Source organism: Delphinapterus leucas, chromosome 19 (genome assembly GCF_059928025.1).
Source record: "Delphinapterus leucas isolate spDelLeu-1000000601 "Yukka" chromosome 19, BTC_Dleu_Yukka2, whole genome shotgun sequence".
NCBI classification, from domain to species: domain Eukaryota; kingdom Metazoa; phylum Chordata; class Mammalia; order Artiodactyla; family Monodontidae; genus Delphinapterus; species Delphinapterus leucas.
The window spans coordinates 37,631,499-37,703,587 of NC_143147.1; the positions used below are offsets into that span (position 1 = coordinate 37,631,499).

The 72,089-nt window shown below is 40.5% G+C and overlaps 1 protein-coding gene and 1 non-coding gene across 4 annotated transcripts; one reads left to right on the forward strand and one right to left on the reverse strand.

Annotated features, from left to right (window-relative positions):
- Nucleotides 1-3,982: 3,982 nt before the first annotated feature.
- Nucleotides 3,983-4,067, reverse strand: LOC115803554 (small nucleolar RNA Z195/SNORD33/SNORD32 family). Its single transcript, XR_004024291.1, has one exon. It is a non-coding gene; the product is annotated as a small nucleolar RNA Z195/SNORD33/SNORD32 family (small nucleolar RNA).
- A 21,918-nt stretch (nt 4,068-25,985) lies between these two features.
- On the forward strand, nt 25,986-57,247 carry LOC111163640 (phosphatidylcholine transfer protein). Of its 3 annotated transcripts, XM_022552516.2 has the most exons (6): nt 25,992-26,168; nt 39,109-39,226; nt 47,150-47,229; nt 50,204-50,375; nt 51,259-51,326; nt 52,441-53,695. In XM_022552516.2, the coding sequence occupies exons 1-6, from the start codon at nt 26,028-26,030 to the stop codon at nt 52,504-52,506; spliced, it is 645 nt and encodes a 214-aa protein (XP_022408224.1). In that variant the 5' UTR covers nt 25,992-26,027; the 3' UTR covers nt 52,507-53,695. The 3 variants fall into 3 exon arrangements, with proteins under 3 accessions (XP_089756989.1, XP_022408226.1, XP_022408224.1); XM_089900863.1 differs by lacking the exons at nt 51,259-51,326; nt 52,441-53,695 and adding an exon at nt 57,129-57,247 and having other exon boundaries at nt 25,986-26,168; XM_022552518.2 differs by lacking the exon at nt 51,259-51,326 and having other exon boundaries at nt 25,987-26,168.
- The last annotated feature ends 14,842 nt before the right edge of the window (nt 57,248-72,089 follow it).

Consider the following 72,089-nt stretch of genomic DNA (forward strand, 5'->3'; position numbering starts at 1 on the left):
GTAATTTCCCATGTCATTATTAGAGAACGTAGATGAGACAGCTTGGGAAAATAGCTAACACAACTACCCTAGCTACCAGGAAATCTCTTAAAAAAAATATTCCCTGGTGCAGCATCTGTCAGCAAAGTCATTGACCTCTTACTGTGGATATTCATCTATTTCCCTGAGAGGAGAGTTGCAGACATCTGGCTCAGAGACAGACCGCAGTGCAAAGGTTTCCTCCAGTTCAAATCAGAAATTCTAGGATTGCAGTGTTTACACACTAATTTCCACTCTTGCTGATCCAAAGCCAATGTCATAAGAAGTGTGAGGTGTCCAAGGAAATCAGTTAAGCCATAGATGGCAAGTTGAATTCGGAAGGCAAACATCAGGGGCAGAATTCCTGCTGGTGGAGCCTTACTCTGCTGTGACTGACATGATGAGATATAAGTCTGAGACCTCAGCTCACATCTTAACGTGACAGGACACAGGAGCAGCCAGGTTTAGGGAAGACTGGTGGGAAAGCCCAAGGGTGGGTCTCTCTGGGAACAGGAAGCAGGTATTGCTGTAACAAGAAGGCTCTGGGACACAGAATTTTTCAAGTTGGAGAAGCAATTGAGCTTCCCAGGGGCTGCCCAGGGTGTGTCACAAGGAGTGTGCACTTCCTTAGTGCTTCTTCTGTCTCAGGTCACAGAATCCAGAAGGGAGCAGCTGTGCTGCTTTATGACTTGCATTAACACAGATTCCTATATAAGCATCCAGTTCAGATCCTCACATTATGGATTAGAGCAGAGACAAGGATGAATCTATATATTCCTCTCTTTCTGAAATTCCTTTTTGTTTTCTTTGTGGTAGGAGTATAATTTTACCACCATCAAATATATTCTGTATATCAGTGAGGAGCTGGACTACCTGCATGAGAATTGCACAGAGTACTTACAAAAAAAAAATATACGTGTTTCAGGGTTCTACCTAGACCTACTGTATTATTGCACCAGGATGTTTGGTGTGTGTGTGTGTTGGTAGGTCAGGAACCTGCATTTTTTATTCATATCCCAAATGAAGTTTGAGATCCTCTGCTTGACACTAATATAGCAAACTATTGAGTATGTGCACTTAACCACATGGTTCTCTGGTTAAAACCATCAATGGTCCCTTTTCATCGAAGGGTCAGCTTCAGCTTAGATCAAATTGCAAATACAACACACTATTTCATGTTCCTCTTGCCTGTTGGTTCTTACCTATACTCAGGATGACGTCTACTCATTTTTCCTGATACCTCAAGCAACACCTACTTCCCTGATAAGTCCTCCTCTGTCATTGGACCAGGCAGACCTGACTTTACTTCCACTGTGTCCCTATATTGCCCTATGCTAGGGTATCTTGACCTAGGCACTTTTGGCATTTGGGGCTGGATAATTCTTTGTTGTGGGTGGCTGTCCTCTTCATTGATGGATGTTAACATCATTCTTGGCTCTACCCACTAGATGCCAGTAACAACTCCCGAGCTGTGAGAACCAAAAATGTCTTCACACACTGCCAAATGTCTCCTGGGGGGCAAAATTGTACCTGGTTGTGGACACTGCTCTACACTTACAAATATCATAGCCCTAGCCAAATAATGTGGAAAGTTTCTGCTTGCTAGTTTATCTCCTCTGAGATTCTGAGAGTTCAAGAGTAGGGGGTTTGCAAAATGTATCCTTGTGTCCCCTGTGCCAAGGCATAGCACCTGATGCACAGTAGGCATGCAATACACATTTCCTTAGCAAAACTTTATTGAGGTACTAGATGTCAGAAGACCTGGATTTTAGCTTATCTTGGTTGGCTCTACGGTTTAAAATGTGGTGACTCTGGACACATCAATGAGCATCTCTGTGCCTCAGTTTCCCTCATTGTAAACATCAGCATTATGCCTTTGGGTTGTATGTGGATGGAATGTGAATGAGTCTAAGAAAGTGTAAAGTGCAGAAAGAAGCCTAGTCAAGGCAATGTGTTCTGAGGAAGACATGCTGCTGTCATGTTTTTATCCTCTGGGCACAAAGTCTGGGTAGCACTGAAAATTCAGGTCTGTGCAAACAGTACAATGTTTTATAACAATATCTAGAGGATTTCTTTAATGTGGAGCACTATAAATACTAGAAACTTTGTCGAACTGATTGAGCCTGTGATATGGAATGAGACTACCAGAAAGACTAAGCATAATGCTGTACAACACACTATAGAAACCCTAAAGTTTCAACTCCCTGCCCCCAGATACACTTGTGTGGGTCTGATAAAGGCCCAGCCAGGCCTAAGGCAGCCTTCTCTGCTCTAGGTCTGTCTGATGCTCTGTGGCCTCCAGGAGCTGCCAAACCCATTCTTTGAGCCCTATTCTGTTCTGTGTTGGGACTGTGGCTTCCTTGTTTCCTGACCTTTAACATCAGTGGCAGGAAATTAGCAGGTTTTGCACCTGCAACTGCACAGAACATGTGGCATTAATAAGGAGTCTCATCCACTCTTTGTAAAGATTTTTTTCCTCTAATACACCCTATGGAATGCCTCTCTAGTTATTTATTACCTTCAAAAACCTCTCTCTCTCATTCTGCTTACCTACTTTTATGACTTCCTTTTACACCCTGGGCATGCCATCACTCTTGCCTCCATGCTCTCCCAGCGCTGTGGTGGGCTGGTTTATAGATCTCCCTCCCTTCTTATAGCAGAATGAATTAGTTTCCAGGTTGAGCTCAGCTGTGAAAAACCCCTGTTGTATGGAAATGTGGGCTCTGATATGCGTGCGTGAGCGTGTGTGTGTGTGTGTGCGTGTGCCACCATCAACTCTCTTCCAGCTGCAACCGGCCAGGACTTCCCCACTAACCATTTCATGCCCCAAACATGTAGGCTGCAAAAGCACTCACAAATTGTAAAACTATACAAACAAGTCAAAAAGTCCTGAACACATATACTGCTAGGGCTGCAAGAGGGCTTGATTACCATTTAGTCTAGCTCTTCCATTTTAAATTTGAGAACACTGAAGCCTGCACAGGTTAACTGACTCCCTCTTAGTATTTTCTTTGCAGTTTCTGACCATGTCAGAAAGCTACCATGAATCATTCCATTACTTTTAAATGCATCACAGCTAATCTTTATTTTCCAATTTTTTCTATACTTCATGATCATCTCTTTAAGCTTAAAATAATAATTTCCTTTCGATATAGGGCTTGGTGATATCTCATCTGAAAGAGGTGGTAGGTGTTTTTAAAATAGTGAGTTCTGTGTATTTTTACAATAACACATGGTTTAGAGCAATGAATAGGACCTTTTTTTCCTTACAAATTGACAATTATTCTGCTCCAAAATTTTTCTTACAATTTCTTTTTAAAACAGCTTAGGCAGATTTCTGAGATTTGTTTGTAAGAAGATGGCTCTGGAGGATACTTGTCTGCTCATTAGCCACTAAAATTTTTCTATTTTGAGAATTTTTAGAGAACTTATTGAATGGATGTGCCTGTCTACTAGTTTATATGAAGAACTTATGGACAGCTTTTTTTTTTTTTTTTTTTTTTTTTAAAGAATAAGCAGTCAATTTTATTGGGATCAGACTAGGAATCCACGGGTCTTGAGGGCCTCTGTGAATTTGTCAATTTTCTTCTCTCTGTTCTTTTTGCCCTGCTTCCATAGCCTCATAATCTGCTTCTTCTTCCAGTAATGGATCTTGGCCTTCTCCTTCCTCTTCTCCTCCAGGGTGGCTGTTACTGCCTGGGACTTCCAGCCAACCTCATGAGCCAGGCATCCTATGTTAGCAAACTTTTTCATAGGCTTCAGATGCACAACCTTGAGGGCAGCAGGAACCACCATCTGCTTTTTTTGTCATAGGGTGGCGTGATCCCATCAAACATCTTGAGGCGGTCCAGAGCAGCCTGGCCTCTCTTGGTCTTATGGGGCAGCATGCTTGTGGGCAGAGGACAGCAGCCCTGCTCAGTGGGGCATGCGAGGACCCTGCTGCCCGGCCCAGGCAGGCAGACAGGTGGCCTCAGATGGTAATGCGTGTGGAATCATCTCATGGTTGGGAAACTCGAACATGAGTGAGAAAAGTCCTCATCACCAACCTCATGGACAGCTTTATTGAAAAGTTTGGCAGCCTGAGAATCCAGGATTGTTCATTGCTGATCAAAAACTGTGTTTCCTTGGGGACTCAGATCAGTAAAAAAGTAAAATGAGGAGGGAGAGACTGATATAGGATTTCAAACTATTTTTGACCACCTGACTTGAAGAAAAAACTAAGAAGTAATAGTCCCTCCTTCCCTGCACACCATTCCCAACCCATTCTACCTAAAAATCTTTCGTATTGTGGGTTTTATTTTTCATTTTAATATTAATTGTATTTTAAATTAGGTCTCTAAGAAAGAAGTTGGCCTTTCTCATTCTTTTCAGAGTGGTTTGCGAAATACTACATCAATGCATCTGAGAAAAACATAGGAAAACAGGATCTCTTTTAGTTTTGTTTTTGAATCAATACCCAAAATAATGACCAGAAGCAAAAATCCACTGGTGTGTCCACAAGCAGGTTGCTGGGCCAGTCAGCTTCATCCTTCCCGCCCTGAGCTGTTCTCCTGCAGGCTCCATGCCACTGCTGCAAGCCCCTAGAGCACATAGAAAATGTAGGACAGAATGAGCAGACCTATGATGGCAAAGAACATCAGGATGAAAATATCCAGCATTGTGGACTCCTTGGCCAAAGAGGCCTCTGGATTCCAGAGAGATGTGAGCTGTGAGCACGGAGTTTGCAGTCGGTGGAGAGAAATGACTCTTTCTTCCCCGTGCTGCTCAGCCCTCCTTTCCCCTCCCCCTCCCAGGGCCAGCAACTACGGGTTGCTGTAGCTCCATCAGCAGCTTACTTCCCTCTTCCCTCACTTCCACAGCCAACCAATCACAAAGCCTGGAGGAGGTAACCAGGGAACTGCTTCATATAGACCAGGCAGAAGTGAAGAGGTTTAGTTTCTCCCTAGGAACCCAGTCCCACCCCTTTGTATCTAAATGGAGTCTGCATGACATGCACATAGGAGGAGATCTGATCTGTATCCAGATGCCCTAGGAATGAATCTTCCTGACTGCCTTTCTTCTCCCTTTTCCCACTCACACATGCTGGGCAAATTATCTCAGAAAAATGACAGTTGGGAGTTGGATGGGCTGACCACTGGCAAGTAGTAAAAGTCATGTCATGGAAGACATGGACAAAGGTCCCATGTGAGTCTCAGCTGGCATCTCTGTGGATGGAGCTAACACTGATGGGAATTCCTAAGCTGTGCCAGATTCTGCACACGTGGTGTAATTTTTTTTAAAGAACAGTTCAATTTATGTAAATTAAGCAAAAAAAAAATCGAAACAGTTCACCTATTGCCCCCACCCCAATCATTAATCTGTTATCTGTATCTATGAGCTTCCTTTCTTTTGCGAAACAAATACTTTAAAGAAAAAAAGAAAGCAGCGTACCACTATCCACAATCATGATTATTTCTTAAAAGAGAGAATACTTCAGAGCAAAACCAAAAACAGGATATAACCTCATGAAATTGATTTTATTTTTCACATTTTTCAGTGCACATCTCCAAATTAGCATTTGGAAACCACCAAAGCTAGATTAATTAATCCAGGAGCCAGACATGTGAGTTATAATGTCAAATCCTGTAAAAAATAATGGAGGACCAAAATTCCTTTATTTGCATTGGTATTAACTATTGCTCATATCGTGTGGCTCTTTCATGGGGCCAAGGTGTTATGTCTGAAGATTTCTAGATTATTTGAGAGACAGCATATGGAAATCAGCATGCCCAGACACACAAGCCTTGCTGAGAGAATCTTTAACTTTGCCACACTCCATAAACCACTCAGCCTTCATCTTTAAAAGAAGGATCTGTTTTACAGGATGTTATATGAAATGAAATAGTAAATCTGAAAGCATTTAATAAACTATAAAGTGATCTGTAGCCATCAGATTTTGTCAGTATCTCTAAGCTTTATAGACGTTTTCTTTAATCAAAACCTCATCAAGGCTGTGTTAATCTGCCTGCAATGTCTGATGAAACATCAAAATATGTTCTACATAGGAGACCACGGTATATAATGTATATGTCAGTGCCTGCCACAAAATAGGCACTCAATTATTTTCTGTTCCCCTTACCCCCTGAAAGTACGTGCTTTGACTCTCTAGATAATGCCAAACATTTTGCTGTAAAAGCAATAGTCAAACTTCAGTTATGCTTCTATGATCTTTTTGAAATTTTCTTGGATAAATGAATGGAAAGGAAATCAGAATAATCTTTGTGTTATGAAAACCTTCATCCTGCTCATACATCAGCTTTTTCACTTCACTTCCTTCTCTCTCTCCTTGCGCCCTCTACTGACTACAAGTTTTTATTGATTTAGCAAACTTAACTGTTCTGAACAAAAAGATCACAATTTTCTCCAGCCTGTGACAGTGATTAATATGTATGCTACTTTTCCCACAAATATAGGATCAAGCTGTATATCAGTTTTTGAAAATTCGCTTTTAGCCCTAATTGTGTATGGCAAACATCTCTCCATGTCAATAAATGGACCATCAAAATGGCTACATAGTGTGCCATTGCAAGGATGTCCCATCTTTATGGGAGCACATTTAGTCTGCCTCAGCTTTCCTCACTGCTGTATTTTAAAAAGTTTCCTTTTATGTCTCATATTCTCCATGAAGATATGTTAGAAACTAGAGCCAAAATTGATAACACTCCATAATTAACATTGGAATCTAAAAAAGATACACCAGTACTCAAATTTGCAACATACAGTACTGCCAAATATTTATCCTGCCACTTTCTTTTCCCTGCACTGCTTATCCTTTTCTACTAAACTGCACCAAAATATATTTATCATAATCAAAGAGCAAATATTTAAAAAGACTTAAAAGATACTTCATCTCCAAAATGAATGAGGGTTGATTGTCATGAATAAGGAAAAATCTGAGGTCTGGAAAAGCTAGGTGAAAATTAGAAATATATTTGCTATGTTCACCCCCCACCAATGAAGGAGTGAATGTCCTATATTACACTGAAAAAATCCAATTAATGAAGCTGAAGAAAAACTTGAGCATTCTCCCAAAATTCACAGGAAAATAATAAATAATTGAAAATAATGAAAGAAAAGATAAGACATAAGGAGTCCAAAACATGTAGTTACACAAAGTAGGAATTCCAAAGCAGGAAATGAAACCAGGAGAACACAAGCAAAAATTAAATGACAGGAGAAGAAATTTTTAAGCTAAAGAAATATTTAAGTTTGAAGCTTTAAAATCTTCACTAAAAATAAATGAAACACATGCCTAGGTATATCCAGGCAAAATTCTTGAATGTAAAAGATAAATCAAGCTTTCTACATGAATTGAGCCGTTTAAAACAGAAAAAAATCATGTATTCTAGAGAAGAACACAAATCAAGCTATTCTCCCTAAAGCTAAATTTCAATCCTCAATGTTTACAGAACTTTAAGGATGGGTCAAAATTAAGAATTCAAGAACAGTAGAGACTTAGCTTAAAAGAACTAACAGTGAACAATAAAAGCATGGTTTTGAAGCAATTTGCAAACATAAAAATATAATTCTTTAAAGACAGGATGGATGTTGTAAACCATAACAGTAATAATCTAGGTTTTCATTCCAAAATAATATAAGCAAACCCAAAAAATAGCAAAGGTTAGTGAAAGGTAGTATAAAATCACTATTTTCTTTCTTTTTTTGGATGAGATTAATATTTTTTTATTGAAGTATAGTTGATGTACAATATTATATAAGTTACAGGTATACACCAGAGTGATTCATAATTTTTAAAGGTTATACTCCATTTATTGTTATTATAAAATATTGGCTATATTCCCCATGTGGTACAATATATCCTTGTAGCTTATTTTATATTTAGTAGCTTGTAAATTTTTTTTCCGACATCTTTATTGGAGTATAATTTCTCTACAATGGTGTGTTAGCTTCTGCTGTAAAACAAAGTGGATCAGCCATACATATACACATATCTATATATCCTCCCTCTTGCGTCTCCCTCCCACCCTCCCTATCCCACCCCTCTAGGTGGTCACAAAGCACTGAGCTGATCTCCCTGTGCTATGCTGCTGCTTCCCACCAGGCATCCATTCTACATTTCGTAGTATATATATGTCCATGCCACTCTCTCACCTTGTCCCAGCCCCCCCTCCCCCTCAACGTGTCCTCAAGTCCACTCTCCAAGTCTGCGTCTTAATTCCTGTCGTGCCCCTAGGTTCTTCAGAACCATTATTTTTTTTTTAAGATTCCATATATATGTGTTAGCATACGGTATTTGTTTTTCTCTTTCTGACTTCATGCTGTATGACAGACTCTAGATCCATCCACCTCACTACAAATAACTCAGTTTTGTTTATATGGCTGAGTAATATTCTACTATATATATGTGTCACATCTTCTTTATCCATTCATCTGTCAATGGACACTTAGGTTGCTTCCACCTCCTGGCTATTGTATATAGAGCTGCAATGAGCATTGTGGTACATGACTCTTTTTTTTCCTTTTCATTTATTTTACTTTATTTTTTAAACATCTTTATCGGGGTATAATTGCTTTACAATGGTGTGTTAGTTTCTGCTGTATAACAAAGTGAATCAGCTATACATATACATATATCCCCATATCTCCTCCATCTTGCGTCTCCCTCCCACCCTCCCAATCCCACTCCTCTAGGTGGTCACAAAGCACGGAGCTGATCTCCCTGTGCTATGTGGCTGCTTTCCACTAGCAATCTACTTTACATTTGGTAGTATATATAAGTTCATGCCACCCTTTCCTTCGTCCCAGCTTACACTTCCCCCTCCCTGCGTCCTCAAATCCATTCTGTACGTCTGCATCTTTATTCCTGTCCTGCCCCTAGGTTCTTCAGAAACTTTTTTTTTTTTTTTAGATTCCATATATATGTGTTAGCATACGGTGTTGGTTTTTATCTTTCTGACTTGCTTCACTCTGTATGACAGACTCTATGTCCATCCACCTCACTACAAATAACTCAATTTCGTTTCTTTTTATGGCTGAGTAATATTCCATTGTATATATGTGCCACATCTTCTTTATCCATTCATCTGTTGATGGACACTTAGGTTGCTTCCATGTCCTGGCTATTGTAAATAGAGCTGCAATGAACATTGTGGTACATGACTCTTTTTGAATTATGGTTTTCTCAGGGTTTATGCCCAGTAGCCAGATGCTGTGTCGTATGGTAGTTCTATTTGTAGTTTTTTAAGGAACTTCCATACTGCTCCCCATAGTGGCTGTATCAATTTACATTTCCACCAACAGTGCAAGAGGGTTCCCTTTTCTCAACATCCTCTCCAGCATTTATTGTTTGTAGATTTTTCTTATCATGGCCATTCTGACTGCTGTGAGGTGGTACCTCAGTGTAGTTTGGATTTGCCTTTCTCTAATGATTAGTGCTGCATGCATCCTTCCATGTGTTTGTTGGCAATATGTATATCTTCTTTCCAGAAATGTCTACTTAGGTCTTCTGGCCATTTTTGATTGGGTTGTTTGTTTTTTTTGATATTGAGCTGCATGAGCTACTTGTATATTTTGGAGATTAATCCTTTGTCAGTTACTTCATTTGCAAATATTTTCTCCATTTCTGAGGGTGGTCTTTTGGTCTTGTTTATGGTTTCCTTTGCCATGTGACAGCTTTTAAGTTTCATTAGCTCCAATTTGTTTATTTTTGTTTTTATTTCCATTTCTCTAGGAGGTGGGTCAAAAAGGATCTTGCTGTGATTTATGTCATAGAGTGTTCTGCCTATGTTTTCCTCTAAGAGTTTAATAGTGTCTAGCCTTACATTTTGGTCTTTAATCCATTTTGAGTTTATTTTTGTGTATGGTGTTAGGGAGTGTTCTAATTTCATTCTTTTACATGTTGCTGTGCAATTTTCCCAGCACCACTTATGGAAGAGTCTGTCTTTTCTCCACTGTATATTCTTGCCTCCTTTATCAAAGATAAGGTGACCATATGTGCATGGGTTTATCTCTGGGCTTTCTATCCTGTTCCATTGATCTATATTTCTGTTTTTGTGCCAGTACCATACTGTGTTGATTACTGTAGCTTTGTAGTATAGTCTGAAGTCAGGGAGCCTGATTCCTCCAGCTCCGTTTTTCTTTCTCAAGATTGCTTTGGCAATGCGAGGTCTATTGTGTTGCCATACAAATCGTGAAAAATTTCAATCTAGTTCTGTGAAAAATGCCAGTGGTAGTTTGATAGGGATTGCATTGAATCTGTAGATTGCTTTGGGTAGTATAGTAATTTCCACAATGTTGATTATTCCAATCCAAGAACATGGTATGTCTCTCCATCTATTTGTATCATCTTTAATTTCTTTCATCAGTGTCTTATAATTTTCTGCATACAGGTCTTTTGTCTCCTTAGGTAGGTTTATTCCTAGGCATTTTATTCTTTTTGTTGCAATGATAAATGGGAGTGTTTCATTAATTTTGCATTTAGAATTTTTGTCATTAGTGTATAGGAATGCAAGAGATTTCCGTGCATTAACTTTGTTTCCTGCTACTTTATGAAATTAATTGATTAGCTCTAGTAGTTTTCTGGTGGCATCTTTAGTATTCTCTACATTTAGTATCACGCCATCTGCAAACAGTGACAGCTTTACTCCTTGTTTTCCAATTTGGATTCCTTTTATTTCTTTTTCTTCTGTGATTGATGTGGCTAAAACTTCCAAAACTATGTTGAATAATAGTGGTGAGAGTGGGCAACCTTGTCTTGTTCTTGAACTTAGAGGAAATGGTTTCAATGTTTCATCATTGAGAACCATGTTAGCTGTGGGTTTGTCATATATGGCCTTAATTATATTGAGGTAAGTTCCCTCTATGCCTTCTTTCTGGAGGGTTTTTATCATAAATGGGTGTTGAATTTTGTGGAAAGCTTTCTCTGTATCTATTGAGATGATCAAATGGTTTTTCTCCTTTAATTTGTTAATATGGTGTATCACATTGACTGATTTGCGTATATTGAAGAATCCTTGCATTCCTGGGATAAACCCCACTTGATCATGGTGTATGATCCTTTTAATGTTCTGTTGGATCCTGTTTGCTAGTATTTTGTTGAGTATTTTTGCATGTATGTTCATCAGTGTTATTGGCCTGTAGTTCTCTTTTGTGTCATCTTATTCTGGTTTGGGTAACAGGGTGATGGTGGCCTTGTAGAATGAGTTTGGGAGTGTTCCTCCCTCTGCTGTATTTTGGAAGAGTTTGAGAAGGATAGGTGTTAGCTCTTCTCTAAATGTTTGACAAAATTCGCCTGTGAAGCCATCTGGTCCTGGGCTTTTGTTTGTTGGAAGATTTTTAATCACAGTTTCAATTTCAGTGCTTGTGTTTGGTCTGTGTACATTTTCTATTTCTTTCTGGTTCAGTCTCAGAAGGTTGTGCATTTCTCAGAATTTGTCCATGTCTTCCCAGTTGTCCATTTTATTGGCATAGAGTTGCTTGTAGTAATCTCTCATGGTCCTTTATATTTCTGTAGTGTCAGTTGTTACTTCTCCTTTTTCATTTCTAATTCCATTGATTTGAGTCTTCTCCATTTTTTTCTTGATGAGTCTGGCTAATGGTTTATCAATTTTGGTTATCTTCTCAAGAAACCAGCTTTTAAGTTTATTGATCTTTGCTAGAGCTTCCTTCATTCCTTTTTCATTTATTTCTCTTCTGATCTTTATGACTTCTTTCCTTCTGCTAACTCTGGGGGTTTTTTGTTCTTCTTTCTCTAATTGCTTTAGGTGTAAGGTTAGGTTGTTTATTTGAGATGTTTCTTGTTTCTTAAGGTAGGATTGTATTGCTCTAAACTTCCCTCTTAGAACTGCTTTTGCTGCAGCCCATAGGTTTTGCATGGTCGTGTTTTCATAGTCATTTGTTTCTAGGTATTTTTTGATTTCCTCTTTGATTTCTTCAGTGATCTTTCAGTTGTTTAGTAATGCATTTTTTAACCTCCATGTGTTTGTATTTTTTACAGATCTTTTCCTGTAATTGATATCTAGTCTCATAGCATTGTGGTCGGAAAAGATACTTGATACGGTTTCAATTTTCTTAAATTTACCAAGGCATGATTTGTGACCCAAGATGTGATCTATACTGGAGAATGCTCCATGAGCACTTAAGAAGAAAGTGTATTCTCTTGTTTTTGGATGGAATGTCCTGTAAATATCAATTAAGTCCATCTTGTTTAATGTGTCATTTAAAGCTTGTGTTTCCTTATTTATTTTCATTTTGGATGATCTGTCCATTGATGAAAGTGGGGTGTTAAAGTCCCCACTATGATTATGTTACTGTTGATTTCCCCTTTTATGGCTGTTAGTATTTGCCTTATGTATTGAGGTGCTCCTATGTTGGGTGCATAAATATTTACAATTTTTATATTTTCTTCTTGGATTGATCCCTTGATCATTATGTAGTGTCCTTCTTTGTCTCTTGTAATTGTGTTTGTTTTAAAGTCTATTTTGTCTGATATGAGAATTGCTACTCCAGCTTTCTTTTGATTTCCATTTGCATGGAATATCTTTTTTCGTCCCCTTACTTTCAGTCTGTATGTGTCTCTAGGTCTGAAGTGGGTCTCTTGTAGACAGCATATATACAGGTCTTGTTTTTGTACCCATTCAGCCAGTCTATGTCTTTTGGTTGGAGCATTTAATCCATTTACATTTAAGGTAATTATCAACATGTATGTTCTTATTACCATTTTCTTAATTTTTGGGGGTTTGTTATTGTAGGTCTTTTCCTTCTCTTGTGCTTCCTGCCTAGAGAAGTTCCTTTAGCATTTGTTGTAAAGCTGGTTTGGTGGTGGTGAATTCTCTTAGCTTTTCCTTGTCTGTAAAAGTTTTAATTTCTCCATTAACTCTGAATGGGATCCTTGCTGTGTAAAGTAATCTTGGTTGTATGCATTCCCCTTTCATCACTTTAAATATGTCCTGCCACTCCCTTCTGGCTTGCAGAGTTTCTTATGAAAGATCACCTGTTAACCTTATGGGGATTCCCTTGTATGTTATTTGTTGGTTTTCCCTTGTTGCTTTTAATATTTTTTCTATATATTTAATTTTTGTTAGTTTTATTAATATGTGTCTTGGCGTCTTTCTCCTTGGATTTATCTTGTATGGGACTCTCTGTTCTTCCTGGACTTAACTATTTTCTTTCTCATATTAGGGAAGTTTTCAACTATAATCTCTTCAAGTATTTTCTCAGTCCCTTTCTTTTTCTCTTCTTCTTCTGGGACCCCTATAGTTCGAATGTTGGTGCATTTAATGTTGTCCTAGAGGTCTCTAAGGCTGTCCTCAATTCTTTTCATTCTTTTTTACTTTATTCTGCTCTCTAGTAGTTATTTCCACTATTTTATCTTCCAGGTCACTTATCTGTTCTTCTGCCTCAGTTATTCTGCTACTGATCCCTTCTAGAGAATTCTAATTTCATTTATTGTGCTGTTCATCACTGTTTGTTTGCTCTTTAGTTAAACGTTTCTTGTATTTTCTCCATTCTATTTCCAGGATTTTGGATCATCATTACTATCATTATTCTGAATTCTTTTTCAGGTAGACTGCCTATTTCCTCTTCATTTGTTAGGTGTGGTGGGTGTTTACCTTGCTCCTTTATCTGCTGTGTGTTTCTGTGTCTTCTCATTTTGCTTAACTTACTGTGTTTGGGGTCTCCTTTCACAGGCTACAGGTTCGTAGTTCCCATTGTTTTTGGTGTGTGCCCCCAGTGGCTAAGGTTGGTTCAGTGGGTTGTGTAGGCTTCCTGGTCCAGGGGACTAGTGCCTGTGTTCTCGTGGATGAGGCTGGATCTTGTCTTTCTGGTGTGTAGGTCCATGTCTGGTGGTGTGTTTGGGTAGGTGTGTGGCCTTATTATGATTTTAGGCAGCCTCTCTGTTAATGGGTGGGGTTGTGTTCCTCCTTGCTAGTTGTTTGGCATAGGGTGTCCAGCACTGTAGCTTGGTGGTCATTGAGTGGATCTGGTCTTGGCGTTGAGATGGAGATCTATGTGAGATATTCACCATTAGATATTAAGTGGAGCTGGGAGGTCTCTTGTGGACCAATATCCTGAACTTGGCTCTCCTACCTCATAAGCACAGCTCTGACAACTGGCTGGAGTACCAAGAGACTGTCATCCACATGGCTCAGAATAAAAGGGAGAAAAAAAGGAAAGAAAGAAAGAAGAAGATAAAATAAAATAATGCTATTAAAATAAAAAATAATTATTAAAAATATTTTAAAGTGATAGATAAAAAAGAAAGAAGAGAGCAACCAAACCGAAAAACAAACCCACCAATTATAACATGTCCTAAAAACTATACTAAAAAACAAACAAACAAAAAATGGACAGAACCCTAGGACAAATGGTAAAAGCAAAGCTATACAGACAAAATCACACACAGAAGCATACATATACACACTCACAAAAAGAGAAAAGTGGGGAAAAATATATATCGTTGCTCCCAAAGTCCACCTCCTCAATTTGGGATGATTCGTTGTCTATTCATGTATTCCACAGATGCAGGTACATCAAGTTGTTTGTGGAGCTTTAATCTGCTGCTCCTGAGGCTGCTAGGAGAGATTTCCCTTCTCTTCTTTGTTCGCACAGCTCCTGGGGTTTAGCTTTGGATTTGGCCCCACCTCTGCGTGTAGGTCGCCTGAGGGCGTCTGTTCTTCGCTTAGACAGGACGGGGTTAAAGGAGCAGCAGACTCAGGGCTCTGGCTTACTCAGGCCGGGGGGAGGGAGGGGTACGGAGTACGGGGCGAGCCTGCGGTGGCAGAGGCAAACGTGATGTTGTAGCAGCCTGAGGCTCGCCTTGCGTTATCCCAGGGAAGTTGTCCCTGGATCACGGGACCCTGGCAGTGGTGAGCTGCACAGGCTCCCGGGAGGGGAGGTGGGGACAGTGACCTGTGCTCCCACACAGGCTTCCTGGTGGCGGCAGCAGCGGCCTTAGTGTCTCATGCCCGTCTCTGGGGTCCGCGCTGTTAGCCGTGGTTCGCGCCCATCTCGGAGCTCCTTTAAGCAGTGCTCTTAATCCCCTCTCCTTGCGCACCCGTAAACAAAGAGGCAAGAAAAAGTCTCTTGCTTCTTTGGCAGCTCCAGACTTTTTCCCGGACTCCCTCCCGGCTAGCTGTGGCGCACTAGCCTCCTTCAGGCTGTGTTCACACAGCTAACCCCAGTCCTCTCCCTGGGATCCGACCTCCGAAGCCCAAGCCTCAGCTCCCCACCTGTCCTGGCGGGTGAGCAGACAAGTCTCTAGGGCTGGTGAGTGCCAGTCAGCACCAATCCTCTGTGTGGGAACCTCTCCGCTTTGCCCTTTGCACTCCTGTTGCTTCGCTCTCCTCCGTGGCTCTGAAGCTTCCCTCCTCCGCCACCCGCCGTCTCCGCCCACGAAGGGGCTTCCCTATGTGTGGAAATCTTTCCTCCTTCACAGCTCCCTCCCACTGGTGCAGGTCCCATCCCTATTCTTTTGTCTTTGTTTTTTCTTTTTTCTTTTGCCCTACACAGGTACGTGGCGAGTTTCTTGCCTTTTGGGAGGTCTGAGGTCTTCTGCCAGCGTTCAGTAGGTGTTCTGTAGGAGCTGTTCCACATGTAGATGTATTTCTGATATATTTGTGGGGAGGAAGGTAAACTCCACGTCTTACTCTTCCACCATCTTGAAGCTCCTCCCCCAGTATCTACTTTCAAGATGACTTGCTTCCATGGCTGGCAATCTAGTGCTAACTGCCAGCTATAAACTCAGCCAGGGCTGTGAGCCAGTGGCCTTGGATCCCCTCCAAGGCTGCTTGGTCTTCCTCATTTCATGGCATCTAGGAATTGAGATGGACTTCCGAGAGAAACAGGAAGCAGTATCGTCTAGAGAAACAGGAAGCAGTATTATCGTCTAGAGAAACAGGAAGCAGTGTTATCGTCTAGAGAAGCAGGAAGCAGTATTATCGTCTAGAGAAACAGGAAGCAGTATTATCGTCTATGACCTGGTCTTGGAAGTTACAGAATATCACTTCTGAGTGTAGGCAGAAGCTCATCCTTATTCAAAATGAGGGGACACAGACACTACCTTTTGGTGGTATGAGTGTCACAGTCACATCATACGAGGTTATGTGGGATAAGAGATATTGTTGTGGCTATTTTTTAGAAAGTACAAGTTGTCTACCTTCAAATTACTAAAGGGGAGAACGTATTTTAAAATCTCCACATATATGGCCTTATTTACCTCAGTAGTTGTGAGAAGTGGCTAGAATTAGAAAGATTTGGATCCTTTGCATGTATGGACATTTCACTTAGTCTTTTTTTTTCGGTACATGGGCCTCCTCACTGTTGTGGCCTCTCGCATTGCGGAGCACAGGCTCCGGACGCGCAGGCTCAGCGGCCATGGCTCACGGGCCCAGCCGCTCCGCGGCATGTGGGATCTTCCCGGACCGGGGCACGAACCCGTGTCCCCTGCATTTGCAGGCGGACTCTCAACCACTGCACCACCAGGGAAGCCCTCACTTAGTCTTTTTAAAGCTATTTGTTATATGGAAATATTGATATACAATTCATAGGGTTTGTAGTGAGAAAACGTATTTTAACTAGTTAGCATATTACCTGGCTTATATTAAATAGTCAATCAGTGATCATTTTTCAAAAGACAAGGATGACTGGGATACCACTGTTTACATTGTTTCAGAAGTTTTAGCCCAGTGATTCTCAAGTTTCTTTTGGGGAGTAGAACCATTTTCCCCTCATAAACTCTTCTGTAGAGCAACAAGAAAACCAACTAAAGCTTAGCTCTTATTTTTGAGGCAAGACTGGGGGCCTGGAGCTCTACCTGCTAGTTTACCCTATTTCCCATGATGGAGCCAGAGATATCTCCTCAGAAGTTTCAGCCCATATAATAACATGGGAAAGGAAAAGAATTGATATAGCTATTGGATAAGCTATGATGCAATTATCTTCCCCACTCCTGACAATATGATTGTCTATGTAGAAAACTGAGAACTTAAAATCTAATGGAACTGACAAAAGAACTTAGTATACAATTCATATATAATTCATATATATATATGAATATATATAAGGATCAACAGAATTCTTAATTCACTCAACAGATATTTACATGTTATGACATGTTCATAACTGGGGATAACAGTGGTGAGAGGGTTGGACAGGTCTCTGCTCTTGGGCTTATGCTCTAATGGAGAAGACAGATGCTCAGCTAATTACAGATCAAGATCATTGTTGGAAAGCAAAGAGCACTTACTTGTTTACTTTTTAGTTTTCCTACTGCACCCACTGGGGTGCAGGTTCAGTCACAAGTAGCAGTAAATTTTATACAGGAAAAAAGCAAATGGCTGAGATAGCAAATAAAAGAGGCTGAGGAGGAGAGTCTATGGAAGGAAGATTCAGGCTGATACCCAAAGGATGAGAATGAGTGAAGGGTGTGGGGAAAGCTGCTGAGGCAGAGAAAAGAGTGAGGACCATGTTTCTGAGGTAAGGACATTCTTGGCACAACCCAGAAACTAAGGAACAGCAGGCTGGAGCCTAGTGAGTGAGGGGAGGGTGGAGAAAATGGGGATGAAGATGCAGGAAGGGCCAATCAGATGGCAGAGGACTCTGTAGGCTAGGGGAAGAAGTTTGAATGTTATTTAATGCACCCCTAAGCCAATGAATGGTTGTAAGGAGTGGGGTGACAGGATGACTCAGCATTTTAATACAGCACTCTGTGTGTCTCTGTGTTGGGCGTGGACTCCATCAGGGAGACCATCAGAAGGTCACTGAGCAATCAGGGGAACCGTCATGTGGCTTTGGCTAGGTGGGTAGTACAGATGGAAAGCAGTGGGAAAATCCAAGCTATGTGGGAAGTAGAAATAGCAAAAACTGTTGACAAATCATATGTGGGGTTTGAAGGAAAGAGAGGAGTATCATTGTAAGGTTTTTAAACTTCCAAACAAAATCTGATCTACCCTCATGGACACACAACCCTAGTGAGACAGTGCGTAGAGAGGACCTGAATGAGACATTTTCTAGGTGGAAATGGTCTAAATTAAGTTGCCTGAAGTTGCGAAGAGCATAGTCTACAATCTCAGTCAGGCTTTGGATCCAAACTTGAGTGCTCCACTTTAAGAGAGGAACCCATATTTATGCTGATTCATATGGAGGTGCAGCCCTGCAGTCTGGAGATCACAACCCAGCTGAAACCCTAGACATGGCCTGAAACATCCTAGGGCTGAACTTGGATCCCCTGTGGTGATTTGTCAGGGCAACGGAAGGGACTTCGTAATACAATACTTTCAGCTAGTCTCTGGAATCCCCTTACTGGAAGGAAGGTGATTGATGATTTTATTCTCTGATCCCTTCCAGTAGTCAAACAAAGCTAGTTTTGTGAATTATCATTTTCATTTAATAAAGTTCACACAAAGCATGTTTTAACAGGAAAAATTATAAGCTCATCTTTCATAACACCTAATTTGTATGTCATTATATTTATATTAACAGGCAAAATACACTAGGGACACTTGGTCTTCATGGGTCTGTGACAACATGATTTGACTAACTGGATAACCAAGTTATTATTCAACGTATTACCTCTTTGTACCTCAATTCTATCAGCTGTAAAAGTGGTGGACTAGATAATACATGACATACATAAAATACTTTCTTTAATTAATTGTGTTCATGTGGACTGCAAGCTAAAGATAAGAATTTGCATCTCGTGTATCTTTTCTACAATAGCTGTTATAGCCATGGAAGCATAAAATTTCATACTTAAGGAGAATTCAGGTATTGTCTTTAATTTATTCTGTTACCTATTTATATAGTCACTTGTTTGATAAACATTGATCAATATTCAATAAATACCTATCAAACAAATGAGTACATAAATAAATTAACAAAAGAATAAACTACGGGTGATATCTAAATCCTTTTTCAGTATTAAATTTTATAGTTTTATGGCTATAATGTTTCTTTAAAGTCTTTTAGGAATGAAAACCTTGTTTACAGATCTAATTGGGTTAGAAGTTATGTTCACTGCTTCATGTCTATAGATCCTGTATCAGTAATGGGTGATCCAGACATGAGAGATAGGTTCTAGAATCCAACAAAACTAAATCCAAACCTCAGCTTTGCCTTTGACCTACCCATGTGACTGTGGACAAGTTACTTCACTTCTCTAAACTTCAGTTTCTTCATGTAAAATCTGGAGAGTATAATAGAACTGATTTCAAAACTGGTATTGTAAAGATTAAATGAAAACCCTTAGCATATTTTCTGTTATAAAGAGTACTCAGGAGACTTAATCTATTATGAACCAACTTACAAGTGAATATTTTATGAGTTTTGGAGCTTGGTCAGCTTCATCACCCTCTTTTGCTTCTCCATTGCCCTAGCAAGATAAAGCTCTTGAGCATTTTAATAGAGGCAGACAGTCAACAGTACAAGTTGAGTAGAATAGAACTAAATTGATTTGGATGGCCCTTGAAACAGATTAACAACTGCTCAGCTATAGAATTTAGAGTTAACCACTGAGATAATACATTTCATAAGGGTTTTACTTTCACTTTACAGAGAGCTTTCATTTGTATTATTATATTTATATCACTGTTAAGTAAACAGGTTTAAAAAATTGAAGTGATTTGCCAGGTTCTTAAAGACCAGAACCAAGATTTTTTATTGCAAAGCTAGGTTTTGTGACCAGGATTCTATCTTGGGAATCCACAAATCAAATTAGTTCTGTACTGTGAAACACATCTCTAGGGAAAGTGAGAAGTTCTGATCTTTACACAGATGTTTTATCCATGATACCATATATTTCATTCACTTTTCAGTTACTTGGGGCCTAGTAGCTTTTACTAGTGAAAAAGAACAGATATTCTTTTAATCCCCTAATTAAAAACAAAACCCAAAACACTGATCAATCACAATAGGTAATGCCTAACTTTGTTCCCTGTGCAAAGTTAGGCATTTGTGAACATTCATTATTCATTCATTTTTCATAGTATCTCAGAATGGTGTTTTTCTTCTGCTATTGTTAATGGCAATTATAGTATTACACCTTTATTAGAATTATTTCCTTTATTTGCTTAAATTACACAAACTTCAAATATACAGAAAAGTGTAGAGAATGACATTCATGAATCCACCACCCAGTGTATACATTACTATTGTGCCTTATTTGCCTCATACATTTTTAAAGAAATAAAATGTTACAGTTACTGTTGAAGTTAACGGGAATTCTTCCCATTCACATTCACAGTTTTTAGGGCATACGTATTGTCCGTAAACACTATAAAGTATCTTACTCTGTACGTCCTTCTACAACTTGCTGTCTTCATTCATCAGTGTTTTCAAGATTTATCCATAATTTACAAGTAGATTATTTTTTAATTTCAAAAGCTATACAATGAATAAACCACAATTTATTGATATTTATTTTCTGCTTGGTAGGTCATTATGTTTTATCAAAAAACTGTTTTGCCACTAAAACAATGTGCATTGTTATGCAATATTAGCAGTTGTCTCAGGTGTACTAATAGATGTGGAACTGCTGGGCCAGACAGTACGTGTATCCTCAAATTTAATAGGTCTTTTCAAGTTGTTTTTCAAACTATCATTTAAATTTTAACCAGAATACTTTGTCAGAGCTATCATTTCTCTCTATATTCACCAACACCTAATTTTTAAGTTTTTGCCAATTTAACGTAAATGAAATGATGTAATTTATTTTGCACTTCTCCAATTACTCTGGAAGTTAAGCAACTTTTCATGTGTTCTTATGCTATTTGGGTTTTCTCACTGTTCATATTTTCAATTTCGTTATCTGGGTTTTTCTCACTGATTCCTAGTTCTGTGTATATCATCAATATTGATCCTTGGTTGGCTTTGTGAGTAACAAGTGTCTTCTACAAATCTATGTGTTGGATTTTAATTTATTTATAGTATATAGCTGAACAGGAGTTCTTGTTTTTAATGTAGACAAAAATCAGTCAAGAGTAAATGCAGAAAAGAACACTCTAGGTACTTCAAGCAGAAAGGAGTTTGATGCAGGGAATTAATTGCTGGCTAAGTTCCTAGAATAAGTGTGTATTTGTTTTGTTTTGTTTTCAAATATATGGGGGGGGCAGGGATTGGCTATTTTTGTTTCCTTTTTATTCCTTTCTTTTATATTTTACATTGTCATCAGAGAATGATATAGATTCTTTCCTGTTGGTTGAAAACATCCTTTGTGGCTTATGGAATCATCAGTTTTAATAAATGTTTTATGAGAGTTTGTAATTGGGTTCTATAAATGCCCTTTATATCAGATATATGAATTATATGCTCAAATCTTTCATATCTTTACCAATTTTTTTGTCTACTTGATCAATCCATTTCCTAGTAAAGAGCCTTAAAATCGTCCACTGATTGTAAATTTGATGATTTTTCCTTGTACAGTGAGCCCTTCACATCCATGGGTTTCCTCGATTTAACCAACCACAAATTGAAAACATAAAAAAATTCCAGAAAGTTCCAAAAAGCAAAGCTTGAAAAGGCTACACACAGGCAACTCTTTATGTAGCATTTACATTGTATTAGGTATTATAAGTAATCTAGAGATGATTTAAAGTACATGTGAGGATGTGCATAGGTTATACACAAATATTATACCAATCCATATAAGGGATGTGAGTATCTGCAGATTTTGGTATCCTCAGGGGTCCTGGAATCAATCCCCCCAAATACTGAGGGAAGACTGCACAGGTAACATCTTTTGCCTTATGTATTTGAGACCATGTTGTGAAATGAATATAAATTTAGGCATTCAGAACTCCTGAAGAGTTCTGTCCTTTGTCCTTTAATTCATGAACTTCTTTCTACTAATTCTTTTCTTGCCTTAAAGTCTGTTTTGTCTGATATTTTTACAGCCACATCAGCTTTCTTTTGTTTAAGGCTTACTTGTGTATATTTTGCATACATTTACCTCTACATTTTCTGTGTAATTGTATTTTAGTTATGTCTCATATAAACACATATAGCTGGGTTTTCGCAAAATTTCTATTTTGAATAATTTCAAATATGAAGAAAATTTGAAGGAATAGAATAGAAAATATTGCTACCCTTACCTAAATTTATCAGTTGTTCATATTTTGTCACTTTTGCATTTCTATATAGATTACACAATTTTTAACTAACCAATTTGAATGTAAATTGCAGGTATCATGCTACTTCACTCCTGAATTGAACGATTTATACAAAATTGCATAAATTACATTGTATATATATATATATATATCACATACATATGCACACAAGTTCATATACACATATGTTAATCATTTAAAAGTGTATTGCTGAGTAGTACTTGGTTGGTGGATATATCACAATTTATCAATTCACCCATTGAAGGACATTTGAGTTGTTTCCAGTTTTTGGCTATTACAAATTAAGATGCTATGAACATTTCTGTCTATATGAACAATGCCATTTTTTTTTCTCTTGGATAAATAACTAGGAATGGAATGGCTAGATTGTATGGTAGGTGTATGTTTTTTTTTTTAACATCTTTATTGGAGTATAATTGCTTTACAATGTTGTGTTAGTTTCTGCTGTACAACAAGGTGAATCAGCTATATGTATATATATATCCCAATAGCCCCTCCCTCTTGCCTCTCCCTCCCACCCTCCCTATCCCACCCCTCCAGGTGATCACAAAGCACTGAGCTGATCTCCCTGTGCTATGCGGCTGCTTCCCACTAGCTATCTATTTTACATTTGGTAGTGTATATATGTCAGTGCTACTCTCTCACTTCGTCCCAGCTTACCCTTCCCCCTCCTGTGTATGTTTAACTTTTAAAGAAATTGTCAGTTTTCCACAGTGTTTGTCCCATTTCCATTCCCATCAGCAATGCAGGAGAGTTCTATTTCTTCCACATCCTTGCCAACACTTACTTTGGTCAATCTTTCTAATTTCAGCTCTCTAAAAGGTGCATATTTATATCTCATATGTGATTTTAATTTATACTACCCTGATGATGAATGATGCTGAGTATCTTTTCATGTTCTTATTGCCATCAGTATATATTCTTGGTGAAATGTCTGTTTAAATCTTTTGCCCATTTTTATTTGTTTGCTTGCTTTCTTATTGTTGCCTTTTGAGAATTTATTCCATTAAATTTTAGCATGCACAGAAGACAATCAATATCTCTTACCCACTTTCTAAAGAAAACTCTGACTTTGTCCTCCCCTGTTGATGTTTTTTGCTGTTTAGAATTTTAGTTTCTCTTTGTTTCCATATGTCCATTTATCTACCTATCTCCCCACCCATACACCTCACCTCTTAACCTCTCTGTTCTCTTCTTGTGGAACTCCAGTCATAAATGTTTTACCTTTTCAATGTGTCCTTCATGTCTCTTAGTTAATCTTTCATGTTTTCCATTTCTTTATATCTCTGAGTTGCTTTCTGGGGAATTTCCTCATAGCCACCTTCTTATTTCCCTCTTGAACTGTGGTAGGACAACTACTTTACCTCCTCTTTTACATTTCTAATTGTAGTGACTGTTAATAGTTTTTATTTGTAAAAGGTGGTTTGCTTCTTTTGGTTCTTTTTCACATTCATTTATCTTTTTCTTAGTGTTCTATTTTCTAGACCTTCTTTTACCTCTTATATTATCACAAATACATGTTGAATAATTACTCTCATATTGGTCTGTTATCTGTGGTTCTTTGGTTCTGATAATCCTGTTTGCACATCTGCTAACTCTCTGACATGGACAGCTGTTCCCTCAGGTCTTTGTAACTCACTTTTTGTACATGCATCTTCTTGTGGGTGTTGTTTACTCTTGGATAATTGCACGTGTCCTAGCAGTGAAAGTGTCACTGGTTTTGATTCTCGCAGGGTCCCAGGCGTTTCAATGGTCCTTTGTGTTAATTTATCTCCTTGTGGCTCCCATTCAGTTGCAGGTAATGTAAATTTAAATTCCATTTCTGGCATAGGCTTGGGGTGTGGTTTCTTCCAGTTGCCTTTTTGTTTCTTTCTACCTAAGGCTTCGGGAAAAGCATGAGTTTCCTTGAGCGCTCCATGGTCTACAGGCTGGGGATTTTCTGGTTTCATGGAATGGAAGGGGCAGCTCTTAGGGGATCCAGGCTCCATGAAGAAGTCCCTGGTCCAGCTTCCCACCAGCTATGGCCCAGCACCACATCTTTAGTCCACGTGTGAGTACTAGAACCACAACCCCAGCCCCTAGAACGTTTGTCTGTTGGGATTTTAGGAAGCCCCAAATATATTATTCCTCACCTGCCATGTTGCTGGAAGTTCCTCTAAAGAGTGTTTTTCACAAAGGAAAGAGGCTGGCCTATTATAATAGACATGTCCTAAAGGAGAACAGGTCTTTCTGGACACCCTTCCAACCCTTTACCAGATTTTTGCCACAAAATAAAAATTATTTCCTAATATGACTCTTTCCTTCATTAGCTCTAGTAAAATAAGCATGGTTGTAAATATCAACATACCCAAATGTATATACATTTTACCTTCTGAGTTTAGTAGGTAAGCACACGTTTAAACACATGTAATAAACACAATTTAAACTTCCTGCCTTATATCTTTCATAATGCCATTTATACTCTCATGCTTGTCTTCATTAATCAATTGCTATAAAGTGATAAAGCTGCAGCCTCATCAAAGCCCACCTTTAAAATGGAATTCCTTGACGATATATGAAAATACTTCATAGTCAATGGTTTTTGAAGAAATTCCTTTTTTTAAGCAATTAAACTTTAGTTTAAATATTTTTTTATAAAGACGACCAAACTTAAGAGTCTTAAGAGTCTCTAACCTCTTGTGCATTTAGTGTAGGGAACTACCCCATCCCTCCTCCCATCCTCATAAAACAGAACACAGCCAGCCTTGAACTGAATACAGCAGTAATTTACCTATGCTGCCAAGTCTAATCATTTTCTCTTCTTGCAAACTGGCATAAATGCAGAGTTTGCCATCAACTTCAAGGCTTTCTTTCAAGTAGAGAAGGAGAAACATTTCAATATATAAATGTAAAACAAGTGGACATTTTAATGAACATTTACTTTGATAGGCAAACTTTGATAGGCAAACATGTTCTATGCTTATTTTATGTGGTTACCTCTTCAATTCTAACTGGTTGTACAATTTTACCCCATTTCACAGATTAGGAAACATGGGTTGCCAGAGTTTATTGGCACCCATGTACTGTTACACTGATTGATGTTTAAGCTGTCTACTTTATCCAAACCAAAATGCAGCCTGGTGGTAAGAAATATAGCAACATCAAAGGGACTTGAGGGAAGAAAAAGGTCTTTGAGTTGCAAAAGATCAAAATTATGCAACCAGCAGAAATCTTGGGTGGACACCATGATACCTTTTTAGATCATCTTCCACCATCCAGGGGGCAAAATACCATTATGGATTAGGTTTCTTAATCCTTTTTGTGAGATGGACCCTCTGGCCTTCTGGGGAATCCCATGGACCTCGTCTCGGAAAAATGTTTTAAAGTGCATAACAGAACGAATGTAATATTGTTCTAGCATCTGACCCCTGAGATTTTCAAGCATCTCTGCTCTGTCCATCTTACCTCCATATCTACCGAACCACTCAGAGACCTTCCCTAGCCTTCTTCAGAGAAGGTAAAGGAGAGACAGCCAAGCAGGTTTGGTGGGTATGAGGTTGGGGAAGAGATGCTTCTGAGATGACATTAGTGTCTTCCTTTTCTCTTCTGTCTAGAAGCCTCCCCATTTCCTAGCCTCTCCAGCTTTCCCCAGATCAAGTCCAAAGTTTCTCCAGTCTTCTTTCTTTCCCGTCCTTCCGCAGCTCTCGCTCTGCGGAAACCTTCTCTAGGCCTGCCCCTCGCTGGCCCCGCCTCCTCTTCGCCTCTTCCTCCCTAGTCCCGCCTTCTCCCAATCACTTTTCGGTTCCCTGCCAATTACGCTGGGCCACCCTCTCGCCCCGCCCCCGAACACGAACCTAGCCTGTCCTTGGCCTTCCAGGCAGGTTGAGAAGCAGCTACTGCGGAAGGATGGACCTTGGGGCCGGCGGCTTCTCTGAGGAGCAGTTCCGGGAAGCCTTCGCTGAGCTTCAGCAGCCCGCACTTTCCGGGGCCGACTGGGAGCTGCTGGTGGAGACCTTCGGTATCAGCATCTACCGGCTGCTGGACCAGGTAGCTGTAGGCCCGCTGGAGGAGCACGGGGCGACAGCTTACGGGGTTCCCCTGCCCGCGGAGAGTGCGGGGCTGTATCCGGAAGTGCGGACCTCGCGGGTCTTCTGGAACCCAGAGGAGCTAGCTCTGGGGGTGCCTCCCGTCGACTTTGCCCCCTGCTGGTCGCGGGGAGTGGGGAGGTCATCAGAATTTAGGCTCAGGTCTGAGGCCTGACAGGGCAAGTCGTTTGTTACAACTTACTGATAGAGTTAAAAGGTGGGTCTGCTGATTCTTAGCTCCGTGCACTTGCCTGCAAGGGACGTGGAGCCCCGCTCCCGGGTGGATGTCAGTGGTGTCTGTGTGGTGGGAAGTATTTTAGGATTGAATACAGGTAGAAAAGAGACTGGACTTTTCAGAGAGTGGATGTGCAGGGTGATACGTGTGGGGACAGGAGTGTTGCTGAGAAGGGACCTACTGTCATCTCTAGTCATTTTACTGACTTGCTCCGTTTGGATGCTCCCCACTTCCTTGTAAATTGGACTTAATAACTTGTCTGAAGCCTCCCGGGAGAAAGATTAAAAGGGTAGGAGGAATGGAGTTGGGGGCCTGCCTGGAGGCTTTTGGAACCAGGTGGAATGATGGCCAGTCATCAGTTGCTCTGTGTGCGGGTAGCTGCATGGCAAGTAGCTTAAAAGTCACCTTTAGACAAGGTAAGTGAAGTTGAGGTTTCCTGGCAGAGGATCAGAAGATTAGAGTGTTAGAGAAGGGAGAAGCTCTGAATGTCTGTGAGTACCAGGGTCACTGGGTACAACAGGATGAACAGGAAGCTTAGTAAAGAGCAGGCAGAATTAATTTCTTAGCGTCATTTCAGCAGTTACCTTGTTGCAAAAATGGACATGTTTTCGGACAACATCCTTTTATCTTCTGACCATTTCATTTTCCACACCAGCCACGCCCAGTCATTTGCCAAGTGTTGTCAGTTCACTGCTCAGATGTATCTGATGTCTGGTCCATTTCCCTTCCCTTTCTTTCCTTTACCTTTGCTACTCTGAGTGGCACCTCTTACCTAGAATTGCAGTGACCTCCAAACTAGTTTCTTGGTCTTCCACCTCTCTGATCCCTTCCATCCTACACACTACAGTCCAATCCAGCACCTGAAGGAGAGGTTGTGATCTTATCACTCTCCTTCCAGTGGCCCTGTTGATGGCAGAATTAACAATAATAATACCTACAGTAATAGCTAACACATTGCATGCTTTCTTAGGCTCCAGGCACTGTTTAAGTGCTTTGCAGGCATTGACTTAATCCTCACATCAACCGCATGTTGTAAGTTCCTATGTATGTATATGTAAGGTACTATGACTATCACCTTTTTACCAATTTGGTAATGGATATGTGGAAAGGTTAAGTTGATTGCTCAAGACTCAGACTGGGATTGGAACTCAGCTATCTAGCTCCAGACCTGTGTGTAAATATGCTCCTGCACTGACTCTGAAAGAGGGCAAGTGCTGCCAGGTGGGCTGTGCACGTGGTACTAGGCTGGTCCCAACTCACATCTCCAGCTTTACCTCCCATGACTTGTCCATACCCCTCCTGTCCTCCAGTCAACCCTGACTGCTCCCCTCACCTCTCCCCAAGGGCTTGTGCTCTTTTGATTTTGTGCCTTTTATCGCACAACATCCACTGCCTGAGCTGAGACAGAGTGACTGGCATTGTATTATGTATTGTTTCCATTGTGTATTGTTATGTAGCAGGTCCCATCTCCCTCCTGTGGGGAGGATGTGAGTGGTATTCAGAATAGTTCCTATCCCTACCAACTGTAAGTCTTATTTCCACCTGTTCTGGGTGTGAGGGCAGTCATGGTACATTGACAAGTCTTTCCAGAGAAGTTTCCTAAGTTGGAGGCTGTACGATTCCCAGAGCTGTGCCCTTGAGCCTCAATAGCTAGGATGGAGGGCCACCTTGATCTCCATCTGTATTAAATGTCAAGAGGCCCTGTTGTGTTGGGTACAAGCCCTTCTTCTTTCTTTCTTCCTTTCCTTTCTTTCTTTCTTTTCTTTCTTTCTTTTCTCTTTCTTTCTTTCTTTTTAACCAGTTGCCAAGTGATGCTGAAGCTCCTGGTCCACAGACCATACTTTGAGAACCACTGATATATGGGGAGCATCTTGCATGGTGCTCAAGGGGGTTCTGACATTGAGAGGCAGGAGAGGGCCCTAGAGATGAGAAGCAGTGGGAACTGAAAGGTAAGGGTGAGAAAAAGGAGTATCTTAAGACAAAAGCAATGCCCACTTTAAGACTCACTCTCCCTGATTTTTAAATTAGTGGTCACTTGGGAGTGAATGTGGTCCCCTGAACAGTGTTGAGAAGTTCCGCTGGAGAGAAAGACCGTGGGTTACTTACAAATGCTTTCCCAGGGATCTGCAGTCAGATCTCGCTGGAGCTTTAGGCTGGTTACCATGCCAGTAGACATTGTGAACTGCCAATAGATGGTGTGAAACTGGTGTGCAGAGGCTCACATCACTGATTTAGACCAAGAAAGCATTGGACTGAAAAGATCTGGCTGGGCGCTTGACTTCTTATGTTTTTAAGCCAAGTGTCTGGCACTGTGAGAAGGGACTGCCTTTGTCCTCTCATAGGTCTTCTAATCAATGAGTTTGGTAAGGAGCAGACAGTACTTTCCTAGGGACTGTTCTTTCCTATATTGTTGACCTTCTAAAATACTGAGAGCCTGGATTTACTGGGAAAACTCTGTGGTTAGCCAGGCTGGACTGAAAGAAAGTTTGGCCTTTCGGAGGGAAGCAGAGATTTAACTGCCATGAGAACAGATTTACCTCGATGGATGAGAAGCTTCCACTCCCATTCCCCAGGTGGGATCATAATCCAATTTGCATCATGGGCTTCTTTACTTCCGGATGATAGGACTCTTCTGCTCCCTTCTCCCACCCTTCTGCCTCTCTCTTAAGGGAGGAGTAGGTACCAGTGTGATTGATGGAACAATTGTTGCACCCAGGACGCTTACAGAGCCATATTTACTCATGGGTAGGGCCACCATGTCTTAAAGCTGAACATCATGTGTTGCCTCCTTCTACTTCCTGCCGCTGATCGAGGCTAACTCTCTCTCTGTCTCTTGTCTCTCTCTGTCTGTCTCTTTCTCTGTCTCTGTCTCTCTCCTATTTCATCTTTCCTGAGCATACAACTGGATGGACATGTCAGAGCCTCAGTTCTCCCTCTCCTTACTTGTCTCTCAGGATGAGGGTGTGGTATGAGGCAGTATGAAGATGCTGGTCCCAAGATTTAGATTTGGGGGAATGAAGGGGGAGGGATGAGTAGGATCCCCGTCTTCCGTCTCCAGGTATAAGTCGAACTTTGTGCTCCACAGCTGCCTTTGGGCTGTTTGAATGTGTCCTAGTGAGAAGAAACCTCCAGAATATTGGTTCATGACCCATTCAAGCAGTCTTTCAGGACCTATTGTGTGCCTGCATTTTGCTAAGCCCTGGTGATGCCTGATGAATAAGACAAAGTTCATGCCTTCCAGAAGCTTTAAGACAATAAAACAGACACTTTTTTTTGCTATGTAGATCTGAGCGCCTGACCTATACCATTTTTCTTCTGCCTGAAAAGCTTCTTTTAACATTCCTTCTAGAGGAGGTCTGCTACTGATGAACTCCCTCAGTTTTTTTTTTTTTTTTTTTTTTTTGCGGTACGCAGGCCTCTCACTGCTGTGGCCTCTCCCGTTGCGGAGCACAGGCTCTGGACGCGCAGGCTCAGCGGCCATGGCTCACGGGCCCAGCCGCTCCGCGGCACGTGGGATCTTCCCAGACCTGGGCACGAACCCGTGTCCCCAGCATTGGCAGGTGGACTCTCAATCACTGTGCCACCAGGGAAGCCCCCTCAGTTTTTATTTGTCTGAAAAAGTTTTTATTTCTTCTTCACTCTTGAAGGACAGTTTCATTGGATATAGAATTCTAGTCAGTAACTTATTTCTTTCAAAATATTATATATTTCACTCCACCCTCTTTTTGCAGGGTGGATTCTCAGGAGATGTCTGTTGTAATTCTCATCTGTATTCCTCTGTAGGTAAAGTGCTCCCCCATCCCTCCTGCTACAGCATCTTTCAAGATTTTCTTTTTCTCTTTGGTTTTCTGAGTTTGAATATGATTTATTTAAGACTTTTTGGTGCTTCTTTTGTATGGTGTGCTCAAGATTGGCAGATTTACTTTGAAGGGTGGTCTGAGCTTAGATGGTAAACCGCCATGTGATTCAAAATAAAATATAGTATATTTGGGGCTTATGACGCAAAGATTTCTCTCTTGCATGTGGAATTGCAGTACAACTCTAGTAATTCAGAGTTTTCCTGGGGTGTATGTTTTAGAAGTGGTGGTGGCAATGGTCTCAAGCAGGGACTGTGAATTTTTTTACGTAAAGAGCCAAATAGAAAATATTTTAGGCTTTACAGGCTAAGAGGCAAAATGGAGGTAATTATGTATTGACTTATATAACCACTTAAAAATGTAAAAACCATTTTTAGCTTGTGGACTGTGAAAAATAGTCAGCATGACAGATTTAGCAACGCTGGTCTAATGTACAGTTTTGATGCCTAATTGCTCTGTCACTTTAGGATTTATGAACCTAAGACCCTAGCTGGGTCTCTGGCTTCCCAATCTACAAGCTGGAGATAATTCCTGTCCTGCCAAATTTGTACAGGGATCCAATGAGAGGATACATTTTGAAGCACCTTGTAAATTGAATGGTGTTTGGTTGTGAGATATACCAAGGGTGATCTATGTCCTGATATACCCACCACAGACCTGGTTTACGCTTGTCCTGGTGAAAAATTTTATAACACCTCTCTCACTCAAAAGTGTTCTGGTTGGAATGATAAATTATATGGTCACCCTAATGCTATATGCACCCTGAGGGCTTATTAATTTATCTAATGACATGTTGGGAGAGGTCAGTGACTATTTGAGGCAGGATCATAAACTTTGAACTCTGCGGTCACATTGCTGGCTTCAAGTCCAGGTTCTGTTGCAACTAATGAACTTCAAGTTCATTAGTTGTGTGACCTTGGGTGGGTTTCATAACCTTTTGTTTTTATTTTAATAGCTTTTTTGAGGTATCATTTAAGTACCACAAAATTTACTCATTTTAAGTGTACAGTTCACTGATTTTTAGTAAATTTATGGAGTCATGCAGCCTTCCCCAAGCCTAATTTTAGAACAGGTGTGTTACCCCCAAAGAAACCTCCTGCCCATTTGCAGTCATCCCCTGTTCCCATTGCCAATCTCAGACAACCACCAAGCTACTTCCTGTCTCTACAGACTTAACTTTTCCAGGAATTTCTCAGAACTTCTTTAAACCTCAGTTTTGTTGTCTGTAAAATGAGTTTACCAATGGTCCACACCTCATATTTTCATTGCGTAGCTTAAATGGGATGAACCCTGTAATGCAGTCAGCCCAGGGCCTGGTATTCAGTAAGTACTCAACAAGCATTAGCTATCAGTGTTATCTTACCTAGCTCTCTGCAGTCCTTCAGGTTTAAACCTGCCATGTGTTCTTGGAGAGACCTCAAATATTGAACCCGATTTAGTCAGCTGTCTTTCTTCATACAGTCTTCTTCATACACACTGCCCAGTGGCAGCTACAGTTTTGACATCTGCCATTAGGAGTGATTCTTGTTGGTGAAAAATGCTTACTTTTCATACCTTGTGAGCCTGTTACTTGCCACAGAGGGCTGGAGTTGGACAGTTTCCACAGTGGTAGATTGGAGAGGTGTCCTAGGGCCTGAGGAATGGAAATGAGCTCTTCTATGAGAGGCAAAGAAAATTCAGTACACACTCGAGGGTGCATTTATAGGATTAGAGAGATGTGATTCACCAAGGCTGTCTTGTAGTTAGTGATGTAAATGTGGATAAACACCATAATTGAAGAGAATGAGTGATGCCTTTCTGCAGGTGAAGTGTCAGGGTTTAGGGACAGTGGGGATTACTCCTCTGTGGGATTACTCCTGTGTGGGAATTGCAAATGTGAAACACAAACATTATGACCTTTTGACATTTCTCAGATGTAAACACATTAGCGCTACAGAACTTATTCTGCTTAGGACAAATAAGTGAAATGTTGGCAGCAATGTTTCTCAAAATATTTTAACTCTGTGAATGCAATTTAAAAAATTGAAATTTTTAAAAAATGCATTTGAATTACAATTGGTAAGAAATGTAACGGCTTGATTTTTAGACTAGTAAGCCAGAATAACAGAACATCTCAAAAATTAGTTATGACAGTAGCAAATTGCTAAAGCGTGCCTCCACACCCCTTCCGCTTCTTCACTGATAAAGTAGAGATAATGAGATGCTTATTTCATAGGGTTATTATGAGTATTAATCTCCAAGTACAGTGCCCAGCTTACAGCAGGTGTTGCATAGATGTTAGTTCCTGTAAAATGTGCATTACATTACAGTTCTGAATTATCAGTTCTTTAATCTGGAAAAAGGAGATCATTATTACACCTACCTTATTAGTACTTACTGAGTACTTATTACATACTGGGCACCACAGTAAGAGCTTTAGATGGATTATCTAATTTAATCCTCATAATCATTCCCCTAGGTAGAAACTCTTATTAGACCCACTTTGCAGCTGAGGAAAGCAAGGCTAGTAGGTGGAAGAGCTTAGACCATACCTGGGTTGTGACTCCAAGCCCATTCTATAAATACCATGCTGTATTTCCTGGCACGGGAGTTTTGAGATGACTCTGAAATACTATATGGAAAAATACCACAGCCCTAGCTCATTGAAAGTGATAATATTTATCCTTTCTCCATTTCTGCCTTTTCCTTTTTCCTTGTCTCAGTCCCCCAGAAGCAGCATCTAAAAAATACCTCTTCTGGCTGTTGGAGGCCTATTGGACAAACACACCAGGCTGAAGGACTCATGGGAACATCTCAGTGGGAGGTCCATCCTGGGTGGTCTGGTGCAGGAACACTGGCTTGGGGACTGGAAGGGACAGTTTCCCATCCACGCTTGGCCACCAAGAGTCATCAGTTGACTCTTGGAGAGTCACTGTCACCTTTTCCATAAGGGTCTAAGGCCCCTTCCAGCTCTAAGAGCTTGTGTTGTCTTTACTGAAATTATTAGCTTGTCATTTGGAACAGTGGCTTGGAGCAAATGTGCAGAGAGAATAGAGCTAAATTAGAAGACTTTGTGGGAAGAAGAAGGGGCTGGTGTCACCCTCTTTCTGGCTGTCCCAAGTGTTAACTGTAGGACTCAGGCAACTAATGTAGCGTTTTTGAGCTTCATTTCCTCATGTAAAGGTGGAGATGACACCAATGCCCCTATTGATACCACAGGGCTATGTTGTTGAGATTATACGACATAATGAATATAAAACTGAAAACTGCACTGTGTTTAGAGAAACAAATGCTAGTGTTATTGAAAGAACTTACAGCAGGTCCGAGTGATTGGAAGACTTCAAATGCATAATACATGATTGTTGCAGTGACTGCTGACAGATCACCAAAGGAAATACATTCCAAGCTGAAAAACCAAGTATAAGACTATGCCTGATTGTTTTCTCAGGGCCAAGAACATAGTGGGTCCATAAATTTTTTCTGAGTTACATAGTGGAAGGAGATGGAACTTTCTATGATAGTGTGTGTGAGGTTTCAGATATCTGTGCAAAATTAAATATGCTTCAAGTTAATGTCCATTAATAGTGTCCATTATCTCTTCTCTTCCTTGACAATTCATTTTAGTAATGCTTATGTATTTCTGTACTATTTTAATGTTTTACACAGTCATATTTGCTTGTAATGTTTTGTCAGTCTACTTTTCTACTTAAAATAATGTTAAAGAAAAAACAAACCTGGACTTAGGGTTGGGGGTTATTGCAGTAGGGAGAGTACTTTGACCATAGGATCCACGAGTATCTCAGAAGTGAGGCAGAAGGGTCTTTCTTTTATAGAGAGAAGTCAGCAAGGCTAGAAGCCATGTATGGGCAAGTGAGATGAAGGTGGCCTGACTGGAGAAGAGAACAGAGAATATCTTACCCTGAGGCCAGTCCATTCTCAGGAGGTGCTGGATGCTGACTCAGGCTGAGGCTGGGCCAAAGTTTAGGGTCTGGAGGAAGGAGAGGTGCTTAACTAGCTTGGTTAACAAGTATTTTGTTCCGATTGATCAGTGGAATAAGCAGTTTAGCTAATCATTTACAGGGCAATGAAAGGGAATTTAGACGCTCTATGTCTGGCCTTGTGACAGGTAAACAAGGGGCATGTATGTGAGTCTCATCTAAGTCATGAGGGGAAAGGTGGTTCTTTTGTGATAAGCTGTTTTCTGGAACCCAAAGGGTGGGAGCTTTTCTTAACCTCTGCTGTCTTCTGGGATGACAGAACTCAAGTACAATTCTCAGTAAGAGCTACCTGTAATAATTAGGATTGCTTTTAGCTGCAAGTAACAGAAAACTGGATTAACAATGACTTAAGCAAAGAGGGGTTTATTTTTCTCACCTGACAAGTAGTTCAGAGGTCAGCAGTTGCTGGCATTGGTTTAGCTGATCAACGACGTTAATAAAACTCTGAATATTTTCACTCTGCTTTCTCATGTTTGTTGTCTTTTAGTCACGAAATAGCTGCCGCAGCTCCAGAATCATATACATATTCAAAACAAGAGGGAGGTGTCTTATGGCTATTAACCTCTACGTGTATAGGGGGCCAGGAAAGTTTTTAGCTGTGCACATGGCCATAGGGGTTCTCTTAGTAAGAAAGAGAGTATATGCTATAATGAATCTTCTGTTTCTTCTGGGAATTATATTCTACACATGATATTGACTGATTCTCTACCATTGAATAATTCCTTTACCTTGTCAAGTATAGGAAATTAAATATCCTATAAAGGGAGCATTAGAAAATCATGCAGTATGTTTTACTTTAGATTAAAAAAAATGAGCCTTTCTTAGAAGTGGTTTTCTGGAGGACCTTCAGGAAAAGCCAAGAACCTCTTCAGTAAACTTGTTTGGAGCCATTTATTGAAATGTTAGTATGTTTGGAAACATATCTGCAACAAATGTTGTACAGGAATTATATCTCTAATTTGAAAGAGACTAAATACTGAAGTTTTATGTGGGCAATACTAGAAACATTGCCCAAATAAAACTAAGGTTTATGTTCTTTTTCTATTAAATTGTTTGTACAAACAATGGTACCTGATCCTGAGAAGATGCTTCTTTGCTACTGGTGAGACTATAAATAGGTAAAAATTTTTCTTAAAGGTTTAGAAAAAGTAAAAAGAGCATTAAAATGTTAATGTCCTTTACCCTAAAATTTATCTCTAAGGAAGAATTTGCTTTCCTTGTGAAAATGTTAGAATTATGAACCAAGTTTGTCCATACAGAATCATTTTTCCAGCAATGCTCATAATTGTGAAAATATATGGAAATAGAAATAACTTACAAGAATAATTAAATTAGTTGTTATTGCTCCATAGTTTCAAATTAATATAGTTAAAAATAGAAATACAAGTTGTTTATCCATCTTACTCCCATTTTATAACACATAGAAGTATTTATTTACTCAAAAAACATGTCAAATATTACCAGTGGGTACTTGTGGATTATGGAATTTCACATCATTTTAATTTTATTTATTATTTTTGGCATTTTCTAATTTTCCTTAATGAATATGAATTATTTCTATAATTATAAAAAATTCACTTTATTTTGTAAAAGATATAATGAAAATGTATGTTTGCTGAGACCCTCTTTTGAAAGAAATAAGGGGTGAAAAAGTGCTTTGATCCAAGAATTTGGGTGGGGTTGCTCAGAGCCTGAAAAGAACATTTTATTGATAGACTAGAAAAGGTGTCACAAAGCATTTTGTCCTCTGGAGTTCTGGCATTTCTCAGTTCTGCCACGAAGGAAGTGTTTAAAGGAAGTTGTCCCAATAGTTCATTCTTTTGTATTCAGGTTAATCCCATCTTTCTATTTTTCTCTTCCTAGAGAGCTTTCTGTTTTTCTTTTCTGTGATATGTACAAGACTGAGGTTACTAGGGCTGAAACTATATTCAGAGGGATGGGAACCAGTTCTAGAAAACTGTCTTGATTCATTCAGATAACCAAAGGTAACTCATGTGGAGTTGGGGAGATCATTATCTCTATACATAATTATCCCTTTTGCTTAGTATGTGTAGAAAATGGGGACCCAGTACTCCTGAACGGAAGCTAATTGTCCCTCTCCTAAGACATTAAAATGTGTGTGGGTGTAGATGTGTGGTGTGTACAATCCCTCACTATCTTTCCATCTGTGAACTTGAGGGGAGGGGACAGGAAGGGAAGGAGATGTTTCTCTTGAGTCCTGCCTTTCCTATGGGGCATCCATGGTACAGCATATAAGGAGGTCAGACCTACCAGTTTGTCATTTGCTGGTTGGAAACCCTTGGTATAAAGCCACATACTTTTGGAACTGAAACATCCTTATGAATTCAGTTTCAATTTTACCTTCCATATCCTGCCAGTTACTTTCATATACATCTGAGATTCCTAAACTGGGATATGCTTATCCCTGGGTTATGCCACCTGAGTCAGGAGACAATTGAAGCCTCAGGATCTCTAGAAAGATTCCCCATGTTTACCCCTTGACCTCAGGTAAGTACCTGGAACGGTGTTTAAGAAGATGGGTTCATTCATGTTTGATTAGCCAATCAGATTGCGTTAGCACGTGGCAATATGAATACATATAAAAGCTTCATTTTTGTTTGTTTGTTTGCTTTTGCACTGAAATTAAGAGGCATTGATTTAATTTTAACAATAGAGCCTTTAGACAAGGTGAGGTTCAGGAATTGTTAGCTGCAATTGTATGGAGAGTGAAGCGTGGTAGTGTCACCAACTCCAGCCCAGAACCCTCACAGAATATGGCTTAACATGAAAACAAGGAAAATCTCTTGTACTTAGGAATCTAGATATGGTCTTTTACTGAATAAAAGGGACTAGTATGATTTGAGGCTGGTGTGTTGCCCCCTTTTCACTCTTTTATACACAAGTCTTTTATAGGGACTTCCCTGTCAGTCCAGTGGTTAAGACTTCGCCTTCCAATGCAGTGGGTGAGGGTTCAGTCCCTGGTTGGGGAGCTAAGATCCCACATACCTTGTGGCGAAAACCCCAAAACATAAAACAGAAGCAGTATTGTTACAAATTCAATAAAGACTTTAAAAAAAAGTCACTTATAGAAAAATTCTGTCTTGGAATTGGTAAAACAATGTGTTGGGTTTCATTACGCCCCATGGATATCTAAAACAGTAGTCTGAACCCTGAATGCTAGCTACCTATATGATACCCCTACATGGATGTTTAATAAGCCTCTCAAACTCAACTTGCTCAAGGTAGAACTCTTGGTTACCCTGCAGCCCACAAATCACCTCCTCTGCAAGTTTTCTCTGTCTTAGAAAATGGATCTCCCATCTACCTGGTTGTTTAAGCAAGTGTTATAAGAATTATCCTCAACTTTTGTTTTCTCTGTCCCCACGGCCAGTCTGTCAGCAATCCCTGTTGACATTACTTCCAAAATGTGTCCCTAAATCACTGACTTCTCCCCACCACTGTTGTTACCTTCCTGTCTAATCACCATCATCTCTTTTCTGGACCATTGCACTGGTCTTCTAACTCAGGGGTCCCCAATCCCCGGGCCACGGACTGGTGCTGGTCTGTGGCCTGTTAGGAACCGCACTGCACAGCAGGAGGTGAGTGGCATGTGAGCGAGCGAAGCTTCATCTGTATTTACAGCCACTCCCCATCGCTCGCATTACCGCCTGAGCTCCACCTTCTGTCAGATCAGCAGTGGCGTTAGAATTCCATAGGAGCGCAAACCCTACTGTGCATTGCTCACATGAGGGATCTAGGTTGCGTGCTTCTCATGAGAATCTAATGCCTGATGGTCTGAGGTGGAGCTGAGGCCGTGATGCTGGCGCTGGGGAGTGGCTGCAAATACAGATTATCATTAGCAGAGAGGTTTGACTACACAGAGACCAAAATAAATCAATTGCTTGCAGACTCATTTCAAAACCCTATCAGTGAATGGCAAGTGAAAACAAGCTCATGGCTCTCACTGATTCTGCATTAGGGTGAATTATATAATTATTTCATTAAATATTGCAATGTAATAATAATAGAAATAAAGTACACAATAAATGTAATGTACTTGAATCATCCCGAAACCATCCTCCACCCTGGTCCGTGGAAAAATTGTCTTCCACGAAACCGGTCCCTAGTGCCAAAAAAGTTGGGGACCGCTCTTCTAACCCATCTCCTTGCTCCCTTGTGATCTATTTTCTACCAAGAAGCAAGAATCATCTTTTAAAAGTCATCGCCTATTTAAAGTAATTCCCATATTTAAAATTATTTGTTGGTTTTCCAGAGCAGTTATAAAAATATTTTCACCCCTTTACCCTGGTTTACAAAGCCCTTTGGGCATGGCCTCTACTACCTCTCTGACCTCAGCCCTTACCACTCTCCCCCATCACAGTTCTCTGGACCCCCTGACTTTCTGTTCTGTGAGTAAGGCAAACCATCGGGCCCCCTCCCAACCAGAAGTGGGCTTTCCTCATCTTCCCATGGCTGGATCCTTCTAATATTTAGAAGAAACCGTTCTGATAAATCCCTCATAGAGACATTTCCTGAACACCCGATGATATAGGACGCACCACCAGCCCACCAAAACTAGACACCATTTATCACATAACCCTCTTTTATCCTACTTAAATTACCTGGATAGCATAGCGCTGTCACCACCTCCAATGCCTAAGGCCAAATATAGGACCCACGAGAGCAGGTTCCTCATCTGCTTTTTCACTATTGTTTCACTAAGACCAAGAGGAGGCGCTCAGTAGTAGTGCTGCATGAACAGCTGTTTTTCATATGCTGTGTAATGTCAACCTGAGAATCAATAGGTTGTTTCTATCTGTTCTGTTTTTATAGCAGACTGGACTGTATGAGTATAAGGTCTTTGGCTTTCTGGAGGATTGCTCACCGGATCTACTTGCAGATGTCTTTATGGACTTAGACTATAGAAAACAGTGGGACCAATATGTTAAAGGTGAGTGACACTTACAATTTAACAAAACCAGTTAGAAAGTAGAATCTAATGTTATTTATTCTAGCCAGCAGTAAGCAAAAGGTTTAATTTTTACTATGTTTCATTTTTAATTTTGGCATATATGTCTTAAAGTTCTAGGTTAAAATGTGACTTTGCTAATCTCAGGATTTGCTCCTTGCATACTATTAGAGTCACTCTCCAGTTTGCTCTGAGGGCTGCTTTGTTCTTATTATAAGTTCGTTTTCATCTCATAAACCTAGGTGGTCATGGAAAGCTTCTTGGAGGAGGTGGTACCCAAGCTTTGTTTTAGAGGTTGAATCAGAGTTTTATAAATGGCAAGAATACCTATATGTGAAGAGGTGAGAGGGTGAGGGGGTGAGTGGTTAAAGGGCATTTGAGGTCTAGGAATAGCATGAGTAAAGTGAGGAAGGCATGAAACAACATGAAATATTAAAAAATTGTGAGCAGTTGGGTGCTATTGAGTTGCTGGGGTAGCAGAATCTGGAACTAGGGCGGGAGGAGGGTCCAGAGCCCCAAAGGCCTAGGCTGGCCACCTGGCTACACTTCTTAGATTTTCACTAGAAGTGAGGGAGAGTTATGAGAAGCATTAGATAGGGGCTCTTCCTGCCACTTAGAGTGGGGAGTGGCCTCTGCCATCCCAGTCACAGCGAGATGGATATGCAGCAGCTAGCCCAGGGACACAGAAACCCTGACACACCCTTGCTGTGGTCAGGAATCTTAGTCGCAAGTAACCAAGCACTAACAAATGCCAGTGTAAGAAAAGGAGAAAGCGTTTTTTTGTTGTTGTTGTTGTTCATGGAATTGAAAAGTGCATAGTTGTCTGGCTTCCAGGTCAGCTACATCCAATACTTTATATCTCCAGCTTGACTGTGTTTTCTTCTGTGTTGACCTCATTCTCAGGCAGATTCTTATGTCATGGCAAAGTTGCCACCAGAGGGTGCAGGCTTACATTCTAACCATGTACGTAACCCCAGAGGAATAGGAACTTTCCTACTGATGCAGCCAGAGTCCCAGGGTTGGCTCTCATAGCCTCAATATGGATCATATACTTACTTGCTTGGGACATTTATCATGGTTTTGGGTCACTTAGTGCTATCAAATAGCCTTCCTATCTAGGGGGAATTGTGATGCCACTTATTCAAGGGAGAAGCCACAAGTTCTCTGTCCATCCCTCTAGCAGACATTGTTCAGTCGTGTGCTGTAGACATTGGAAGAGCGTCTGATGTGTGGTACTTGGCATCAGCAGTCCACACTCTGGAGTACAGTCCAGAGACAGCGGTAGTTTGGCTTCTCTGGAGCCATCCTGAGGTTCTAACCTAACTCTGGTCCTCCTAGATCTTCTGTAAACTGCATGAGAGCCTTTAATAAAACACTTTTTGGCCTAAACTTGCTAGAGTGGCAAGCCAAGACTCTGTCCACACATGCCTTCCCTAAACTAATCACCTTGGCCGTGTCTGGCTCAATATCCCACCCCTATAATTAACGCCGAGTCAGTTCTGCTTAAACTGCATAGTGAAGGAGAAAAAGGAGAATGAGATGCTGGTCCAAGAAGAGGAGAGCCAAAGCTGAGCAGGCAAAGCAACAGATGTCTACTCCTTCCCTTCCTTTCAAGGGCATCTTCAGCCTCCTGTACCAGTGGGCTGGCAAGCTCTTTACCCCATGGTCTGCTTCTAATAGATTTCATTTTTTCAAAAGGTAAATTAATTAACACATTGCCACAGTTAGTATCTCCTCAAGGGACTCTCTTGGTTCCTTCAGCAGCCTTGGTGTAGCGCCTTCTCTAAATGCTTAGTTAGAAGCTTCCTGCACAGCTTGCGGACAGAGGCTGCACACTTCATAGCATTCCTTTGCACAGCTTGCGGACAGAGGCTGCACACTTCATAGCATTCCTTTGCTATCTCCCTACAAGAGCTGATGCTATATGCGCTATATGCATGGTGGATATTAAGGAGATTTGGTCCCTGTAGCTGTGGTATAAAGCAACATAGGAGAGAGGAAAGAAAGTTAGGATTAGCACAGTTAAGCAGCTTTCTAGCTGTTTAGAAAGGACACTGCCCTCTCTGGAAACTTTGTTTCCCAATTGAACACACTAGACTAGGTCGCTCAGTCCCAGGACACCTGTAATATGTCAAGAAATCTAAAGGGTTGGGGGAGGGGGGCGTAAGGACACAACAGTAAAACATTTGCTACTCTAGTGACATCTGGTGGTTTCCCTGATTTTTTTTTTTTTTTTTTTTTTGCAGTACGCGGGCCTCTCACTGTGGCAGCCTCTCCCGTTGCGGAGCACAGGCTCCGGACGCGCAGGCTCAGCGGCCATGGCTCACGGGCCTAGCCGCTCCGCGGTATGTGGGATCTTCCCAGACCGGGGCACGAACCCGTGTCCCCTGCCTCGGCAGGCGGACTCTCAACCACTGCACCACCAGGGAAGCCCGGTTTCCCTGACTTTTAAACCTGAAAATTTATTTTTTAATGCCTAATTTTATTTCACTGAATTTTTTTGAGAGTGTTGTTTGTGCTATATAATGAACAATTTTTGCTGGGTTCTTTTATTTTTACTCTGTTTTTATATCTACTAGACTCTGCCCCTGGGCAGCAGACTTTCAGTGGTAGTAAACCTGACTTTTTCTAGAATTCTGTGCCTTATGAGTGAGTGGTTTAGCATCCCTACAGGATCATCATATCAAAGCTTCTTGCTTTTTTTAATTTCTTCTGAATTTTTGAATTTTATTTTATTTATTTTTTTATACAGCAGCTCCTTACTACTTATCCATTTTATATGTATTAGTGTATACATGTCAATCCCAATCTCCAATTCATCACAGCACCACCCCCCCCCCACCACTTTCCCCTCTTGGTGCCCACACATTTGTTCTCTCCATCTGTGTCTCTATTTCTGTCCTGCAAACCAGTTCATCTGTACTATTTTTCTAGGTTCCACATATATGCATTAACATATGATATTTATTTTTCTCTTTCTGACTTACTTCACTCTGTATGACAGTCTCTAGATCCATCCACGTCTCTACAGATGACCCAGTTTTGTTCCTTTTTATGGCTGAGTAATATTCCATTGTATATATATACCACATCTTCTGTATCCATTTGTCTGTCAATGGGCATTTAGGTTGCTTCCATGACCTGGCTTGTAAATAGTGCTGCAGTGAACATTGGGGTGCATGTATCTTTTTGAATTATGGTTTTCTCTGGGTATATGCCCAGTAGTGGGATTGCTGGGTCATATGGTAATTCTATTTTTAGTTTTTAAAGGAACCTCCATACTGTTCTCCATAGTGGCTGTATCAATTTACAGTCCCACCAATAGTGCAAGAGGGTTCCCTTTTCTCCACACCCTCTCCAGCATTTGTTGTTTGTAGATTTTCTGATGATGCCAATTCGAACTGGTATGAGGTGATATCTCATTGTAGTTTTGATTTGCATTTCTCTAATAATTAGTGATGTGGAGCAGTTTTTCATGTGCTTCTTGGCCATCTGTATGTCTTCTTTGGAGAAATGTCTATTTAGGTCTTCTGCCCATTTTTTGATTGCGTTGTTTGTTTTTCTAATATTTAGCTGCATGAGCTGTTTATATATTTTGGAGATTAATCCTGTGTCCGTTGATTCATTTGCAAATATTTTCTCCCCTTCTGAGGGTTGTCTTTTCGTCTTGTTTGTAGTTTCCTTTGCTGTGCAAAAGCTTTTAAGTTTCATTAGGTCCCATTTGTTTATTTTTGTTTTTATTCCCATTACTCTAGGAGGCGGATCAAAAAAGACCTTGCTGTGATTTATATCAAAGAGTGTTCTTCCTCTGTTTTCCTCTAAGAGTTTTATAGCATCCGGTCTTACATTTATGTCTCTAATCCATTTTGAGTTTATTTTTGTGTATGGTGTTAGGGAGTGTTCTAATTTCATTCTTTTACATGTAGCTGTCCAGTTTTCCCAGCACCACTTATTGAAGAGACTGTCTTTTCTCCATTATATATCCTTGCCTCCTTTGTCATAGATTAGGTGGCTCTTGGTGCATGGGTTTATTTCTGGGCTTTCTATACTGTTCCATTGATCTGTATTTCTGTTTTTGTGCCAGTACCATATTGTCTTGATGACTGTAGCTTTGTAGTGTAGTCTGAAGTCAGGGAGTCTGATTCCTCCACCTCCGTTTTTTTCCCTCAAGACTGCTTTGGCTATTCGGGGTCTTTTGTGTCTCCATACAAATTTTAAGACTTTTTGTTCTAGTTCTGTAAAAAAATGCCATTGGTAATTTGATAGGGATTGCACTGAATCTGTAGATTGCTTTGGGTAGTATAGTCATTTTCACAATATTCATTCTTCCTATCCAAGAACATGGTATATCTCTCCATCTGTTTGTGTCATCTTTAATTTCTTTCATCAGTGTCTTGTAGTTTTCTGCATACAGGTCTCTTGTCTCCCTAGGTAGGTTATTCCTAGGTATTTTATTCTTTTTGTTGCAGTGATAAATGGGAGTATTTCCTTAATTTCTCTTTCAGATTTTTCATCATTAGTGTATAGGAATGCAAGAGACTTCTGTGCATTAATTTTGTATCCTGCAACTTTACCAAATTCATTGATTAGCTCTTGTCGTTTTCTGGTGGCATCTTTAGGATTCTCTACATATTGTATCATGTCATCTGCAAACAGTGACAGTTTTACTTCTTTTCCGATTTGGATTCGTTTTATTTCTTTTTCTTCTCTGATTGCTGTGGCTAGGACTTCCAAAACTATCTTGAATCATAGTGGTGAGAGTGGACATCCTTGTCTTGTTCCTGATCTTAGATGAAATGCTTTCAGTTTTTCACCATTGAGAATGATGTTTGCTGTGGGTTTTGTCGTATAAGGCGTTTATTATGTTGAGCTAGGTTTGCTCTTTGCCCACTTTCTGGAGAGTTTTGATTATAAATGGGCATTGAAGTTTGTCAAAAACTTTTTCTGCATCTATTGAGATGATCATATGGTTTTTATTCTTCAGTTCGTTAATATGGTGTATCAAATTGATTGATTTGTGTATATTGAAGAATCCTTGCATCCCTGGGATAAATCCCACTTGACCATGGTGTGTGATCCTTTGAATGTGTTGTTGGATTCTGTTTGCTAGAATTTTGTTGAGGATTTTTGCATCTACGTTCATCAGTGATATTGGTGTGTAATTTTCTTTTTTTGCAGTATCTTTCTCTGGTTTTGGTACCAGGGTGATGGTGGCCTTCTAGAATGAGTGTGGGAGTGTTCCTCCCTCTGTTATATTTTGTAAGAGCTTGAGAAGGATAGGTGTTATCTCTTTTCTAAATATTTGATAGAATTTGCCTGTGAAGCCATCTGGCCCTGGACTTTTGTTTGTTGCAAGATTTTTAATCACAGTTTCAATTTCATTACTTGTGATTGGTCTGTTCATATTTTCTATTTCTTCCTGGTTCAGTCTTGGAAGGTTATAACTTTCTAAGAATTTGTCCATTTCTTCCAGGTTGTCCATTTTATTGGCATAAAGTTGCTTGTAGTAGTCTCTTAGGATGCTTTGTATTTCTGCAGTGTCTGTTGTAACTTCTTTTTCATTTCTAATTTTATTGATTTGAGTCCTCTCCCTCTTTTTCTTGATGAGTCTGGCTAATGGTTTATCAATTTTGTTTATCTTCTCAAAGAACCAGCTTTTAGTTTTATTGATCCTTACTATTGTTTTCTTTGTTTCTATTTCATTTATTTCTGCTCTGATCTTTATGATTTCTTTCCTTCTGCTAACTTATGGTTTTGTTTGTTCTTCTTTCTCAAGTTCCTTTAGGTGTAAGGTTAGATTGTTTATTTGAGATTTTTCTTATTTCCTGTGGTTGGCTTGTATTGCTAAAAACTTCCTTAGAACTGCTTTTGCTGCTTCCCATAGGCTTTGGATCGTTGTTTTGTTGTTGTAATTTGTTTCCAGATATTTTTTGCTTTCCCCTTTGATTTCCTCAGTGATCTCTTGGTTATTTAGTAGTGTATTGTTTAACCTCCATGTGTTTGTGTTTTTTTATGTTTTTTTCCCTGTAATTGGTTTCTAATCTCATAGTGTTGTGGTCTGAAAAGATGCTTGATATGATTTCAGTTTCTTACATTTACTGGGCTTGATTTGTGACCCAAGATGTGATCTATCCTGGAAAATGTTCCGTGTGCACTTGAGAAGAAAGTGTAATCTTCTGTTTTTGTATGGAATGTCCTATGAATATCAATTAAATCTACCTGGTCTATTGTGTCATTTAAAGCTTGTGTTTCTTCCTTATTAATTTTCTGTTTGGATGATCTGTCCATTGGTTTAAGTGAGGTGTTAAAGTACCCCACTATTATTGTGTTACTGTCACTTTCCTCTTTTATAGCTGTTAGCAGTTGCCTTATGTATTGAGGTGCTCCTATGTTGGGTGCATATATATTTATAATTGTTATATCTTCTTTTGGGTTGATCCCTTGATCATTATGTAGTGTCCTTCCTTGTCTCTTGTAGCATTCTTTATTTTAAAGTCTATTTTATCTGATATGAGTATTGCTACTCCAGCTTTCTTTTGATTTCCATTTGCATGGAATATCTTTTTCCATCCCCTCACTTTCAGTCTGTATGTGTCCCAAGGTCTGAAGTGGGTCTCATATAGACAGCATATATATAGGTCTTGTTTTTTTATCCATTCAGCAAGCCTGTGTCTTCTGATTGGAGCATTTAATCCATTCATGTTTAAGGTAATTGTCAATATGTGTGTTCCTATTACCATTTTCTTAATTGTTACTGGTTTGTTTTTGTAGGTCCTTTTCTTCTCTTGTGTTTCCCTCTTAGAGAAGTTCCTTTAGCATTTGTTGTAGAGCTTGTTTGGTGGTGCTGAATTCTCTTAGCTTTCACTTGTTTGTAAAGCTTTTGATTTCTCCATCAAATGTAAATGAGATCCTTGCTGGGTAGAGCAATCTTGGTTGTAGGTTCCTCCTTTTCATCACTTTAAATATATCATGCCACTCCCTTCTGGCTTGTAGAGTTTCTGCTGAGAAATCAGCTGTTAACCTATGGGTGTTCCCTTGTATGTTATTTGTCATTTTTCCCTTGGTGCTTTCAATAATTTTTCTTTGTCTTTAATTTTTGTCAATTTGATTACTATGTGTCTCGATGTGTTTTTCCTTGGGCTTATCCTGCCTAGGACTCTTTGTGCTTCCTGGACTTTGGTGGCTATTTCCTTTCCCATGTTAGGGGAGTTTTTGACTGTAATCTCTTCATATATTTTCTTGGGTCCTTTCTCTGTCTCTTCTCCTTCTGGGACCGCTATAATGTAATGTTGTTGTGTTTAATGTTGTCCCAGAGGTCTCTTAGGCTGTCTTCATTTCTTTTGATTCTTTTTTCTTTATTGTGTTCTGTGGCAGTGAATTTCACCATTCTGTCTTCCAGGTCACTTATCCGTTCTTCTGCTTCAGTTATTCTGCTATTGATTGCTTCTAGAGTATTTTTCATTTCAGTTATTGTATTGTTCATCTCTGTTTGTTTGTTCTTTAATTCTTCTAGGTCTTTGTTAAATATTTATTGCATCTTCTCGTTCTTTGCCTCCATTCTTTTTCCGAGGTCCTGGATCATCTTCACTATCATTATTCTGAATTCTTTTTCTGGAAGATTTCCTATCTCCACTTCATTTAGTTGTTTTTCTGGGGTTTTATCTTGTTCCTTCATCTGGTACATAGTCCTCTGCCTTTTCACCTTGTCTATCTTTCTGTGAATGTGGTTTTTGTTCCACAGGCTGCAGGATTGTAGTTCATCTTGTTTCTTCTGTCTGACTTCTGGTGGATGAGGCTATCTAAGAGGCTTGTGCAAGTTTCCTGATGGGAGGCAAAGCTTCTTGTTAATAGACACCAAAGAGGCTTCTAGATGCAATCACTTCTTCTTTTTCTTTTTCTTTTTAGAACTTTATGAAAAAGAATGCAATGGAGAAGCAGCGGTGTACTGGGAAGTCAAGTACCCTTTTCCCATGTCTAACAGAGATGTATCCTTTCCAAAAGCAAACCGATACTCAGCTTTTGAAGTGTTTCTGTGCCCCATGGCCATCACCCAATGGTGTTATGTCCAGCAGGTGTGGACAGTATTGTCTTTGACTCTTGCAGAGACATCTGCTACAGCTGTTGCTTCCTGTGTGGCTTTCAGATTTCCAGGCCTGACCACATGGAGCATCTGTAATTGTGGTCACGGGAGGGCAGCTCAAACTCTCCTGAAAAGTTTTCTAGGAAATCCTTGTGCCAGAGAATTGGGGACCTGAAAACAACTTTTCATAAAGAGTATTCGATACACTCTCTCAATCTATAGGAGAGGAAGTAGGGACCCAGAGAGGCAATGTGACAGAGGCTCACACTCAGGTGGTTAACAGCAGACTGGGGGCTGGGACTCAGGCCCCACATTTCCAGTTCCCTCCACCTCCCTTCCTCCGCGAATAATGGATCTGGACACTGTGTGTATGTTTCTTCCCCTCAGTTTCCTTGAATACGATATGAAGCAGTTGAATGGATGTGAGGAGTCTTAGCTGACACTCCAAGGCTCTATGAGGCCCCCTTAAGGCCAGCCTGGGGATGTTTGATGGACATTTGCTGGGTGGGCAGATGGGGTAGAATATAGGTGGGGACAGGTGAGATTTCCACTCCACTGTTCTCTTCAATCATAGCAGCTGAATGTTTTACACACTGAATTTTCATAAATAATCCTTTTAACAAAGGGTCTGTGGAATTAAAAGAAAAAAAAAAACTTGGAAACCACTGAACTGGATGATCGCTGGAATCTTTTCTAGGTCTAACATTCTGTAAGCCTGTATGTTCCTAAATAATTGTTCTTTAGAAAGAGAGGGGGCATGGGGGTGGTTTGTGGGTATTGTTTCTGTGTGTTTTGTGTGTATGTGTCTGCCCTGGCCCAGCTAGATTACAGATTCCATAGGGATTATTTCTGGCACAATTCCCACAGACTGCTAAATACAGGTGGTAGGTATTTCAAGAAATTGTGGTTACTTAATCCCTTAGATTTTATGTGGTTTTCTCTCCTCCTGCCAACAAGTGTGCAGGGTAGGAGCCATCATCCCCATCAGTCAGGGAAGGAAACTGAGGCAAAGGGAAGTTCAGAGCCCTGCTCAGGTTCTCATCAGTTTCTCACCACTGGTGGGCGGCAGAGGCAGGCCTGGGCCCAGGTCCAGCTCTGACCCGAGAAGGTGATCTGGACCAGGGCAACACCACTTTCTGACCTCATGTGGATACTGCTGGGGGCTGTTCTCAGGAGTGGACACTTGGTGCTCCTTGAAGTTTGGTTTCATTGTCTTTCTAGTGCCACACAGTCCCGTAATGAGTTTCTTAGTCCTTGTATATACACATATGTCTCTCCAACAAGGGCTATTCAATTTTTTAGATTAGAGAACAGTGTAATGGAAAAGAACATTAGTTTTGGAGGGAAAGATCCCAGGTTAAGTGTGCGCTCATTTCCTGGTTTGGTCTGTGACCTTGGATAATGCCCTTCACTTCTCTGGGCCTCAGTAAACTATTGGCTCTCCACTCATAGACTGTGTGCCATGCTGGACCTTCCAGCCCTTCAAAGAACTCTGTGAAATGGCAGTCAATATATCAAGTTAATTTTTCCTCAGTGGAGTGTCAGGTGATGTCCATCACATGAGCTAAGCAAGGTGTGGGACCATGTTTGCTGTGAGGAAAAAATAAAAGACTTCGGAGAGAGGAAATCCAGAGCTAAAGCAACTTCATTCCTTCCCTCAAACATTCAAGAGCTTTACTCATCAGTGCATAGAGAGTGGGGGCAATAGACCATCCTGCAGGTGCCTGGGGGAGGGGCAGCCCACCGTGGGTGCTGTAGAGCCTCGGAGCTGGCCTGGGGCTGTGGTCGCGGCTGTTGCAGTAAAAGTGTAACTGTGTTGTACTTACAGTGATTGTTTGGATTATTTTAGGCTTTAATTCCTTCTCCTGTGAAACCTGAAATTCTACTATTGGAAAGTCTAATGAACACATTAAAGAGCCGAGCCCTCTGTAGCTATGAAAATCTCACCAGGTTTTGGAGCCTAATCGTGGTTCAAGTTCAGGTTCCATCACTTCAGCTGGGCTATGGGATCTTCAGCAAGTTTCTTTACTTCTCTGAGCCTCAATTTGGTCATTTGTAAGATGGGGATACTTATGCTGAACTCACAGGGACTTTCTCAGGATCAAAATTGATGCTAACTGTAAAGCACACGATGCACGTACGTGGTAAGGGCTCAATAAGTGGTGACTCTTGTTGTTTCTTAAAATCAAATCATCTTCCCTATAATAGTGCCACAGACATAGTGGTTATTCTGTAAGTGTTTATTGAGTTGAAATGGCTTCATGATTCTTGGTGAACCAGAATCAACAAGGGCATCTGCCTACTAAATATTCAGGTATTCATGTGTCTTCCTGTGATCTCCAGGTGTAAGTAACCCTTCCTGACCATCCTCTGTGCATAGAGGTCAGTGATTAGGGCTTAGGGAGAGGACAAAGAGCAATGGCCCCATTGTTTACTGAGAGCTGCTTCTGCTCTAGTCTCTCTCTAGAGCCCACACCAAGTCTGCCTGCAGGGCAGTGGTACCCTCTTTTCTTTCAGAGGGAAACCAATCTCAGAAAAGTTGAGTAACCAAACCAGGATCACACAGCTGATAAGTGACCAGTCCTCTGAAATCTCATTGCCATCTTGGAGAAACGAGGAGTGGGTTCCCCACATAACTAAAAGCAGCAGGGAACCATTCACAGGTGGGTAATACACGCTCTCAAATAAGAACACCAGTTGGGAGGAGCTATGGTTTTGCAGGGCAGGTAGGCAGATAGGGCAGGAAGTGAAGTAACAGTGCAAGGGAGCAAATACCAAGTGGAGGAACAGAATTATCTCCCTCTGCTTCTGGCTTGTGGGCTTTCCTTCTGCTCATCTGAGGTGCTGACCTTGATGTTGTGCCTTGACTGGTGGTGTGGTACGTCTATGTGCGGCAGCGGCGAGAGCTGGACCATGAAGGACAGAAGATCCACGTGATCCTGGCCCAGAGCACCTCCATGCCACAGTTTCCAGAGAAGTCGGGCGTGATTCGGGTGAAGCAGTACAAGCAGAGCCTGGCGATCCAGAGCGATGGCAAGAGGGGGAGCAAAGGTAAAAAGAGGGCACGTGTTGGCGCACCAGCCAGGGCCACCGATGTAAGGCCACACTGGCTGCAAGGCACATAAAATGCAGGATGCTTATTCCCTGAGGTCAGAGACTTAGGCATGGGTGCAAAAGAAACAAGGGAGACTCAATTCACCACAGAAGCTTGGCTACAACGCAGCGTGGATGTTTAAATCTGATCAATTCATTCTTTATTGACTCTTGCATCGTCCAGATGAAATCAGAACATCCAAGGGAATCAAAATGTTTAGAAACTCAGTTCAGGCTGGTCCTGTCCATGCACATGCTGGCCAAGGCGGGGCAGGAGGGCTGGTGGGACCATCTCTGAGGAGGCAGCTCCTGCTCAGCAAAAACCCAGGGACTCAGGACCTGCCTGCCTTGAGTTCCAGCCTCTGGAGAGAGGCTGGGAGGGGTCCATGCGGCCACCTGCTGGACTGGAATCAGTGTGGCCTTGAGGCTGTGGCAAAATCTGAACTTAGTGGTGACATGTGTTAGATCTGCCACCTTGGGCATGTCACCCCACTCTTCTGAGTCTCCATTTTATCATTTATAAACTGGGGTTCAATTTTATCAGCTCCTCAGGACTGAGATGATTAGTGAGAGAAATAATAAAATGAGAGGCTATATCCAAGTGTCTAGTACTTGTCAGGCGTTTAATAAATAGCAGCAGAATGTGCTTTGGCTGTTTTCAGAATGTTTACATGTAAGTCTCCTGTAAGGCAAGGCAGAGGGCCGAGTCCACCTGAATTCCATGTTACCTCCCTCCTTACTTTCTGGACTTGGATATGAATGTGGAATGTTTGCAGGGTTTGTTATTGTATCTTTCTAACATGTTTCTTCCTTTTGAATTGTCCTTTCTTTCCCTCCCTAGTTTTCATGTATTACTTCGATAACCCAGGTGGCCAAATTCCGTCCTGGCTCATTAACTGGGCTGCCAAGGTGAGATCCCAGGAGGCAGGAGGGGAAGTGTGTGTGACAAATGTTGGGGCTGTCAGGCTGAAGAGATGTGCTGTCTCAGGCCTCATGATGCTCTTTTATGAGACAGCTCTGTTGAGTGACTATGATTAGGACTGGGGTTACCAATACCCAGCACAGAGGCTGGGACAAAAGTCAAATAATCTTTACCTGGAATGTCAGCCCTCCCTGCTTTGCTCTGAGACCCCGCACCAGGATCACAGTAGATCGCAATAGGGACAGTGGTGCTTGTGGATCCTCTATCTGCTTATGGAGGAGTTAGACAGGCCAACCTGGCCCAGGAGACACCAGCCATGTCCAAGCCTGGGGAAGCCTTCAGTTTTTTTTATGGTTATTTTGTTTTTCTGTAAGGAGAGGGAACCACAGTGGTACCCAGATCACTAGAAATTGCCTAGGACCTGGAATCATGCCGACCATTCAGTCTGCTTTATAAGGCCCTACTTACTGGCTGGAAGGCTCACCAGTTCCCTGGGAGAGTGAAAAAGCACATAGGTTTTGAGTCAAACATGATATTTTGAATCCTGGCCTTGTTTCTGACTGTGTAATCTAGGGAAGGCATCAATTTCTTCCCTCTTAAAAATAGAGATGGATATTCCCACCCTGTAGAGAAGGAGTAAATAGAACAATGTTTGGAGAAAGTCTTGAACAATGTTCAACACTAACTAAAGAATGGCATATCCTGCCTCTTGCCCCCAATCCTTACCATTTTCTAATTCTGTAAAGCAAGTCCTTTCTCTAACTTCTTTGGAAGAATCCCACAGCCTAACCCGATCTCATTTTTGGGTTTTCTTTTTCTTTTGAAAAAATGGTGTCTTAGAAATATCTTAGCTTCTTATCAGCAAAAGTTAAAATATACAACAAGGTCTTATAACAGTGGCCCCTGCGGTTCAGCCTTACCTGTGCCCTGCATCTTACCTTTTGTCATCATCGGTTGGAACGCTCTGTGGAAATCTGCTCATGGGCCCTATTGTCATATTTATTACTCCCAAAGCCATCTTCCTTTACCTTTGCCACATCCTGAAGAATTAGGAATAATCCCTGTGAGGGCATAGAAGTGACAGTCTCCTTTCCTTTGCAGAAAGGAGTTCCTAACTTCTTGAAAGACATGACGAAAGCCTGTCAGAACTATCACAAGAAAACCTAAGGGAGGGAATTGGGAGCCTTGTGTCCATGGAATGATGTCTCCGGAAGTGCCACAGCCGCCAGCGCTCAGCCTGCCTGTCACGTTTTTGTCCTCTTTTGTCCTCAGAGGCCTGCACGCTCTCCAGCAGGTTGTCCCCAAGTGTGTTTGCCTGACTCCCGGCTTCCTTTCCCACTCTTCCTTCCCCAGGAACTGCTGCCTTCTTCCACTGTTGAATGTGGGTCAGATTAGGGAAACTTTTGCTTGTTTATTTTTAAAAAGGGGAGTCCTCAGTAAGGAACACAGTCAATCCATTGTGCCACTCTAGGGAGATCTTGGGTGGAGGACTGACAACACCATCTAAGAGTGACTGATCCTGGCAAGCTGGCTCCTTCCCACATGTGATTTCTTGCAACCCAGTGGGGTGATTTCCTGCTGAAGTTGCATTTTCTTCAGAACTGACTCTCAGTGCACCAAGACTGGAAGATTCATGTCCATTTGCCTTATGCTTTGCTGCCTTGATTTGAGATGATAATCCACTAAGCCTCTCCCCATTCCTGCTTGTGGAGGATCATGAGCTGTTTTGATTTTAAACCATTTTGAAAAACGTTGCAGGCCTGACTAAGTGTATAGTGTGATAACAGTTTTTTCTCATCACCCATGTCCGGGTTTTTCTCTTTCCCATATGCCCCTGGGGAAGGCTGTCCATACCTCACTAGCTCTGCACTTTACTGGACACTGAGACATCAAGACTGCTCTGGCAGTTACCAGAAGCCAACCTGCTTTGCACACAGCATTGAGATAAAGTGTCTTTTTATGCAATTTCCCTTCTAGAATGTTTGGAGATGTTGAAAGGATAAGAGTTCACAGCCAGGGAAATATTAATTAGTGGTGTGGTTGACTCTACACCTTTTTCTCAGGAATTCTACCTAAGTTATCCACCTCTCCCACCACCAGAAGACTTTCCGTTTCCTACTTTTCTCTTGAATTTTGGAGGGAAAGATACTCTGTGGACAAAGGCACAGCCTTACAATCTCAGGGAAAAATTTTAACCACTGTATGTGACGGTACCAAACATTGATTAAGGGGCATAAAAATTCGGGATGCAAAGCCAGAAGCAGGGTATTTATTAAAATGGGATACTCCAGACTCTGTAATTTCTCTCTGGAAAGGGAAGTGCATTGAATACCAAATAAATACAGAGTGACTTATACTTGTCCTGTCTGCAGTGTCCTTCCTGCCTTGTTCCTTCTGTGAGACTAAGTCTGTTAGGTCTCTTTGGTTTGCAAGTCACATCCAACCTAACTCATGGACTTGAAGGAATTTTAGGCTCACTTACATTCAAGGCCAGGTGTCGAGTGGTCTCAGTAGGGGTTGATACGGGTGCTCAAACTGGCATTAGGAATCAGCTCTGTTCTTCTTTAAGGTTTCTTTGATTTGGGGCCGTGTTTGGTGGCAGGATTGCTGCTAATAGCAAATGGTAGGCCTGCATCTTCTCAGGTTCCTGCTGAGTCAAAAAAAGACAGCATTTCTTTCCAGTAGATCCTGAACCATCCCATGATTTCCTCTAAACCATGTGTCAATCCCTGCCCCAGTCACCATGGTCATATGGATAGAATTATGCAAATTAGCAATTCATAACTGTGTCATTAAAATACCACTATTAGTAATATAGCTGGAATTTAATTTTTGGTAAGGTAAATCTAAATGTGTCATGTAATAGAGGTCAAGTTGACATTTTATGTATAAAGTAATTGAAAGACAAACACTAGGATTATAGTCTTTGAGCAGAGAACCTGCATGAAATGGTGTCAGGCAAACTGTATCTTTTACAGTGTTTGATAATCTGGTAGGAACACTGAGTATACTAAGAATACTGAGTTTCTAGGTAAGGCAGTTTAAGAAAAGTCACTAAGCTTGCTATAATTAGTAGGGTTAAGACGCTTTGGCATTCATGCTTGCTTATTCAGAGAAGACATTGATATAGGTTACGTGGGAAACTGAGAACCCCTGAGCCAATATTAAATGCAAGGGGCCCAAAATATGTAGAACTGGTGCTCTGGAAGCTGCACTGGATTCTTCAAGGTCTGCCTCTGTGCAGGGGCTGAAAGTATCATTTGGAATTTGAAAGTTATAAGTGTATTGTCATTCCTCTAGCTCTTTGTTTCACTTATTTTCTCATGTCTGTCTCTCTGAATAGACAATAAGGTCTTTTTGGATAGAAACCCTTCTTTCACTTTGATTTCTGGCCCTCAAATGATAATTAAATGAGTGAATTTAATGATTTGGAGAAGACTGACCAAGTGACACACACCCAGAAGGCAAAACTTATCCAGATATAGAAGTTTAATTTGATTACATTAAATACAACTTTAATAATTTAGTTCTAGCCAAATTGTTTCCCCAAGTCATCAGTTTAGGGGTTCCTGATTCCTGAGGATCTCATTGTTTTTTCCTTGAAAGCACTCAGGTCCTTTGTTTGTTAAGGGGTGGCTTTGCTGGTGTGGCTATGGGTTATACTTCCCTGTTATGGAAATGGCACAGTCTGGACTGAGTCCAGCCGAGATTAGTCAGGATTTTAGGATTCTCATGACGAAAGTAGCACTACTGTTAGTGCTAAATTTTTTCCACAGGCAAATTATTCACGCTGCATAACAGTTCAAAGTTAATGGCCACCTTGGAACTGAGGGATTCCAGCAGAGGGTCACTTCTTTGAAAACATTCCTATTTCACAGGGAGAGTCCTGGCCTGGCTCCCTGGCTGAGATTCCTCACCCAGAATGCCCACCTCTACTGCCTGCCCTTCAATCCTCCTGCTTCCCAGCTGGGTTTGAAAGAGAGAGAAAGCAGGCAGAACCCATTTGGTTCTCATGTTTCTGGTAGCACCACCCAGTCGGCTCAGAGAGTTATCTTTAAAAGTTTTAAGATGCGTGTTCACTTCACAGATATTTCTTAATGGTCTGGTGTCCATCTGGCAAGGGGACAGGCATGGCAGTTCCTGGGATGAGTGAGACAGACTTGGTGTTCGCTCTCATGGAGCTCATCCAGTGAAGAAGACACAATGGACAAGCTGTTGAAAAGGTGATGAGTTGTGAGAAAGGGCAAGTAGAGGGGGCTAGAATCTAAACCTGGGGGCACTAACCAACTTTGAGGGGTCAGGGGAGAGCGTGTTGGAGTTGACTGGATGAAGGTTGGAGAAGAAAACTATTCCACATGGAAGGAACCGTTTCCATAAAGTCCCTCAAGCAGGAAAGCCAGTCATGTTGGAGGAACTACCAGAGGCCAGTAGGTCTGAGCAATGAAAGTGGAAGAAGGCATCTCACATGTGGCTGAAGAAGGAGGCCATCAGTTCATGGGAGATCCTGAGAGGTATGGCAAGGATTTTGGACTTTATACCCAGAGCAGCAGTAAGCTATGAAGGATTTTAGGCTGAGCAGTGACCAGATAAGACATATTCATTCCTAACAGCTGCTCATTCTCCCATGGTTCTTCACCATCTCCAGTATCCCTCCAGCACCATCATGGGGGTGCTCTCCAAGGTGCTGTATGCCTCGTGGCTCTGAATCATCCCCACTGTCAGGCTGCACACTGAGTAGCCCACACCCAAACCTAGTTTCTAAGGTTGAGCATCAGCCTCTGAAGTTTAAGGGGAGTAAAAGAGGTTCAGGGAACACCCATGGACACAGCCCCCTTCTTTTCTTGCCCACACTGTTGTCAATATGCCCTCCTGTGTGACTGCACCATGCAGCCCATCAGAACAGAGCCACTACAGAAATGTCAGAGAAAAAGAAAAGGCATACAAAATGTAAGCAGGTCTGCCTTCCCCAAAGTTTATTTTACTATACTGCTCCCCAACTAAACGGAAGAATAGATATTTTTTTCTTGAGAATATAGAAACACTTTGTTTAGGTTCTCAGAGTTTAGAACCGGCATAATGGAAGGACTTCAGAAAAATTATATTGCTAATCTATTTATATGTATTTTTGTGTGTGTCTGCTTGGACACATATAATATGTGCTCCATTTCATAAGGTATGATAATGGAACAACAACTAGGCTGCATGTTATGTGAGTGGCTTTGCAAGTTCTCTACATGATGTGCCAGGCTCAGTGCTAGGCAGTGGAGTTCCTAAAGGTGAATAAATTCTTCCCTTAGGTAATTAGCAGACTACAGAGGACATGGAATATGTGCACAGTTTATGAGAATGAGATCTCCACCTTATGTAAGGAAAATATGTAATATTTTCAGAGTCTATGGCTAACTGCTCTTAAAAACAGGACAACAGGCCCCAAATGGAGTCACTTATGCTAAGCCCCACATCCCAAACCAAGACTTAATTACAGTTTTGGCTCTCCCCAAAATGGAATCTCAAACCAGTCTATCAGGAATTGCCTGATCAGCACTAGTTAATCTGCCTGATAGACCCCTGTCCTCCCCTAAACGAAAGTAATGTTGCAATAACCAACCTTCTTTTTACCTAATATAACTTCCTTGTTTCTGCTTCCTTCTGCCTACAAAGTTCTCTCATTTTGTACATTCCCTTCGAGCTCCTTTCTATCTCCTAGGAGGGATGCTGTCCAATCGAATTGGTTTTTGCTTAAACAAGCTCTTAAAAGTTTTAATATGCCTCAGTTTATCTTTTAACAGCTCTGGTGTGAGAAGAGGGAACTTAAGGAGACCCCCCAAAGGCCCCAAGAAGCAAAAGCAACCAGACTTGGTTACCTGCTGAGCCCTTGAACTCTGCTTTCCCGGTGCCTCTGGAGGTGGTGAGTAAGTCTGTCTCAGATTGTAGCTCTGCAGCTTTTCCTTGAGTTTCCAGATTTTATTAGAGCATTTTTTTTTCTTGACTGAGTCCAGAAACTCACCAAAATCAGATTATCTGACTTAGAAACCAGACTTGGTCTGCAATTTGACTGGGTCCAGCTTAGAAACTGGACTGAGTCTAGAGTCAGACTGGGTCTGACTTAAGTTGTTCTGAGTCCGCTTGAGACCTCAGGTGAATAAAATATTGTTTTAGGGCTGGACAAATAGGCTCACCTTACCAAAGATAATCTTGAATCACAGTGGCCACGGTGGAGAACTTTTAACCTAGATAATATTATCATTTTTATCATAGAAAAAAAGGGGTCTCAGCCAAATATTCATCATAAAGCATAGAGGGAAAATGATTTTTCCTCCTCTAAAATTTTTGGTGACCAGGATGGGACCAGCTGGGACACCCTACTCACTGCAGACAGGATCCTAGGAAAACTGGCAGAAGCCATCAAAGGTAAGAATTCTTACCAAAGTCAGCTCTGTCATCTCTGTCTCCATCTGTGGTGCCTGGTTAACAGAGGAAGGTAAAATTCCACTTTCTCCCTTCCTTTCCAAATTCAGATTGGAAGGCAGAAAACATTTATAAGAATTAGATCTTTAAATTGTGAATTTGCTTTTGAGTACACATTGGTTGTAGATCCCTTCTTTCCCAAGGACAGCCATTGCCTTCTTGTTTGTCTACCTTTTGTCCTGAGAACTTGGCTTGGCAACAGCCAAGTTGGGGTCCCCAAAAATTTTGGCTGGGAAGAAATGTGGGTTGCACTGCATGTGCGGCCAGGGTCCTACCCCTGTTGTCTGCTTTCATGGGAATTGTCTGAGGCTTTCTTTCTTTTTGTTATCTTTGGGAGTGTCTCTGGATCTTGGGAGGATAATATTTTTTGCACTCTTTGGGAATGCCTCTTTTCCTCATGGGGTTGTTCAGTACTGCTAGGAATATGTACTGTTTGTCCAGCTGAAACCTGATAAGATATTCAAAAGGAATTTTTTTTTTTTTTTTGGTAGCTCTATGGTAGGAAATTGGCCAAATTGGAAGTTGACATTCAGAGCCTGATGGGACCTTTTTTTAGGCTTTCTCCTCTAAGCTAAAATGAAACTATGTAGCCAGAGGGAAAGAAATATTCTGAAGGCTTTGTGGAAGGATTTACTGAAACACTCCACAGACACACAGCTCTAAATCTAGAACATAGGATCTTTTGATTTCCATCTTAGTTGAAGATCTTCTCCCTGATGTAAAGAAGGAAATTGAGGATAGTATAGTTGGATGGGTGGGACGGCCTCTGTATCATTCAGGTTGCTACCCAATTCTTTGAGGAATTAAAGACAACTGTACTTGTCTTACAAATCAAGCCTTTGTAAGAACAAAAGTGAAGATATAGAAATAATTCAAAGCCCTCTTTTCCTTTCTACCAATGCCCAAATGTACCCTTTTGATCTCAGAAGGTTTGCAGATACTGTAAACCTTCTGGACTTAAGGAACAAAAGTCTTTGGTACAGCTTCCATTCTTTCTTTGTGCCTTTGAGATATAAATATTCTACATAGTCTTCTCTAGGAAGCAAGGGAATTCTTATCAGAAGGAGAAAAAAAAAGAGAAAAGACTATTTTTAAAATTAGAACTATGAAAGATCTTAAAAGTCTCTTTTACAAATATTAGTAGAAAGCTATCTGAGCAGAGAGAAAAAAAAAATAAGAGAAAAGACTATTTTTAAAATTAGAACTATGAAAAATCTTAAAAGTGTCTTTTACAAATATTAGTAAAAAGCTATCTGAGCAGGTAGACTTAATTTATTCCATCTGCCAGAAACACAATGGACCCAACTGTTCTTTTATAAACTAGTGAGTTTCATATTATCATATCTGTTTCATGGCTAAAATTTTTAAATGAAAGCTAGAAGATCTCTGTTTGCCTCTTTATGTTTTTGTGTATCTGTATATGTTTGCTATAGATAGTAATTTTTTTGTACCTCTGAATGGTATTTCCAAAATTATTTTTTAAAGGCTCTAGTTAATTGGCTTAAAGATGAACAAGCAGGAAGATGGCGGAAGAGTAAGACGCGGAGATCGCCTTCCTCCCCACGGATACACCAGAAATACATCTACACGTGGAACAACTCCTACAGAACACCTACTGAAGGCTGGCAGAAGACCTCAGACCTCCCAAAAGGCAAGAAACTCCCCACGTACCTGGGTAGGGCAAAAGAAAAAAAGAAAAAACAGAGACAAAAGAATAAGGACGGCACCTGCGCCAGTGGGAGGGAGCTGTGAAGGAGGAAAAGTTTCCACACACTAGGAAGCCCCTCCGCGGGCGGAGACTGCGGGAGGCGGAGGGGGGGGGCTTCGGGACCGAGGAGTAGTGCACAGCGACGGGTGCGGAGGGCAAAGCGGGGAGATTCCCGCACAGAGGATCGGTGCCGACCGGCACTCACCAGCCCGAGAGGCTTGTCTGCTCACCCGCCCGGGCGGGCGGGGCTGCGAGCTGAAGCTCGCGTTTCGGTTTTGGACGGAGCGCAGGGAGAGGACTGGGGTTGGCGGCTTGAACATAGCCTGAAGGGGTTAGTGCACCACGACTAGCCGGGAGGGAGTTCGGGGAAAAGCCTGCACCTGCCGAAGAGGCAAGAGACTTTTTCTTCCCTCTTTGTTTCCTGGTGCGCGAGGAGAGGGGTTTAAGAGCGCTGCTTAAAGGAACTCCAGAGACGGGCGCGAGCCGCGGCTAAAAGCGCGAACCCCAGAGACGGGCGCGAGCCGCGGCAAAAAGCGCGAACCCCAGAGACGGGCGCGAGCCGCGGCTAAAAGCGCGGACCCAGAGACGGGCGGGAGACGCTAAGGCTGCTGCTGCCGCCACCAAGGGGCCTGTGTGCGAGCACAGGTCACTCTCCACACCCCTCTTCTGCGGAGCCTGTGCAGCCCGCCACTGCCAGGTTCCCGGGAACCAGGGACAACTTCCCCGGGAGAACGCACGGCGGGCCTCAGGCTGGTGCAACGTCACGCCGGCCTCTGCCGCAACGTCACGCCGCCTCTGACGCCGCAGGCCCGCCCCGCACGCAGTGCCCCTCCTTCCCCCCCCTCACCCCCAGCCTGAGTAAGCCTGAGCCCCCGAATCAGCGGCTCCTTTAACCCCGTCCTGTCTGAGCAAAAAACAGACGCCCTCCAGCGACCTACACGCAGAGGCAGGGCCAAATCCAAAGCTGAGCTCCTGTGAGCTGTGAGAACAAAGAAGAGAAAGGGAAATCTTTCCCAGCAGCCTCAGAAGCAGAGGATTAAAGCTCCACAATCAACTTGATATACCCTGCATCTGTGGAATACCTGAATAGACAAGGAATGATCCCAAATTGAAGAGGTGGAATTTAGGAGCGAGATCTATGATTTTTTTCCCTTCTCCTCTTTTTGTGAATATGTACGTGTATGCTTATGTGTGACATCTTGTCTGTATACTCTTGCTTCCACCATTTGTCCTAGGGCTCTATCCGTCCATGGTTTTTAAAAAAAAAAAAAATTTTTTTCTCAATAATTAATTTTAATTGTAATAACTTTATTATACTTTACCGTCGTTCCTTCTTTCTTTCTTTCTTTCTTTCCGTCCTTCCCTCCTTTAGACAACGAATCACCCCAAATTGAGGAGGTGGTCTCTGAGAGCAAGATTTATGATTTTTCCCCCTTTACCTCTTTTTGTGAAGGTGTATGTGTATGCTTCTGTATAAGATTTTCTCTGTATAGCTTTGCTTCCAACATTTGTCCTAAGGTTCTATCCGTCCCTCTTTTTTTTTTTTTTTTTTTTTTCTAAATATTTTTTAATTCAATAACTATATTATATTTTATTTTTACTGTATCTTCTTTCTTTCTGTCTTTTTTCCTTCTTTCCCTCTTTCCTTCCTTCCTTCCTTCCTCCCTCCCTCCCTCCTTTCTTTCCTTCTTTGCTTCTTTCTTCCTTCCTTCCTTTCCTCCTTTCCTTCTTTCTTTCCTCATACTTCTACTAATTCTCTCTACTTTTTCTCCCTTTTATTCTGAGCCGTGTGGATGAAAGGCTCTTGGTGCTCCAGCCAGGAGTCAGGGCTCTGCCTCTGAGGTAGGAGAGCCAACTTCAGGACACTGGTCAACAAGAGACCTCCCAGCTCCACATAATATTAAACGGTGGAAATCTCCCAGTGACCTCCATCTTAACACCAGCACCCAGCTTCACTCAACGACCAGCAAGCCACAGTGCTAGACAACCTATGCCAAACAACTAGCAAAACAGGAACACAACCCCACCCATTAACAGAGAGGCTGCCTAAAATCATAATAAGGCCACAGACACCCCAAAACACACCACCAGACGTGAACCTGCCCACTAGAGAGACAAGATCCAGCCTCATCCACCACAACACAGGCACTAGTCCCCTCCACCAGGAAGCCTACACAACCCACTGAAACAACCTTAGCCACTGGAGACAGACATCAAAAACAACGGGAACTACGAACGTGCAGCCTGCAAAAAGGAGACCCCAAACACAGTAAGATAAGCAAAATGAGAAGACAGAAAAACACACAGCAGATGAAGGAGCAAGATAAAAATGCACCAGACCTAACAAATGAAGAGGAAATAGGCAGTCTACCTGAAAAAGAATTCAGAATAATGATAGTAAGGATGATCCGAAATCTTGGAAGTAGAATGGACAAAATGCAAGAAGCAGTTAACAAGGACCTAGAAGAAATAAAGATGAAACAAGCAATGATGAACAACGCAATAAATGAAATTAAAAGTACTCTAGATGGGATCAATAACAGAATAACTGAGGCAGAAGAACGGATAAGTGACCTGGAAGATAAAATAGTGGAAATAACTACTGCAGAGCAGAATAAAGAAAAAAGAATGAAAAGAACTGAGGACAGTCTCAGAGACCTCTGGGACAACATTAAACGCACCAACATTCGAATTATAGGGGTTCCAGAAGAAGAAGAGAAAAAGAAAGGGACTGAGAAAATATTTGAAGAGATTATAGTTGAAAACTTCCCTAATATGGGAAAGGAAATAGCTAATCAAGTCCAGGAAGCACAGAGAGTCCCATACAGGATAAATACAAGGAGAAATACGCCAAGACACATATTAATCAAACTGTCAAAAATTAAATACAAAGAAAGCATATTAAAAGCAGCAAGGGAAAAACAGCAAATAACACACAAGGGAATCCCCATAAGGTTAACAGCTGATCTCTCAGCAGAAACCCTACAAGCCAGAAGGGAGTGGCAGGACATACTGAAAGTGATGAAGGAGAAAAACCTGCAACCAAGGCTACGCTACCCAGCAAGGATCTCATTCAGATTTGATGGAGAAATTAAAACCTTTACAGACAAGCAAAAGCTGAGAGAGTTTAGCACCACCAAACCAGCTTTACAGCAAATGCTAAAGGAACTTCTCTAGACAAGGAACACAAGAGAAGGAAAAGACCTATAATAACGAACCCAAAACAATATAGAAAATGGGAATAGGAACATACATATCGATAATTACCTTAAATGTAAATGGACTAAATGCTCCCACCAAAAGACACAGATTGGCTGAATGGATACAAAAACAAGACCCTTATATATGCTGTCTACAAGAGACCCACTTCAGACCTAGAGACACATACAGACTGAAAATAAGGGGATGGAAAAAGATATTCCATGCAAATGGAAACCAAAAGAAAGCTGGAGTAGCAATTCTCATATCAGACAAAATAGACTTTAAAATAAGGACTATTACAAGAGACAAAGAAGGACACTACATAATGATAAAGGGATCGATCCAAGAAGAAGATATAACAATTGTAAATATTTATGCACCCAACATAGGAGCACCTCAATACATAAGGCAAATACTAACAGCCATAAAAGGGGAGATTGACAGTAACACATTCATAGTAGGGGACTTTAACACCCCACTTTCACCCATGGACAGATCATCCAAAATGAAAATAAATAAGGAAACACAAGCTTTAAATGACACATTAAACAAGATGGACTTAATTGATATTTATAGGACACTCCATCCAAAAACAACAGAATACACATTTTTCTCAAGTGCTCATGGAACATTCTCCAGGATAGACCATATCTTGGGTCACAAATCAAGCCTTGGTAAATTTAAGAAAATTGAAATTGTATCAAGTATCTTTTCTGACCACAACGCCATGAGACTAGATATCAATTACAGGAAAAGATCTGTAAAAAATACAAACACATGGAAGCTAAACAATACACTACTTAATAATGAAGTGATCACTGAAGAAATCAAAGAGGAAATAAAAAAATACCTAGAAACAAATGACAATGGAGACACAACGACCCAAAACCTATGGGATGCAGCAAAAGCAGTTCTAAGGGGGAAGTTTATAGCAATACAAGCCCACCTTAAGAAGCAGGAAACATCTCGAATAAACAACCTAACCTTGCACCTCAAGCAATTAGAGAAAGAAGAACAAAAAAACCCCAAAGCTAGCAGAAGGAAAGAAATCATAAAAATCAGATCAGAAATAAATGAAAAAGAAATGAAGGAAACGATAGCAAAGATCAATAAAACTAAAAGCTGGTTCTTTGAGAAGATAAACAAAATAGATAAACCACTAGCCAGACTCATCAAGAAAAAAAGGGAGAAGACTCAAATCAATAGAATTAGAAATGAAAAAGGAGAAGTAACAACTGACACTGCAGAAATAAAAAAAATCATAAGAGATTACTACAAGCAACTCTATGCCAATAAAATGGACAATCTGGAAGAAATGGACAAATTCTTAGAAATGCACAACCTGCCAAGACTGAATCAGGAAGAAATAGAAAATATGAACAGACCAATCACAAGCACTGAAATTGAAACTGTCATTAAAAATCTTCCAACAAACAAAAGCCCAGGACCAGATGGCTTCACAGGTGAATTCTATCAAACGTTTAGAGAAGAGCTAACACCTATCCTTCTCAAACTCTTCCAAAATATAGCAGAGGGAGGAACACTCCCAAATTCCTTCTACGAGGCCACCATCACCTTGATACCAAAACCAGACAAGGATGTCACAAAGAAAGAAAACTACAGGCCAATATCACTGATGAACATAGATGCAAAAATCCTCAACAAAATACTAGCAAACAGAATCCAACAGCACATTAAAAGGATCATACACCATGATCAAGTGGGGTTTATTCCAGGAATGCAAGGATTCTTCAATATACGCAAATCTATCAATGTGATAAACCATATTAACAAATTGAAAGAGAAAAACCATATGATCATCTCAATAGATGCAGAGAAAGCTTTTGACAAAATTCAACACCCATTTATGCTAAAAACCCTGCAGAAAGTAGGCATAGAGGGAACTTTCCTCAACATAATAAAGGCCATATATGACAAGCCCACAGCAAACATCATCCTCAATGGTGAAAAACTGAAAGCATTTCCACTAAGATCAGGAACAAGACAAGGTTGCCCACTCTCACCACTCTTATTCAACATAGTTTTGGAAGTTTTAGCCACAGCAATCAGAGAAGAAAAGGAAATAAAAGGAATCCAAATCGGAAAAGAAGAAGTAAAGCTGTCACTGTTTGCAGATGACATGATACTATACATAGAGAATCCTAAAGATGCTACCAGAAAACTACTAGAGCTAATCAATGAATTTGGTAAAGTAGCAGGATACAAAGTTAATGCACAGAAATCTCTGGCATTCCTATATACTAATGATGAAAAATCTGAAAGTGAAATCAAGAAAACACTCCCATTTATCATTGCAACAAAAAGAATAAAATATCTAGGAATAAACCTACCTAAGGAGACGAAAGACCTGTATGCAGAAAATTATAAGACACTGATGAAAGAAATTAAAGATGATACAAATAGATGGAGAGATATACCATGTTCTTGGATGGGAAGAATCAACATTGTGAAAATGACTCTACTACCCAAAGCAATCTACAGATTCAATGCAATCCCTATCAAACTACCACTGGCATTTTTCACAGAACTAGAACAAAAAATTTCACAATTTGTATGGAAACACAAAAGACCCCGAATAGCCAAAGCAATCTTGAGAACGAAAAAAGGAGCTGGAGGAATCAGGCTCCCTGACTTCAGACTATACTACAAAGCTACAGTAATCAAGACAGTATGGTACTGGCACAAAAACAGAAATATAGATCAATGGAACAGGATAGAAAGCCCAGCGATAAACCCACGCACATATGGACACCTTATCTTTGATAAAGGTGGCAGGAATGTACAGTGGAGAAAGGACAGCCTCTTCAATAAATGGTGCTGGGAAAACTGGACAGGTACATGTAAAAGTATGAGATTAGATCACTCCCTAACACCATACACAAAAATAAGCTCAAAATGGATTAAAGAGCTAAATGTAAGGCCAGAAACTATCAAACTCTTAGAGGAAAACATAGGCAGAACACTCTATGACATAAATCACAGCAAGATCCTTTCTGACCCACCTCCTAGAGTAATGGAAATAAAAACAAAAATAAACAAATGGGACCTAATGAAACTTCAAAGCTTTTGCACAGCAAAGGAAACCATAATCAAGACCAAAAGACAACCCTCAGAATGGGAGATAATATTTGCAAATGAAGCAACTGACAAAGGTTTAATCTCCAAAATTTACAAGCAGCTCATGCAGCTCAATAACAAAAAAACAAACAACCCAATCCAAAAATGGGCAGAAGACCTAAATAGACATTTCTCCAAAGAAGATATACAGAATGCCAACAAACACATGAAAGAATGCTCAACATCATTCATCATTAGAGAAATGCAAATCAAAACTACAATGAGATATCATCTCACACCAGTCAGAATGGCCATCATCAAAAAATCTAGAAACAATAAATGCTGGAGAGGGTGTGGAGAAAAGGGAACACTCTTGCACTGCTGGTGGGAATGTGAATTGGTTCAGCCACTATGGAGAACAGTATGGAGGTTCCTTAAAAAACTACAAATAGAATTACCATATGACCCAGCAATCCCACTACTGGGCATATACCCTGAGAAAACCAAAATTCAAAAAGAGTCATGTACCAAAATGTTCATTGCAGCTCTATTTACAATAGCCCGGAGATGGAAACAACCTAAGCGCCCATCATCGGATGAATGGATAAAGAAGATGTGGCACATATATACAATGGAATATTACTCAGCCATAAAAAGAAACGAAATTGAGCTATTTGTAATGAGGTGGATAGACCTAGAGTCTGTCATACAGAGTGAAGTAAGTCAGAAAGAAAAAGACAAATACCGTATGCTAACGCATATATATGGAATTTAAGGGGGAAAAAAATGTCATGAAGAACCTAGGGGTAAGACAGGAATAAAGACGCAGACCTACTGGAGAACGGACTTGAGGATATGGGGAGGGGGAAGGGTGAGCTTTGACAGGGTGAGAGAGAGTCATGGACATATACACACTAACAAACGTAGTAAGGTAGATAGCTAGGGGGAAGCAGCCACAAGGCACAGGGATATTAGCTCGGTGCTTTGTGACAGCCTGGAGGGGTGGGAGAGGGAGAGTGGGAGGGAGGGAGACGCAAGAGGGAAGACATATGGGAACATATGTATATGTATAGCTGATTCACTTTGTTATAAAGCAGAAACTAACACACAATTGTAAAGCAATTATACCCCAATAAAGATGTTTAAAAAAAAAAAAAAAAGATGAACAAGCATTATATAAATCAAGTATACTGTCAGAAATATAGACTAATCCATAAGTTTTTCCACATTCAAGAGATCTAGGATAATATTTGGTATACTAATACTTTTAGTATAAACAGGTTTAATAGAAGTCAAATAAGATCTTATTATATCTGTTGCAAATATTTCAGCAAGAAAAATAACTCAGTATGATGACATTTTTATGTTTTTATAAGTAAGTTAAGTGTGAATGAGATAAGAGCTTTTGGGTGAACTCCTTAGGAATAATTATATTTTAGGAATATCTACTTAAAAATAATCTCTCCGACCACAAGGACCTACTATATAGCACAGGGAACTATACTCAATACCTTGTAATAACCTATAATGGAAGAGAAGGTAAAAAAAGAATATATGTATATATATATATAAAATATGTATATATATATGTGTGTGTATATTTTATATATATACATATACATATCTGTACATATTATATATAGACATATATAACTGAATCACTTTGCTGTACACCTGAAACTAGCACATTATAAATCAACTACATTTCAATAAAAAAATGTAAAAATCTCTCCAGATTCTGGTAACTTGAAGTTTAGATTTGTGCTAAATTAAGTTAAAAGATGAAAGTTTATTGAATAGTTAGGTCATTCCCAAATAAAACAAGATACTGAAACATTAATTACTGAATATTGGCTTCCTTTTACAAAGAAACTAAAGGGATTTAGGACTATCAATAAATATGTTTGGTTCCACACTGAGATATTTTCTATAAGAAAGCACGTTTTTAGAAATTATTACTGTTATTTATGTTTGCCAATCTACAGAATGCTAATGTAAAAGTTCATAATTGCTTACTTCTTAGTTTTCACTAGAAATTAAGGTTTTTAAGAGTTGAGTATTTGAATTTAAACATGTAATTAAAGCTACTCGAAATAATACGGGAAAAATTTCAGTATACAGTAGCAAAGTAGGATGTGTGTTTTCAGTAAAAGAAGGTATGAGGAATAGAACTGCATTTTGTTAAGGGAAAAGAAAGTAATTTTGTCTTAGGGATAGTTGTTTCTGGATGGAAAAAAAAAGAACAGACTAATATGGATACTAATATGGATACAGAAAGTTATGGAAAGTTTATGGAAAAGGAACCCTGAGAAAAGAGTTTTGTGCCTGGTCAGGATTGGCTAAGTTTAAAATAAATTTTAACTGAGTAAATTTTAAAAAGTAAGCTGGTGCAAAACCAGAATTTGTTTTTTTTTTCTCTTTTAAGGGTCAGTTTTCATAACATATTGATCTGCTTTTGATAACAGATTGTAAAGTTTATTTTACCTTTAACGAGTAATCTGTTATAACTTTCTGTTTTTGCCTTTGAAATCTTTTGTTATCACTTTGGTTAAGTGAATAACTATTGATTCACAGTGCCCTATGATCCTATTTGACCACGTGTTTTGAAACTTTTTGATATTTTTGATAACAAATTTCCCAAATCAAATTTTAATGTAGTTCCTTTGACCTCTAGCCAACTTTGGGATGCTTCAAAGGACCCTTGAAACATCCCAAAGAGAGCTATAAACTAATTAGGTTTATTTGGTATGTTAAAGTACATGGGAAGCATTGTCAAATGAGTAATAAATCTTCTTAGGTTATACTGTATGAGTCAATGTTATTAATTTATTAATAATTAATATTCTAGAAATTATATGGAATTCCTAAAATTCGGGTATGTCCTGGTAAAATGTTATCAGTCATAATTTTAGTCATTATTTTAAAATATTGTATGTCGCAGCAGTAATCAAGTTTCTTTGTCAATTGCATTGTAAGCAGGTCTTTTTTTTTTCTTTTTGTTTGCACCAGGTCTTAGTTGTGGCAGGCAGCCTCCTTTAGTTGCAGCTCAAGGGCTCCTTTAGTTGCGGCTCGCTGGCTCCTTAGTTGTGGCACATGGGCTCCTTATATGTGGCATGTGAAGTCTTAGGTGCGGCATGCATGTGGGATCTAGTTCCCTGGCCAGGGATTGAACCCAGGCCCCCTGCATTGGGAGCACGGAGTCTTAACCACTGCACCAACAGGGAAGTCTCTGTAAGCAGGTCTTTAACCATGCCTTCTGTGGTCTTTCATCATTCATAGACAGTTATTGTTTTACTCTGATGTTTTGCAAAAATGCTTCCTCTTCAAGAAGCTCCTTAGCAAGGACATTTTGACAAGCACAGGTTTCTGAAAACTTTTAGATCATACTGCTGAACTGGGTAAGAAATTAAGAATTCTAATGGTAAACCTGATGGTGTCATAAAACTGTTAATGAAAAGGATTAGTTATATAGGACTGTGTGAACTGGTGAATATGTTTATAATTTTTATGGTTTCTGTCTAAAATATTAGTAGCTTTTAATCTGTGTTTTCCAGATACAAGGAAACCCTTCCCTTCAAGCTAATTATGAGTTACAGCAACTTGGTAAATTATATGTTTGCAAGCAGAATTGAAACTTTTCTCTTTACTTGATTCCTCCAGAGACTGGAAACTCTTCGGTTGCCAGCAACTTTAAAAATCAGGTAAATTAGGAAAGCCATCTCCTAGCAGGTGCAGAAATCTCAAAGTATTTTGGGGACCTTGAAAAGGGAGGAATTCACCCAAATATGTAGATAACTCAGGTGAAATCATTGACAGGCCTTTGCCATGACTTTCCTGGCCTTGAGAGGCCTTTTAAAAATTCAATCCGAGGTGCCAAGTAATAGGTTCCAGCAAAGCCAATTTCAAATGAGCCTGTATGATTAATTACACTTCTGTAAATCATCAGGCCAAGATTTTTGAAGCCAGAATTATTTAGCAAACAAATTAGTCTTAATTTGGCTATATTTGGTAGAAATGAGGGCAATTTTAGAGAGAAAAAGATCATGTTTCTGTGGAGAGTAAATTCAAGTTTTGTTAATTGAGGTCTATATTTATTAAGAGCCACTTCCCAAATAGCTCCTTATTATTATATTCTTGTAAATTTTAGCTGAATCATTAAAAGGACACTCTAGTTTGTTTCTGAAGTTTTTCTCATTAATCCATCTTTGGATGAAGATCATATGCCCCATGACCTGCAACCAGGGGATTATGCATACTGGAGAAGACATCATTTAAAGACTGTCTCCAACCTAGATGGTAGGACCCTTATCAGGTCCTCTTCACTAGCTCATGCACAGTGAACCTGAAGGGAATTGACTCTTGGATTAATATTTCCACTTAAAAAGGGCCCCTGAAATGGACTGGCCTATACAGAGCACTGCTAACCTCAAAATCACCTTAAAACAATGCTCAAACCGAGGAGAAACTACCAGACCACGATGGTAAGAAGAAGACATCTAAAGTAGACAGCTGATCCAAGATGCCAAACCCGGCCTGTATACCAGTTACTTTGATAATTGCTTACACTTGCTTATGAACTAAACATATTTCACAATCTTAAGCAGAGTTAAAATTAATTGAATTGTTGAGTTTATGGTCAATTACCTATATCCAGTACTTCTGGTTACCTTGGTGGATTTCTCCACTCCAAGGCTCTAATTGGATGGCCCTTAGGAAATTATTCTAGAAGAAAGAAGTTATAGTTCTGTTTGGGCCACTATTGATATTACTGGATGGGACTCCCTCACTTGGTCAATCAATCATAGTTGCTCTGACCCTTGCCATAAATATAAAAGACCCCCCTTATGTTGGGAACAATTCAACCATACTAAGGGTAGCCAGGCTAAATAATACAAGGAAATGTGTATGGGTGCCTTATGAACAATGCCAGTATATCATTTCCTTTAAAGGTAAGGATTGGTACAGAACAGATTAAGTCAGATGACCTAGGGGTATACTGTGTGGAACCTAACGGAAGTTCCTGGCTTAAATTCTTACTTATAACCTTACAAATACTACTAGCTATATTACTTGTATTCTACCTATTTTGTAAGATTGTTGTTTCTTTCCTTACCAAATGTGTGACTGAGCCTCTGATAAAATAATAAGAAGGTGACTTAAGGCTGTTGACCAGATATATAGTTCTATACAAGATCAATGATGGTAATAGTGTAACTTTAGATATGGAGAGAAGCATCAAGAGGGAATAATTTCCTGGACCATAACAGACTAGTAAATCAGTGGTCCAGAGACTTTTGGCTATAGGTAATAGGGCCTAGTCCAGTAATAGCACACTGAGTGGCCTATCAGTGAGATCTTTGCCTGGGACAAAATGATGATGAAATGCCTCCCAAACCATGGTCGAATTTATGACCATGAGAGGGCACTGCCAACTAAAAATTGTCACTTGCCATCTGTCACTACAAGTATGATATCACTAGCCAATACAGTCACTGACTTTTGACACACCCTGAAAAGAGTTCATGGTGGAGATCAGGAATGAGGTACTCCGTGCTCTGGAAGGATCTGGCAGAACAGGTCTTCAGATAGTTAGATATTTTCAGGAGAAGATTTTATGAACCTGATTTCTTGCTTCTTCCTATATCTAGAAAATCACTAAAATCATTAACGGAGACATCTGCTCCTCATGACTAGCAGCAACCTTCTTATGACTGGCAGCAACCCTCTGCCAAAATGTGTACTTGATTGCATGTATCCCCCTTCACTAAAATCACATATATACTGACCTCCCTCCACCTCTTTAGAGCAGTTCCTCAGAGATATCTGAGAGGCTTCTCCTGGGCTATAGTCCTCATTTTGCCCCAAAGAAAACTTAACTCACAACTCTCACATTGTGCATTGTTTTTCAGTCGACACCTTCAAACTAAAAATTTAAAATAAAATGTCTTCATTTTTGACAAGCAGCTCTACCACCAGTCTCTGATATCCTATGTCATTCAATGCAACCATTGCATCTAAGGTCTCATGAGGGTTGGGTCAAAGACAACTCCAAGGTTTTCTGCATTCCTACAATTCTCCTTTCAATGGAGGATCATTTTGAAAAACACATGTAAAGGAGTGTGACTTTGTGTAAGCCATGGTGTGCTGCATTGTGCTGTAGCACTAAAAGAAAAACAAGATTCACAGTAAAGTTTTGTGCCCACTTATCAAAAAAAGAAAAGCTAGTTTTAGTTTAGTCAGTTTAATTAAAACAGGCATATCTTTAGAGTTTTCAACATTAAATACTTTTATCCTG

Bases quoted from the DNA above. Each gene is read 5' to 3' on its own strand.
- LOC111163640 (XM_022552516.2), top strand. From the start codon at position 26,028: ATGGACCTTGGGGCCGGCGGCTTCTCTGAGGAGCAGTTCCGGGAAGCC. The intron at 39,227-47,149 runs GTGAGTGACACT...TTTTCTTTTTAG, and splicing joins GTGGGACCAATATGTTAAAG to AACTTTATGAAAAAGAATGC. The intron at 47,230-50,203 runs GTATCCTTTCCA...CTGGTGGTGTGG, and splicing joins TTCCCATGTCTAACAGAGAT to TACGTCTATGTGCGGCAGCG.